Consider the following 60,948-nt stretch of genomic DNA (forward strand, 5'->3'; position numbering starts at 1 on the left):
TATCGCTTTGTTATCTTCTTTGTATATACTACTTTCAACATTAATGAAAGATTACCCAATTTCAGTTTGGAATTGGGGGCAGACGTAGTCGTAGCGAGGACGATCGACGAACTGCCTAAACAAATATCGTGTTCTTGTCGCTTTTACTTTTTCATTTACATTCTGTTCATATTTGGTTATAATAGCAAATTGATCAACGATTCGAGTGTTAAGATTGTGAATTAAGAACCTATATAAACATCACAATCCATCACATATTGAATCACCATCAATTTGATCATTATCACCAAGTGTTTGTATATTTGTTTCTATCACTCTTACTGCATTGCAAACATTGTCCATCATACAAGAAGTTAATCTGATTTTCAATAAGAGCAACGCTTTGATTCTGCAACGTATACTCTTATCACTTACCTCAAGCTTTTGACTGGTTTTTTAAACACATATACAATCGTTTCGATAGTGGTTCGGAATAGACGCGAGTCGATTCAGAATCACTTCCGCTGAAAAGTCATTTAACTCCGTAAAACTGTGAACGATCTATTCACCCCCCCTCTAGATCCTAAGGCCAGCGTCTAACAAAATGTTCAGAAAAAAGAATAAGGACTCTTGGGTTTTCAATTTTTTAAGTGTAAGAGAAAGAAATAGAATTGAAAATTGAAGTGGAAGTTGAGTTTTACCGTACGTTTTGCAATAAACACTCAAAAACAAAAAACAATTTTTTTAGTGACAAACTAAGACAGTTCTATTTTGTTTAAAGTAAATAAAAACATTTTAAAGGATATAATTGGAATAAAAGTAGGCCAGTTCAAAATTCCATATCCCCTTTATATATATATATATATATATATATATATATATATATATATATATATATATATATATATATATATATATATATATATATATATATATATATATATAGGACCCAACCACTTGGATTTTTCTTACCGAAAAACAATTTGAACCTTGAATTAAACAACATTACAATCTGTCTCGGCTTGAATTCTTTGTTGAGTATATGCTTGTCATGATAATTCTTGACCTTTTGCTTATACAACTTTGATGATTCATAGTTGTGGAGTCTCAATTCATCTAATTCATGTATCAAGTGGGTCAAGCCCCCTCCCGATCACCGTTACGGGAGATCGAACCATGGTTCTCCCTACTAAGTCCAGCGCCAATCACCATTGGACCAACTACTACTTTCACGCTTTATAAACAAGCAAGCTACTTATACAAATTAAAATACAAACAATCATATCAATATATCAATATCAGATAACTCAAGTTGAGGGTATAGAAATATAGATATCAGATGATTAACTTACTTCTTTTTTTATAGGCCAATTGAATATTGATAAAGAGTACTAGGGATACTCAGTCCCATTATAACAAAAGATAAGTTAACTTACTTGAAATCAAAAATTCCAATAGTTTGTTCAACATAAAATTCTCCTTGTCAGGTTCCTCACTACAATAATTGATCAGCCATGTCCATTAAAAAAGATTGAACAACAATAAAAACGTAAAAGAAAACTCGACTTTTATTATTAACACAACAAAACCAACCATATCAACAAAGAAAATTAAACTTTCATTACTAACTTAACCAACTATTAGATTTCTAATAAGTATAAAAACTACAAAATAACTATGAAAACTTTCATTACTAACGTAAAATTGACGTAGAGTTTAGTATATTATGGCAGTTTAAAATGACACATTATACAATGAAATTTGTTTATTTGTGAAAATTGTGGTTTTTTAAATCGCCCATTGTCAATAAAAAACCGCCATTTTAACCAAAGTTTAAAATGGAGGTTATCACGGCGTTTACATTAAAACTCCCATAATTTACCTAGCGGCAGAAAATTCTGCGTCATTTGTCAAAACGCCTTTATAGTAAATTGTGGCAGTTTCAACGGCCACAATCGTCTACTTGAAACACAATCATTCATACACTAGTGTATGTAATTTTTTCACTATGCCAAATTTGTCTTTTAGCAGCACCCCTACGAAAGCGCTTTTAGGAAAAAGCGCTGGTATAGGTTTCACTAAAAACAAAATTAAAAAACACGCAAAAAAAGCGCTCTTATAGGGGGTTACGAAAGCGCTTTCAAAAAGCGCTGGTAAAGGCATGGGTACGAAAGCGCTTTTCAAAAGCGCTCTTATAGGGTGGTTATGAAAGCGCTTTTAAAAGCGCTGCTATAGGGGGGTGGGGGTACAAGAGCGCTTTTACCCTAAAAAGCACTGGTATAGCCATGTGTACTAAGGCGCTTTTATTCGTGTATATTTATATATTTAATTATTTGTGAGATTGATCTAAACATATGCTTTTATATTTTTGTTAGATCAATACAAGTGTTCCGAAGTCAAAGAGACGCACAGGTATCCCGGACTAAATCAAACAACATTACTTGGATCAAAGTGGAGGTATATTAATTCTCACAATTTTTCTTATAATATTTATGCTACTTGATAAAACAAGACAACTATAAAATCTTATTTGTTTTTCTATGTAGTGTCTGATACAGCGAAACAGTTTAGGTTGCGGATACTATGTTTTGAGGTTTATGAAAGAAATCCTTCAAACGAATCAATTAGAGATTCCAATCACGGTATGGATTTATAACTTAATTAAATAATTTCTTATAATTTATTACATTTAACTAAATCATTCCTATTATGTTTTTGTTATGTAGTACTTTGATGACTTCTATGCTGCTTCTTACACGAGACTTAAGTTGGAAGAAATCAAAGAGGAATTGTGTCAATTTTATATTCATCAACTATTCATGTAGCTAGGTATCACTACGCCAAATTTGGCTTTTAACAGCACACCTACGAAAGCGCTTTGGCCCAAAAGCGCTTTGGTAGGTTTGGCTAAAAACAAAATTAAAAATCACGCTAGAAAAGCGCTCTTATAGGGGGGTAATGAAAGAGCTTTCTAAAAGCGCTCTTATAGGGGGTGGGTATGAAAGCGCTTTCTAAAAGCGCTATTATAGGGGGTGGGTATGAAAGCGCTTTCTAGAAGCGCTCTTATAGGGGGTGGGTATGAAAGCGCTTTTGAAAGCGCTCTTATAGGGGGTGTGTACGAAAGCGCTTTTAGTAATAAAACGCTGGTATAAAGGGGCATATGAAAGCGCTTCTGAAAAGCGCTCTGGTAGCCCTTTTTAAAATTTTCATAAAACTAATACACGCTATTTTATTCAGAAACACAAAACATATCCGTACATCGTCTTCTTCTTCCTCGCTCACGTACTCTCTGCTTCCTCGCTCTCACTCCCTCCGCCGTGGTCTCAGCCACTCCTCCGTCCCTCCGTCGTCGTCTCACTCTCACTCCCAAACTAACTAGCCGCCGCTGTCTCCGCCGCTGCTACGCCGTTCTGTGGGATTTTAGGGTTTTCTTGGTCAAAATCAACATCTTTTTGCTGCTTCTGTTCAGGTAAAGTCTTCCCACTATGTTGCTCAGTCTTTGTAAATAGAAACATTTCTGGTTTGTAAATAGAAACATGTTGCTCACTCTTTGCTTTCCGATACACACTACCTATGAGTTTCTTTCATCGATTCTAAATTGTATAACTGTAATCAATGTTTCTGGGTTGGTCTTCCATATGAATTGCAGTGTTATAATTATATATTTGAATTTAGTCTTCCAAGTAGTTTTTCGTTCTAAATTCTAAGGCTAACACTGATATGTTGTATAATTGTATGGATATTTTTCTTCATTTCATAACTTCTACTAATTGTATGGATAATTTTGTTCTAACTTCTAAGGCTGACACTGGTATCTTGTGTAATATTAACTCTTGTCTTCACAAAATAGTAGTTTTCTAAAATTAAATTTGAATAGAAGCTTAAACCATCATTAGTCCATCATCTAAAGATTCAAATAGTAAATCTATTAATCTAGAATGAGAAGATGGTAATGTAAAAAAGAACACTCTTAAAGGAGTGTTCTTAAAGCATTATTTTAACGTAGTATCTAAATGAAAAGCTAGTAATGTCAACTGTTGAAGATATAATATTTAATGAAGATTTTAGATGAAAGGAGTGTTGTTTAATTGTCAATCATAATTAGTATGAAGCTATAGTTATAGATTCATAAGAGAGAGGCCAAACTAAGAATTTACATAAGTGTTACGAATTTGAGAATTCCGACAAGTCACGAACTAGAAAAGAAATTATGTCTTATAATTATGGCAAGGTGGGGTACATAAAAATAAATTACATGTTCCTCAAAAGTCACTATGCTTCTATTGCTTGCTTCTTCTTCTGGATAGAGGCTCAACTCTCCATCACTCACATAAGTTAATTCTTCCGATTTCTCTAAATAACACGATATCACGATAGAGGACGGTTATTGTATTTTGAAAGTTAAAGAAGATGTTTGTGTTATTTAGCTAAATCTAAAGGGAGTTGAGTGTATTTTCCTCTTTATTTTGTTAGACATTAATGCTGCCCCGTTATGAAAATACATGCTAAATTGTTGTTTTCTCATGAGATATAATTGTTCCACCTTGATTTCTCCATTTGTATGACTCGACTATGATTTGTGGTCGTTTTCACGACGTTGTTTTGACATGCGTAGTTGCTGCTCCGGTTTCTAAGTAGTTGTTAAACTTTGATTTACCTTGCGATACTATGTATCTAGAATTGCTATAACATCTGGGTGATGATTATTTTTCAGGGGATATTAAAGATTTTTTAAAAGAATATCACTAGAGACATCAGATTAGCTTACGGTGTGTGGTTCCAGAAGTTTCTGAATTTCTCTAAAGGTAATTAGTTATTCTTTTGCTAATATAAAAATGTATGTCAAAATAATATTAATCTATTCTTAATCATTGTAGTTTGTGCTACAGTTTGCATATAGTTCCTTCACTTTTATGATATTTGTATTTAACTGCATCGTGTGTGTGTTTAATTTTACAGTTACTTTGAAGTCTCTGGTTTCTACTTGTACAACGCCGATTCAAACCTACCCATCTCCCACATAAAGTCTAACTCAGGTTACTATCCCTTTCTTCTTGCTTATAGTTTGTTATTTTCTGCTTATAGTTTATTGTTTATGGTTCTATTTAATATCAATTTAGTGTCTCTCAACCAGTTTTTTGGTTTCTGGACTTATATTACCTTGAAATAAGGTAATGTCTTCTTTAAGAAATCGGGTATTCTGATTAGGTATTCCGATTAGGTATTCTATTATGATGATAGCTATTTATTATCTTGACAGAATTCCTTAGTACCTGATAGAGAAACCAAGAAGTTTTTGTTTAGCTCAATTAAGACATGGATAAGACATGGATGAATTCAAACCGATTGTCGAAAGAGTACGAGAAAGGGGTATGGGAATTCGTTGAGTTTGCGGTTGCGCACTCCGAAGACCCGCTTTGAATTCCGTGTCCTTGCTTGGGTTGCTGTTATGGGGGTAAGTTTGACGGGAATAAGTTGGCATCCCATTTACTACGGTTTGGAATTGATAGAAGTTATACATGTTGGACAATGCATGGTGAGAAAAGTAACAGGAATGCTGAGTCGAGGTGTAATAGGAAGTATGCTTCAAACGACGATTGCACAAACACATACGATTGCGATCGAGTCGAAGAGATTGCAGAAGCGCTTGAAGAAGATCTTGAGGATTGTCCCAAAATGTTTGAGAGGTTGGTAAGCGATGCAGAGAAACCGTTGTATGATGGTTGTTCAAAATTCACAAGATTGTCTGCGGTGTTAAAGTTGTACAACTTAAAGGCGGACAATGGATGGTCGGATAAAAGTTTCACAGAGTTATTAGCCCTTATGAAAGATATGCTACCAAAGGATAATGTTCTTCCCAATCGAACGTATGAAGCCAAAAAGATGTTGTCCTCTATTGGCATGAGCTATGATAAGATACATGCATGTCCAAACGATTGCGTTTTGTTTCGAAACGAGTATGCAGCGTTGAATGAGTGTCCTAAATGTGGTGCCCCTCGATATAAGAAAAAGTTGTCTCCTGCTAAAGTCTTATGGTATTTTCCTATAATTCCGAGATTTAGACGCATGTATCGTAGTGAGACCGATTCAAGACACTTGACTTGGCATGCAGATGAAAGAATTATTGATGGAAAGTTGCGACATCCGGCAGACTCACCACAATGGATGAAAGTTGATACTGATTATCCTGAATTTGGAAAAGAAGCAAGAAACCTTCGGTTGTCATTGTCTACTGATGGAATGAACCCGCATGGTATTCAAAGTATCTCGCATAGCACATGGCCTGTGATTCTTATGATTTATAACCTACCTCCGTGGGTATGTATGAAGCGTAAGTACATGATGTTATCTATGCTAATTTATGGGCCTAAACAACCAGGGAATGACATAGACGTATACTTGGCACCCTTAATCGAAGATTTAAAGTTTTTGTGGGAGAACGGTGTGGAGGTTTACGATGGGTATAGGAAGGAAAGTTTCAACTTGAGGGCGATGTTGTTTGGAACTGTAATACGGTGAACTGACTTTATTTTTAATATGCAACAATGTTGCGGTGAGCAAGAGTCGCCACCGACTTTTATTTTATCCAATTGGAAAGGCAAAAAGAACAGGAAAGACCTTTGAAAGATTTTGAGTTCGGGGGGTAGGTTATACAAAGGGAAGGTGTAAGGCACCCTTTGCATCCATGGTTTTCCATGGGCTCTTATTTGCTTAGCTCACTTGTTTGTTTGAATTGTTTGAAAAGTGTCGTGTGTGAATAGTAAAAAGATTTCGTTAAGGACTTTAGCTTGTAAATAAGCGTAGCCTTGTTTTGAATTTGTTTTGGAAAGAGAGGTGTGAAAAGTAATTTGATTTTGAAGGTGTGAGCAAGCAATTGAGAACTACCTACCCTAAGTTTGTCTTTCTTGTTCTTTAAGTCTTTCGTTTGAAAGGGTCTATCCATACCATGAGAGGGTAGGAAGTCTTTCAATTGGATGTGAAGGGTCATCGAGAAATCGTTCGCCATAAGACTGTCCCTTACCATAAAGAGGGCAGGTAGTCTAAGGGAAGGATATAATAGTCATTTTATCGTTTTGGGCATCATGCGAGGATACCTTAGCAATAGGGACAAATTATTTACCGAGGCAACATCGAGGGAGTTTCAATAACTTTGAAGGCAACAGGCAACATTGCTTTAGGTATCCTCGGAATCGAGGGACTTGACTATTTAGTATACTTAGAGGCAACAAGACAACAATTGAATAAGGCAACAGGCAACAAAAGAGGTTACCCTAAAGGTGCGTGGGTGCAACAATCATGTGGTTGTATTCAGATAATATTTATCTTATAGTTAGTTATCTACTTCTGTTAAAGGCTTGCACTCCCTAAGATTACTAACCACGCAGTTTAAAATTGCAGAAAATTAAAGGTAGGAAAATAAAAATCCTACGCTATTACAATAAACACCTGCGGGGATGGGGGAAATTAAAAGGCAAAAGAAAACCCTTATAGGGTAACAGAAAAATAAAAGGCAAAAATTAATCTCCACATCTTCTTTGCCTTGATCTTCTCTGAATCTTTGACTGACTCCGATCATCTGAGAATTTAGGCAGAAAATGAATAAAAGTGAGTGTATAAGAGATTCATTGACTATTGAAGTAAACCCTAATTGAATCTATAAGGCAAATGTAAAAATTAATAAAAATTAATTTTAAATAAGAAAAAGAGTCGGAACTTAGCTTTTTGATTGATGGCGCGTAATCGGAAGATCTTGACAATAACCCTGAAAATTTGAACAAAGACAGAAAAAAGGTTAGTGCATTGACTGATCTGAACCCTAAATGATTACAAACCTAAAGGTTTACAAACCCTAACCATAAACCTAAAAGGATTATTTAAGAAAACTTATTGTGACCTAAAGAGTTTATAAGGCTAAAAAATACGTTAGTGGAAAACACCTACCTGAGGATTCTATAGTTTATAATTGAATCAAGGTTAACAAAAAATTAATTATTAATTTGCAATTAACTAATTAATAACAATTTTTATTAATTAAAAACAATTTTTGATAAAATGACAAAAGGTCGAATTTTTTATAAAACTAACATTATTTAGTAAATATAAATTTTTAGAAAAAATAGAGAGTAATAGATAAAAAGAAAACCAATGAAAAAACAAAACAAATATATAATTAAAAATGAGAGGACTTAACTCTGCTTAGGTATGGAGGGCCTCTGAAGGTGTACGGTAAGAAGGTATCTTTAGGTCCTCAGATCTGATCGTATGAAGATCCATTGGCTGGCGCGTGATGGTGTACCATGGGGTTGCGAAGGCGTGATGTACCGGATCTGCAAATAATTCATTAGAAAAAATTGTGTCATTGCTGGGATTCGAACTCACTCTCTCCCAGTCAATCACTAGCTGCGTTTACCAATTCCACCACTCAATGCTTCTTGATATAACAACCACTTAATAATAATAAATATTTAATAACATAGATAATTGGATAAGTCAAAAAGTCAGATGGAGCCCTTATCTTCCACGCGTATCCGGTGTTGATTGGAGAGAGAGGATTTGAATTTTTGGCTAGCCAATGAGGAAATTTTCCAGCGCCACGCGTACAAGTGAATGGGCCATGGGAACTGTTCATCATCTCTTTCCTCTTGACCTGCGGATTTTCTTGCAGCCATAGCTATGGATTTACCTGCGGATTTTCCGCAGGTTTTTAACCAGTTCATGCAACAGTTCGGTTCCTGCAAAACATAGATCAAACAAGACCAAAAGTAACCCAGGTCTTATTAAAAATACGTTACGAGTTCCATGGTGGCATTTATTTGGACTGAAACCCAATGCTTCCATGAAAACGAGAGCTTTCTTCTCTCATGCCCTAACCATGGTGTCTCCTCATGCCTGCACTAAACCTTCGAAACGATGGGTCTAAACAGTCCCACACATGATTATTAACACATATATGCACGTTAAATTCATTTAAATGGCATAGATTGAGAGTTTGAATTTTTAAGAATATGCAAACCGTAAGTAACGTGTGTGATGTTTCTCCACGTATCCAGTGCTTGTATGCCGGGTGGGATAGACTCCTGGGGTCCTCAGGAACGTGATGGAACGATTAGAATCAATTGATGATGGCAGTGGAAAGAGTTTTCTCGTACCCTAGTTTTTGAGTTTTTTGAGGTTTCGAAATCCTATTTCCTTGGCTGCAAGAACGTGTCTATCCCCTCCCTTGTGCTGAACGTGTTTGACTATATATGAGGACCAAATTAGGTCAAGCAAAAAAGGTCCACAAGAAGCCCATAATTAAATGAAAAAATTTGATTAAAAAATAATATGCAAACTTGCTATTTTTGTGTGAATCTCTTGCCAATCATATCTCCACGGAATTTGCCTTGATTTGCAATGATTTTGAGCTTCAATATTTGATCAAGAAATAAGCCAATGCAATCTTTGTATTTCCTTTTTTTTTTTTTTTTAATTTATTAAATTTGACTTTTAAAAATCAAGAATAAATAAAATAAATAAAAGGATAATGCAAAAATGGGCTTGGGGTCGTGATCCATGTTAGGAACAAGTTTTAAGCATAAAAGATAGGCCCGTTTGTAAGAAATTCAATTTTGCTCAATATTTACTTTTTGCGCTTTCTCAAAATTGGTTAACTTCAATAAGTTATGACTCTCTCAATTTTGAACGTATGAAAGTGTTCTATAACTTTTTGGAAAGCTCAAGATGTCCCCTAAAAACTCCTTTTAGTTTCATCTCAATTGAATTTACCATGTTCAAGTTATGAGCTTTGAGAAAAAATTGCCTTTTGGCGATCTTTTAGAAGGACCTGCAATGTATTAGCTCATATCTCTCAAATAGAGCATTTTTGGACTTGGCATGTGAGAGGCAAAGTTGTAGAGAATTTAATTTCCTTCAAAATGAGATTTGGATAGGAAATTTTTGATGTTCCATGTGGAAGTTATGACTGGTCAAAGTTCAGTTGACTTTTTAATTCAAAAACCCTAATTTAGAAACTTTTGATCTTGTTGATTTCTGATATTTCCTTGATGAATCATGATCAATCCTTTATCAAATGATGAATGATACTTCACTATGAGGATCTTGCCAAAAAATCAGGAGTTTTGACTTTACTTTGACCACAGTTGACTTTTAGGTTAACCTAGTCGACTGTTGACTTTTTGAACAATTGGGTGACCAATCTTTTGAGATGAGACTTGATATTTGCTATGGAGATTATGTGAGATATATTGAGCCATATGAGATGCCTTGGAGCCATTGATTCACTGTTTTTCCTTTTAATAAGCCAAACCCTAATTCTCTGATCTTTGCTTAGGAGAGTGTGTCTTGAAGCTTTGTGTATTGATTTTGAATTTGAATAGGAGAAAATGTATGGGCAAATTTTGGGGTATGACAGGAACAATTAATGATTTTCCGGCATACGGAAATCTATCCGGGTACAACAATAAAGGTCAAAAGGCGTGTCCTGTTTGTGAAGATGAAACCGATACGACACGATTGGAGCTTTGTCAGAAGAATGTCTTTCTCGGCCATCATAGATTCTTAAATTCTAATCATCACTACCGTGGGTGGAGAAAAGCATTCAATGGAAAGGCCGAACATCGTACAACCCCGCCTTTTTTGTCAGGTGATCAAATTTTTGAAAAGGTGAAAGATATGAGCACTCAGTTTGGCAAGCCTTTTGCACATTCACTTGTCAAGGGTGGGTGGAAGAAGAAGTCAATTTTTTTTGAACTTCCATATTGGAAGTCGTTGTACGTAAGACATTTCCTGGATGTTATGCATATTGAAAAAAATGTATTTGACAGCGTCATAGGTACGTTACTCAATATACAAGGAAAGTCTAAGGATGGCCTTAACATAAGGAAAGACATGGTAAACATGGGAATGAGAACTGAATTGGGACCCGTGACGAAAGGAAGACGAACATATCTGCCACCTGCTGTTTACACTCTATCTAGAAAGGAGAAGAAAACATTGTGTAAGTTCCTCAGTGAAGTTAAAGTTCCAGAAGGCTACTCTTCAGATATTAGAAGACTTGTGTCCATGAAAGACCTCAAGTTAAAGAGTTTGAAGACGCATGATTGCCATGTTATAATGGAACATTTTTTACCAATAGGTATACATTCTATTCTGCCAGAAAAAGTAAGAAGCGCAATAACTAAGCTGTGTTTCTTCTTCAGGTCAATTTGCAGTAAGGTGGTCGATCCCGCGATCTTACCAACATTGCAAAAAGAGATAGTTGTTACTTTATGTGATCTTGAAATATATTTTCCTCCCTCGTTTTTTGACATAATGGTTCATCTAGTCGTTCATCTTGTGAAAGAGACACAATTGTGCGGACCAGCTTATATGAGATGGATGTACCCTGCTGAACGTTATATGAAAATATTAAAAGGGTACGTGAAAAACAGAAGTCGACCGGAGGGTTGTATTGCCGAACGATACGTTGTTGAAGAAGCGGTTGAGTTTTGTACTGAATATCTGTCAAATGTTCAATCAATTGGACTCCCCAAATCTCATATTGTCGAAAAAAAGAAGGAAAAAGGCTAATTGGAAATAAAGTTGTGACAGTATCAATGGTCGAACGGGATCAAGCGCACTTGTATGTTCTGCACAATGAGATTGAGGTTGAGCCGTATGTTGAAATGCACAAGGTTGTTCTCCGAGATTTAAATCCAAATAGAAATGAGAACTGGATAGTACGAGAGCACAATCGAAGTTTCATACCGTGGTTTAGGGATCATATTTATTCAAAGTATCGTTCAGATCCTGCTTCAGTAACAGAAAGGTTGAGATGTTTAGCCTATGGTCCAAGTGTAATTGTGCTTTCTTATAGCGCATACGCAATTAATGGATACACATTTTATACCAAAGAACAGGATGATAAAAGTACTATGCAAAATAGTGGTGTTACCTTGGTAGCTGAAGCAATGCACATATCAAGTGCGAATGACTTAAATCCGAAATTTGCAAATTTGTCATATTTTGGGGTTATCGAGCGCATTTTGGTGTTTGATTACGCGAAGTTTCAGATTCTTGTATTTGGTTGCAAGTGGGTTGAAAATAATAGTGGCATACGAATGGATAAGTCAGGATTTTTGCAAGTGGATCTCAATAGGGTAGGGTACAAAGATGAGCCTTTCATTCTAGCCTCTCAAGCTAAACAAGTGTTCTATGTCAATGATCCGACAAGTACGAAATGGTCTATAGTGCTTTTATCTAACAAAATAGTTGATGAAAACATTGAAGATCAAGGTGATATTGGTGTTGGCATTGAATCTTATACAAGAAACGATCAAAATGAGAATGAATCTTGTACTAGAAGTGATCATAATGAGGGTATTTGGATCAATCCAACCGTCCGCGTTGTTAAGAGACGCGTAGAACACAATCCTACCAAGAAAAGAAAGAGACGTTAGTGATAAAGGTAATAGTATACATATTCCGACTAATTTGCTTTATTCAATTTGTACCGATTGTTTTATTCAATAGTATAGTACTTATTCAATTTTGGTGCATATTCTCGTTTTGTACATAACTTTTGAACCATGTATCCGTTTGTCGACTTATTTACATGTAACTATACTATTTTGACGATTCTGGAGTTGCTCGTGCACTTATATTTACATTTCGGGACTGTTTTTTTATCGGTTTTGCTTCTGCCCGTAATTAGAAGTCGGGCTTAGGGTCTGAATTTCGGAAAACCGACTTTATTTTTGAGTCCGTGGGGACGTTTTACCATAGCCATGTAAATTTCATTGAATTCCGACAACTTTCTTTTTCGACGCTTATTTTGATTTGTACCGATTTCGTTTCCGATACACTTGTACATGCATGGTTTGAGTTTCATTTGACTTGTATAGATTGCTAGCTTATTAATAGTGTACTAATGTGCTTTAGTTTGTTTGATACAGGTTCAATGGCTCCGGATAAAGATGCTCCACCTGAAAACTCACAAGAAAACTCACAAGAAAGAGATGCTCCGGATACAAATGCTCCATCTGATACTGAAGCAAAAGAAGTTACACAAGGCATCACCATTATGAAGGGAATCATTCGACATAGAGACCAAGGATTAGTATACCATTTGGAATGGAATTCTGAAAACCAACCAATTGGTCCTAATTCTGCAAAGTTGACAAGCTATATTGGTACACTTGTTCGTATGCATATTCCACTCTCTGTAGCTAAATGGAATCTGAAAAGCGAAGAGTTGGATGCGAAAAAAAAAACGATTTGGGACGAGCTTCAGGTATATATCATATATGATTAATTGTTGTTATTATCTTGACGATAAATTGTTTAAATTAATTATACTAACACACTATGCGTATGTTTTTTTGCAGAGGACTTTTGACATACCAGATAAGCGTAGACGCTACATACTTAGTTTGGCCGGAAAAAGATATAGAGGGTGGAAAGCTTTTTTAACAAATAACTATCTGAAGGATAAAGATGGAAACTTTCTTGAAGAGGCACCTGGACGGCCAAAAAAGTATGAGATCTTCATTGATGAAAAAGATTGGGTTGAGTTTGTAAATCAAAGAGATGAAGATTTTCGGAAAAGGAGTGTCAGAAATAGCGCGAGAGCATCAAAACCCACGTATCCATACAAAAAAAGGCGTTTGGGATATGCACGCTTAGAGGATAAAATTGTAAGTAAATAGAAATGTGTTTTAATTAATTGTCTAAATATGCTTTATTTGATGATTTTATCATTTGTGTCAATGCATAGTTAGAGGAGACTAAAAGTGAGGAAACCTCACTTCCTGTACATGTGTTGTGGAGGGAAGCTCGTGTGGGCAAGAATCAAGCTGTCGATCCCGGTGTTCAGAGAGTTTATACTGAATACGTAAGTATAATACTGTGTCTTTAATTAAATCAAATGTTTTTTAATATATAAATCATTTTTTATTTCCACTAATAACTATTGAAATGTAAATGAATTACAGGAGACCTTGTCGCAATCGGTGTCCACCGGTGAGGACCAGGATGATAGGAGCATACTTAGTAGAGCACTAGATGCTCCTGAGTATCCCGGTCGGGTGAGGGGTAAGGGTCATGGTGTGACTCCAACCTCTTTTTACAAGAGCCCTAGGAGAAGAAATCCTACCAATCAAGAAGTGTTGCAAAAATTGCAGGAATTGCAAGCACAAGTCTCTGAATTGCAAAGAGATAAAGATATGTATATGAGAGAAAAGTGCAATACTGCATCGGTGAAAGAAACTAGTGATAAAGCTAGTTTCAACTGTCAAAGAAAACTTCCCGAGGTAATTATAAATTTCTTTTCCTTACAAATTGTTCTATTTTATTAACGATAATGACTTTATATTTACTATTGGTTTAGGGCATTTCTTCTTGCCAACTATACTTATCAGCACCGTATTATCGCCTAGTTGGCAAGGGAAAAGTGCACAACACTGTGGGAGATTTACTTCACCATAGACCGCTCCCGGATGGACACCTGAAAGTATCAGTTGATGTTGTATTAGATCATGATGCGGTGCTACCGGTACCTGACATGGTCTCAGAGACAACATTGATGCGAGATGCAATAGGGTCATTTGTTGCATGGCCCTCGGAGCTCATTATCATTGGTGATGAGGTATATTCAAAACTATTATGAATCATTTAGTTTTCGAATGTCAATTCCGCACCGTTACATTAATTATTTTTTACATTTTAATTTTAAACTGCTCCTACAAAACCCGCAATTAAGGGCAAGGGGATTTTACAGGAGGAGGAGTCTGTTGCATCACTAAAAGAGGTACATTTAAGGTGTTAATATATAATTTGAATCTAAATTGCATGATTTTATATTTTATCGATCGTTATATGATTTTTAGGCATCTGCTCGGGGGTCACAACAAGTGACACAGGACGTTCGTAGCGTACCACCTAAGGGTCCTCCGAAGCAAGCGGCAAAAAAAGGTGGTGCTTTTGTGCCTCGATACCGGACGACGCTCGGAACACTTGTTGATATGTCCGATTTGAAGGAAGGTGCTCTCCGTCAAATCAATATGGAGGAAGGTATCTTTGGTGTTGAATTCATGTCACCTATTGCAATAGATGACTTGGAAGAGATTTTTACGCAAGAACAACTAGGCGTGTCTAATATGCACTCGTACATCCGGTAATATTCACTCATCCGATATATTATTTAATTAGTCGAACAATTTATTTACACATTATGTTTATTATGTTTTTCACTCATCCGATAATATACACTAATATGCACTCATACATCCGGTTATTCACTCATCCGCTAATATGTTTATAATGTTTTTATTTAAGGTTGTTGCATGACAGAGTGTTGCGCGGGACTCCATTGTCAAACAGATTCCGTTTCGTGTCTTCCGCCCATTGCAGCGGTATGACAATTGCTTCGGAACTGGAATCAGTTAGACAGCGCTTAGTCGATAGATTCATGTCATCCAGCAATACAGAAAGTCTGATTCTTTGGGCGTATAATACCCGACCAGTAGGGTTAGTTTCTCATTCTTGGTTCATTTAATCTTTGTTTCTTTTACGTAACAAAATTTTCATATAACCTATTGTTTTAATTTATAGAGCACACTGGTTGTTGCTTGCTATCAACCCGATAAGAGAAGTTGTATATTATCTGAATTCGGTAGATGGTGAGTGGAGCAATTATCCGGCTATGAAGGAAATTATTGATGTGTAAGTGGGATCGTTCTAAATATTCTTGTATATTTATATATTTAATTATTTGTGAGATTGATCTAAATATATGCTTTTAATTTTTTGTTAGATCAATACAAGTGTTCCGAAGTCAACGAGACGCACATGTATCCCGGACTAAATCAAACAACATTACTTTGTTCATATTAATCAGCTATTCATGTAGTAGGATTAATTTGTGTCGATTTGAAGAGAATATTATAGTCCTACCTATGGTTACTAACTTTGTTCATATTGTTGCCAATTAATATTTGAAGTATAATATTGTTGTTGATGTTAGAGATTTAGTTTGATTGACATAATGATGTATATATAAAATTTTGGATATTATAATGGTATTATATTAGTATATATATAGTCCTACCTATGGTTGAAAATATATCGTCGAAAATATATTACAGGTCGAAAATATTACAGGTTGAAAATATATTACAGGTCGAAAATATTACAGGTCGATCTGGGAGGCTGAAATTATAGGCTACACTTTAAAATATCTCATTTAGAAACGACAGCGCTTTTAAAAAGCGCTCTTAAAGGTCCACATACGAAAGCGCTTCGATACAAAAAGCGCTCTTATAGGCTGCTACAAAAAGAAAAAAAATACGCAACCTACCAAAGCGCTTTTGAAAAAGCGCTCTAGTAGGGGGGTCTACCAGAGCGCTTTTTCCTTAAAAAGCGCTCTTATAGGCTGCTACAAAAAGAAAAAAAATACGCCACCTACCAAAGCGCTTTTGAAAAAGCGCTCTAGTAGGGGGGTCTACTAGAGCGCTTTTTCCAAAAGAAGCGCTCTTATAGGGGGGTCTACCAGAGCGCTTTTTCTTTAAAAAGCGCTCTTATAGGGGGTCTACCAGAGCGCTTTTAGAAGCGCTTTCGTAGCCTACGCCAGCGCTGGCTTTGGCAGCGCTTTAAAGCGCTGTTAAAGGCCAAAAAAAGCGCTTTTAAAGCCCACGCGTGTTGTAGTGTATGAATACATTATTGTGTGAACAGTTTTATGACTACATTATTTTGTTATGTAGTACTTTGGTGGATTGATTTGAAACTGGTAGTTTGTTTCATGTTTGTTTTTGTTGTTGTTGAGCCTTTAATTGACCGTGTTGTTCTGTTCATACTTTGCAGGACCAGGCCGGGAAACGATCAAACTTTTGAAGTATAATATTATAGTACTCTAGGGTGGTTACTAACTTTGTTCATACTGTTGCCAATATTTGAAATGAGTTAGTTACATGTGAAAATATTGGTTTGTTACTGATTTAGTTTGTTTGACATGAGTTAGTTACATGTGAAACTTTCTGTATATATATCATACTTTACATGATTTAGTTTGTTTGACAGAAACTATAATGATGTATATATATAATTTTGGATATTATAATGGTATTATATTAGTGTGTGTGTATATATATATATATATATATATATATATATATATATATATATATATATATATATATATATATATATATTGTCCTACCTATGGTTAAAAATATATCGTCGAAAATATATTACAGGTCGAAAATATTACAGGTTGAAAATATATTACAGGTCGAAAATATTACAGGTCAAACTGGGAGGCTTAAATTACAGGTCAAACTGGGAGGCTTAAATTACAGGTTGCACTTTAAAATACCTCATTTAGCAACGACAACGCTTTTAAAAAACGCTCTTAAAGGGTCACCTACTAAAGCGCTTTATTACTAAAAGCGCTGCCTAAGATTAAAAAAAACATAAAAAGTAAAAAAACGCAACCTACGAAAGCGCTTTTGGAAAAACACTCTTATAGGGGGAGCTACCAGAGCGCTTTTTCTGGAAAAATCGCTCTTATAGGGGAGGCTACCAGAGCGCTTTTTCTGGAAAAAGCGCTCTTATAGGGGGAGCTACCAGAGCGCTTTTTCTGGAAAAAGTGCTATTATAGGGGGGCTACCAGAGCGCTTTCAAAAGCGTTGTTGTTACCTACGGCAGCGCTGACTTTGGCAGCTCTTTAAAGCGCTTTAGTAGCCCAAAAAAGCGCTTTAAAAGCCCTTTTCCATAGTAGTGTTTATAAAATATTAGAATTTAGACCAAATCAAACTTAAAGCTTCATCATCATTATCAAACTTTAAATCGTCATCATCCATATTGGTGAACCTCGTCAAAGAGACCGAAACCTCAAATTTGAATGTACTAGTTAGGTGAACATTTTCTAAAAAAATATTTCTAAATTTTACTAAAATTCCACATAGTTATTCCAACTGAGTAGACTTAATTTAATTTTACTAGTGTAGATCAAAGTCAATTCAAAATTATTACTTAAACCTAAATGGGACATATGAATTTTTAAATCCCAATTTTCTGGATAAGAGATAATAATAAAACCCAAGCTGAACTCCATACCATAGAAAAATAATTAAAACTATCAATAAACTGAGCTTAAGTTACATAAATAGTTCTTACAAAGATTCTCCAACATGTTAAGAGAAAGCCATCTAATGTCTTTGGAATAAGGGACTATGACTCAACAAGCTAGAATATTAAATGACACAAACAACAACTGAGAGAACTTGCAAATACCATACATATGTATTGCTACATATATAACAAAATGAAGATTATTATTCCCAGCTGATTCCTTTCTATACTTTGATAGTCCATCCACCAAACCCAATATCAATGTCACTTAGTTCATCTTCATATTCATCATCTTCTTCATCTTCATCATCATCTTCATCTCTATCCCCTTCTCCAGATCTATAATTTAAACAAAATATCAATTAGACTAAAAGTGAAACAACACAAATATAGGCTTCAATCACAATATCATGAATCAAAGCATGTAGCATATAAGATTTACTATAGTGTCATTAAAAGATATATTCAATTACAATATCATTATCATCATGTATAGAAATAAATTAACACTTATATTTTTACAATAAATATTTTCAAGTTTGTCACTTGCTTGTATCTATCATTAGATTGATATATAATCATTTTACAGCTTAATTAACCTAAGCTATTCTCACATAATATGTTATTGTAAAAAAATTTAAGAAACATAAATAAAGTACATAGGTTTAAAAGAACTTACTTCCAATCAGTTGAAACCAAGCTTTCAACATAATCGACAGCCGTGAACCAGTCTATTTCATTGGAAATTCTAGTTCTCTTTACAGTATTATCTAGTTGATTATAGATAATTACTGCATAAATTTCATCATGTGCCAATATTAGTGTATTTCCATCCTTCGAAATATATAGCGGCAATAATGGAATCTCGCATTTCATGTAATCAACATAAAAAAAGTCAACTTCCATGGGAGGGTTATTGATTTGAATATTAGAATATTCAATTCTGAATAGTTGAGTCCAAGACTGATGGTCTCCAAACTCCTTCATTTGCCATACAACAAACTCAATTTTATTATAATCGTGTGAAAAACAAAGGCAGTCCATCATAACCCGAAGAGATGGCTCAAGGCACGGGACCTCAATAAAATCCTTAGGAAGCAAAAACTTTTTGTATGTTTCTGTCGAAAGATCAAGTGAAACAATCACCAATTGTTTAACATCTGGAATTAAAGCTCTAAATCTTTCTCCATCAGACAAGGATATGTAAGCACCCTGAATAGACAACCAATTAATAGTTCCACTCAAATGCACACCCTTATTCCAAATTAGAGGAGCCGACGAAAAACTTTGAATATCTCTCCAACGATTGTCACCTAAATTAAAAACTCTCACCTTGCTTATCCAAGCATCGTCATGGTTCTCACCGTCTTCATTTCGTTGGGTATGAAGTGCCACTATCTTATATGTTCCTGTTAAATAATCACAACCAAAACTAAACTTGAAAGGGCCTAATGAAGACTCGTAGTCGCAAAAAAATCCTAATTTTTCAGATATTGTCCTTGTTGCTGGGTTCCATAAACAGAATTTGTACTTTGTTTTTTCATTAGTGATAGAATTGAAAATTACACATAGCAATCCATTGCATGAACCAACAACTTCATAAATTCCCCATCTCGGACTCAAGCAAGTCTCACTAGCAATAGTTAGTGAACGACTCTCGAGTAATTGATTTACGAGTACAGATACCACACAAGTCAGAGGGTATTCAGGAATTGATAGTATGAAATGAGGGTTTTGAGACGATAACTTAATGTGCATTTTGGTAAAAATTGAATCAGAGATGAAAGTGTTCCAAGATTTGCTTACGCACCTGAATCTTTGGATGTTTTTCACACTAAGGAGAGAGAGAATTTCCGTGATAAGCTCAGGAGGAACAAACACCGGACGCAATAATATTCTAGAATGAATTTGTTTCTTCTTTGTAAGAATATCCATGGGAGCAGTGGTATAGAAGTTAAAAATATAAAACAATTTTGTGAAACGAGAGCATAGAGAAGATGGTAAAAGGATGAGTGAAATATTAGTTATATATACATAATTTTTATAAATGTTAGTTATTAAATTACTATATATATATATGAATATATGATATGATTTTTACAATTTGATATATTTCAAATATGGAAAAAAATAAAATACTAAAAATATATTACTTTATATATTTTTTTTTACCATTTAATATATTTTAAATAAGAAAAAAAATAAAATACTATAAATAAATTATAAATAAATGATAATTTATTTTTAGTATTTTGATTTTTTTCCTTATTTAAAATATTTCAAAAAACAAAAAATATATTTATAGTAATAAATTACTTTATATATATATTTTACAATTTAATATATTTCAAATAAGGAAAAAATATAAACTACTATAAATAAATTAATGCCTTATATATATAAATGTTAGTTATTAAATTACTTTATATATATTTTTTACTATTTGATATATTTCAAATAAAAAATATATATAAACTACTATAAATAAAATAATGCCATATATATATATTATTCTGGACTGGGCCGAGCAGGCCCAAGTCCCTTAGCTAGCCGAGCAGACCCAATCGGCTTGGGCCCATTTTCCCTTTACCATTATGAACTAGTCCACGCGAAGATCACGTGAATAACGCTTCAGCGTTGAATTCGGTCAACCACCTCTGAACCCTACTCCACGCTCACCTAGAACGTGAGTCATCTGCTGACTCCGCCCTAGCAGAGGGTGTTCTAGCAGTTTCCTAGCACGTGGGCCTCCAATTGGATTTGGCCCAAATAGGAAATCTTGGCCCATCGTTGGGGACTATAAATATCCTCTTTCACTAGAGGGTCAGGTATTCATTCTCTACTTCCTAAACTCTTACTTGCCCTTTCTCTGATCGCTACTTACTTTGGCATCGGAGAACCTTGCAGGTACTCCCCCCTAATTCTGTTCTACTTGCCAGATCTAGCCGCCGTGACGATCCACTCTGATCAGGTTAGATCACTGGCGCCGTCTATGGGAAACAACTTCCCCATCTTCGTTAAAACAAAGATCAAAGCTCAATTTACTCCGAGATCATCATGGCCGACAACAACCATGACAACCCACAAAACAGTGACCAGTTCAGCATTGAACGAATGATTCAAGAAACTGCTGCTGGTGCCCAATCTCGTCCAGAGCGCGACGGGCACGCCCAGCCAGCGACGAACGGCCACCTCGTCGACCCAAAGCTCCAAACAGCCGGAGGACCTAGTGGCCGATGCAAATTCCGCCCACGTGGAAATCCCGATCCCAGAAAACGTTGATCCGGCCACAGCTGCTCTACTCAACGCAATCAACCGTACCAATCATCTTTTGTTCGAACAGAACAAGAGGATTGCTATACTGGAAAGAAGGCAGTGCTCCAGATCACCCCCGAGGAGACGTCACCGATATCGGTCCCCCTCCAGCTCTCCCTCTCCACCCAGAAGGAGACACCGTTATCGGTCCTACAGTCCTTCCCCTCGGTGTGGTAGCCTGTCCCCCGGGTACGGCCACAGGCTAACTGACTCCGAGAGCCCCCGGGGTCGAAAACGAGATCGAAGCCCAGCGTCAAAGAAGAGGATTTCTTCCTCGAAGAAAAAAGACCTTTTGCTTCGAAAGAAACGTACTTACCCTCACAAAGTACGCGACGAGTCGCTTAAGAAAAAGACAACTCGGAGGCCCTCCAAACCAAGACACTCCCCAAAGCGTCCCGCCATCACCACTACACTCCCTCACCTCCTGAGAGTGACGAGGAGAGACAGAACCCCTTCTCGAAGGAAATTGTGAGGGCACGTGTAACACCCCGATATCCGCTGCACGTATCAACCGTGTCTGTCAACCGAGCATGTTACTGGCTTAATCAATACTCCCCCCTTGGTCCGTAGCTAAATTGGTAGTGGGAATGGATTGAACATGTACTTGAACCCCAGGGTACATGGTTCGATTCCTACGGAAGGCAAAAACTTTATTAGAGAGGGGAGTAAAGAAGATCGTGAGGTGATAGTGCCGGGAACGCCGAAGGCTCGGGCTGTTACATAAAAAGGCGCCTTTTAATGTAACAACCCGATATCCGCTGCACGTATCAACCGTGTCAGCCAACCGAGCATGTTACCGGTTTAATCAATACTCTCCCTTGGTCCGCTTACCGGCTGCCTAGGAAATATTATTTTTGCCTTCCGCAGGAATCGAACCATGTACCTAGGGGTTAAGTACATATTCATAGAAATTCCTGCTACCACTTGAACTAGTTCTAATATAACACCCCAAATCACCCGATAAATTATACGGAAAATCAGAGTGTAAATTCCAAACAAGTTTATTTGAGGTATCACATATTCGTCATTTCAAAAACAGTTACGACTTATTTGCCTTCACATAGATACATAACACATAAATTTAAAACGATAATCAAATCATTACTAAAAATCACTTTGTTTAAATTTAATAATTAACTCGCAACGGAACCAACAAACTTTATAACTATTCAAATCAAGTCGTAGCATCATTGCACGGTAACTTTAAGTTACAATTTAAACCAAAAGTATATAAAAATTCAGGAAAATAATTAATAATTAAAACAATCGTTTTATCCCCTCGAGTGCTACGTATCAGAGCAAGACACCAACTCGACTAACAACAACTAATGACTTCATAAAATCACTTCAAAACTTCCACCGCTATCTTGAGTACCTGTCCGTTTCCCACGGTATGGGAAACATCATTCAGAAGGGGTAAGATATCGAAAAATATAAACAAAAGTATGATAATTAATATGTCAGAATTAAATCATACAAAATTACCACTTTACAACTTTCAGACGACAGCTATAACAACAATTTAAAATTGTACAGATATAATAACAAAATCAACAACAACATAATAATAGTTATAACAACTATTTTTTTATCTTCCAGATGGTACCTGTCACAACAAGTCATTAGCATAACAACTTATAATTACAACTTCACATTATCACAATTCACTTCACATCGTCATATTCAACAACAACTCAAGTCACATCACGTCACAATTAAATCACACTCATGCCACATATAATGAGACTTTACAATTGCACATGCATGTGGTACCCATGGCTTCAGCCCCCATCGCCAATTGCCAGTTAACAGAGGCATCAAGGCATAAGCCTTCGTCACTAATTTGTCAATCCAGACTGTCGCCAAAAATGCATATGTATATGAATGCAACAAACACACACAACAAACAACATCATCGTCACAAAGGAATAAGCCTATATCGTTGTTGTACCAATAAATAGAGGTATACATCGTCAATGAAACATCCTGCAACTTCGCATAAAACAACAACAATTATCACCACAACAACAACTAGTTTCATCGAATCAACACGACATAATCACAACAAATAATCCATGGAAAAATTCATACACCTTAATCCCACATACAATCATCATATCCCTGGTTATATAATTCGAACCCCACCCTTACCTTGGTAAATATGGACTCTTTCATCATAACTCTGAGTTTTTCTCCAAAAGAAATCCTTTCTAACATCAATTGGAGACACACCTAAACACCAGTTCGGTAATCAGCTTATCAGACGAACTTAAAACCCTCAAAATCAAAATCGCTCCGGTCAGAACTTACCTCTATAAGTCAGGAACGTTGTATCCAAGTACCATAACGATCCAACGGTTGGATTGAGAGATATGCCCGATTTGCCAAGGTGACTCTATGCTGAAACTTGCTGCGAAAATTATGACTTCCTCCATAATTTTCTTCTTCTCTTGTTGTGAATTCAATGCCAAGAACAAAGTATAAACCAAAGAAGAATAAAGGACAAGGAAGAAGAGGAACACAATAATTGGTTATAACTGCTATTCTTTTACTTTCTCTTTGAACAAGATTACAAGTTTACAAGAATAACAAATAAACTCTCTCACCCTAAATTAGGATTTGCAACTTAGCAATGATGAGAGACTAGTATGCTATTTATAATAAAACCTAACATACTAACTAATGGGCTTTTTCCACAAGGCCCATTACACAAGCCAACTTAATAAACAAGCTAACTTAACAAATTAGGGTTTAAACACTAAAACCTAATTTAACATGCTAACAACCCTAGCATCTTCGACACAAGCATGTGAACAACCTTCGACATCATGCTTAACCCTGTCGAACCAAGAAGCTACCCTTCGGCCATACTAGAGTTCGATCCAATATCTCACAAATCTCCACCTTGGATCTAACTCTACAACATCAAGGGAACAAACTAGCTTTCTTCATGCAGCTTAAGCAACTGCATACAGTGGAAAAACTTGCAACTCGGTAATGTCTTGGTGATCATATTAGCAGCATTGTCTTCATTCGAAACCTTCAGCACTTGGACTTCTCCACGCTCGATTACTCCTCTGACGAAATGCAGCCTCACATCAATGTGCTTAGTTCGCTCATGATAGGCTGAATTCTTCGACAGGTGTATTGCACTTTGACTATCACATTTAACAGTGATACCTCGACCTTGAAGTTTCAGCTCCTTCGCAAAACCTTCAAGCCACAATGCTTCTTTCACAGCTTCAGTTAATGCAATATACTCCGCTTCAGTGGTTGATAGAGCAACAACCTTTTGAAGTGTTGCTTTCCAACTAATTCTTATGCCAAACATAGTGAAAACATATCCAGAAATAGATTTTCTGGAATCCATACAACCTGCATAATCAGAGTCGACATATCCTCCAATTGCTGCTTTACCATCTTCACCCAAGGCTCCACCATAAATTAAGATTCTTTTCAGAGACCCATTTATGTACCTTAAAATCCACTTCAATGCTTGCCAGTGAGCCTTTCCAGGATTCGCCATGTACCTGCTTACAAGACTTACTGCGTATGCTATGTCGGGTCTAGTACAGACCATAGCATACATCAAAGAACCAACTATATTAGCAAATGGGATGCTATTCATATAGGCTCTTTCCACATCAGTACTGGGACACTGATAAATACTCAGCTTGAATTGAGGGTTTGTTGGAGTCACAACTGGCTTCGAATTCGACATACCAAACTTTTCAAGAATCTTCCGTAGGTACGCCTCTTGAGATAAACATAACTTAGACTTCCTTCTATCTCTTCGAATGTCAATTCCAAGAATTCTGGAAGCAGCTCCCAGATCCTTCATATCGAACTCCTTATTGAGTTCAGCCTTCACCCTCGCCACATCTTCAAAATTGTTGCTTGCTATGAGAATATCATCCACATAAAGCAACAAAATAACAAATGAATTACTAGGTCGAAATCTGAAGTAAACGCAGTGGTCGAACTGACTTCTAATGAAACTTATGCGTGCCATGAACTTGTCGAGAACTGACTTTCAGCCCATACAAAGATCTCTTTAACTTGCACACATAATCTTCCTTACCCTTTTCTACATACCCTTCAGGTTGCCTCATCAGGATCGTTTCATCTAGGTCACCATACAAGAACGCAGTCTTCACATCCATCTGTTCCAGTTCAAGATCGAACTGTGCTACCATGGCAAGTAACATCATAAGTTTTCTTAAATGCCATTTCAGCTTCATTGAAAACAACATCTCGACTGGTGATACACCTCTTGTGACCTGGCTCTAGGCACCATAGCCTATAAGCTTTGGCTCCTTCTGGGTATCCCATGAACATGCATTTCAGAGCTCTAGGTACGACCTTGTCTTGCCTAATGTGAGCATAGGCTACGCATCCAAATACTCTCAGTTTGTCGAGATCTGGTGGATGTCCCGACCAAACTTCTTCAGGTGTCTTCATATCTAACGCTGTTGAAGGACATCTGTTTATCAGATATGTTGCTGTCGAAACAGCCTCAGCCCAGAACACCTTCGTTAACCCCGCACTATTCAACATGCATCTGACTCTCTCCAAAATAGTTCGATTAAACCTTTCAGCCAAACCATTTTGTTGTGGAGTACCTGCAGTAGTTCTATGCCTTGCAATACCAGAGGCAGCACAAAAACTGTCGAATGCCTCATTGCAAAATTCAAGGCCATTGTCGGTTCTCAACCTCTTGACCTTTCTGCCAGTCTGATTTTCAACCAGAGTCTTCCAACTTTTGAAATTCTCAAAAGTTTCATCCTTAGTCTTCTGGATGAATACCCATAATTTTCTGGAATAATCATCTACTATGGATAGAAAATACCTTGCTCCTGAATGTGATGGACACCTTGCAGGCCCCCAAAGATCAGCATGGATGTAATCAAGGGATCCATGTGTTCTTTGTTTGCCTTTGTTGAACTTCACTCTGCAAGATTTTCCAAGTACACAGGGTTCACAAAACTTCAGCTTTTCGACTTTGTCTCCACCAAGCAGATTTTGTTTCCCTAATTTGACCAGACCCCTTTCACTGACATGGCCCAATCTCATGTGCCAGATTTCTGTTTTTGACAAAGGTTTCGTGGATGCAACATTTGTCGAACCACTTACAACTTCAGCCTCAAGGGTATACAAGCCTTGTTTCTTCACGCCTCTCAAGACTTCCTTCAAACCCTTCATGACTCTTAGGATACTTTTCTTTCCTTGGAAAACATATCCTTTCTTGTCGAATCAGGAACATACCTGACTTCAGTAAACAACCTTATTGACTCATCATGGAGCTTGAATCTCACAGATCCAACACCTGCAATATTGCAAGCCTTGTTGTTTCCCAGCAATACTGATCCACCATCTTGATCACATAATTCCTCGAACAAGTCTTTGTTTGGAGTCATGTGCCAAGTGCAACCTGAATCCATAATCCCCTCCTTCTTAGAGTCACTGCTTGAAACCACAAGAACATCAGATGATTCGAAATCATCTTGAACAATGGCAGCGTTGCCATTATCCTTACCTCCATGATATTTCAGGCGTTCAGGGCACACCTTTCTTGTGTGACCCTCCTTCTTACAATGGTAGCATCGAATGCCAGATGCTTCGCAACTGTAAGACTTCGACTGGCTTTTGCCTTTCTTCTTGTCGAACTTACCATCCTTTCGTAAGAGTTTTCCTTTAACGGCCAAACCTTCGCCAACAGTCGAAGGTTTATGCTCCTTTCGTTCATTCAAGTCCTTAGAGTACAAGGCTGATTGAACTTCTTCAAACGCCAGGGACTCCCTTCCATACAAGAGAGTTTCTTTGAAGTGAGCATGTGATCGAGGCAAAGAACACAATAGTAACAGCGCTTGATCTTCATCATCGATCTTCACATCAATATTTTCAAGATCAAGAATCAGCTTGTTGAACATATCCAACTGCTCAGCCAATACTTTTTCTGCAATCATCTTGAATGAATACAAAGCTTGCTTCAGGTAGGGTCGATTTACCAGCGATTTGGTCATATACAAACTTTCAAGTTTCACCCATAACCCTGATGCCGTCGTCTCCTTTGATACCTGTCGGAGAACCTTATCACCAAGGCTCAACAAAATTGCGCTGTGTGCTTTCTCGATCATATTCGTCTTCTCCGCTGCCGTCAATTTTGCATTCATGGCTGCCTCTCCCTTCAACGCTTCCAAACAACCCTACTGAACCAGTAGGGCTTTCATCTTCAAGCGCCACAGACCGAAATCATTCACTCCGGTGAACTTTTCAATCTCATACTTTGTTGAAGGCATCTTCTCCACGCTCACCGCACCAATTTGTTGTGAATTCAATGCCAAGAACAAAGTATAAACCAAAGAAGAATAAAGGACAAGGAAGAAGAGGAACACAATAATTTGTTATAACTGTTATTCTTTTACTTTCTCTTTGAACAAGATTACAAGTTTACAAGAATAACAAATAACCTCTCTCACCCTAAATTAGGATTTGCAACTTAGCAATGATGAGAGACTAGTATGCTATTTATAATAAAGCCTAACATACTAACTAATGGGCTTTTTCCACAAGGCCCATTACACAAGCCAACTTAATAAACAAGCTAACTTAACAAATTAGAGTTTAAACACTAAAACCTAATTTAACATGTTAACAACCCTAGCATCTTCGACACAAGCATGTGAACAACCTTCGACATCATGCTTAACCCTGTCGAACCAAGAAGCTACCCTTCGGCCATACTAGAGTTCGATCCAATATCTCACATCTCTCAAGTGCTCCTCCCTTCTTTCTCTTCTCTCTTCTATTTTTCCTTTCTCCCCAAAAATAATTCATGAGACTCCAACTCTAAAACCCTAATTTTATACTCTTACTATCTCTTTTCTCTTAATGGGCTTAACCCATAATCCGTCTATTATGTTTCTACTACTAAGGCTCAATTAACTTTATCTCTCATACAACATAATTAACCCAAATAACACAAACACATATACAATTAAATATTTCAAATAACTATTATATCACATAATAACTAAATAAATAAATAATTATTAAAAATATCAAATAGTATAATTACTAATATAATTAATAAAAATATTAATAAAATCGGGATGTTACAACACGGATGTAACACCCTTCTAAACCCCGCGGAAATTTATAAAACAATTTTCAGAGTAAAACATGAAAATAAGGGTGCCACAATTCAATTTAAACCAATTTATCATAAATTCATTGTCATGCTTTCACTAAGGAACAATTCATCATAATACATAAACATCTCATGTTAACACAGCGGAAAATTCATCATACGGATAAGCATAACACCATCTATGCAATATCCCACAGAATTAATACAATAACAACACGGTAGAGTATCATCATAAACTCTAAACTAGCGTTCCCCCAGTGTTACAATATCAGAGCATGACACCTGACGCTACACTAATACACTGACTTATGAGCTAATCCTCACCAAGTCGAAAGCAGCTATCCTCAATCTGAAAATATCAATAGTAAGGGTGAGTCTTGTAACAGCCCGATTTTATTAGATATTTTATTTATTAGCTTATTTGTGTGTTTTATTAATTATTTTTTTATTTAATTATTATGTGGTATTACTAATTAATTGAAATATCTAATTATATGCATATTTGTGTTTTATGATTTATTTTGGGGAAGAGAAGAGGAAAAGAAGACGATTGTGAGATTCTTGAAGATTGGAGGAGTTGAATAGAGGTAAGGGTTTGAATCCAAGTTCTTATAGGTTTATATGATTGGATAATGTTGTGTATGCTTTCTATTCTTCTATTTCATGAATTTAGAAAATGATAGGATTTATGTGAAATCAATTGGATTTTGTGGTTTGTTCATGTTTAATGTGTTGTATGAATGACCCATGGTTAGAAACATGTTTAGGAACCTTGTATATGTGCAAAATTCGTTTTCAATTGATGTAGGGATTGTGTATGGGTTAATGGATGTTGTATGAGGGGATTAGGGAAGAAAAATGGTGAAATCTGAGTTTTCACGCAGCCTGGGTCGACCTATGCAGAACCTGAGTCGACCTAAACAGTCCAGAATGCCAAAAATCTATTTTTCCTTCTATTAGGTCGACCTAGAGGAGTTTTGAGTCGACCTAACTGAGTTTGCGTCGGCCTCGAGGTTCAATTTTGAGCAGATTTTATAAAGACCATAACTTTTGATCCGTAACTCCGTTTTATGCGTCGTTCGAAGTGTTAGGAAGCTAATGAGATTTTCTATATGATAGGGTAGGATTGATTGGCATTTGTTTAATTTAATTATGATGTTAATTGAAAATAACATGTAGTTATATGTGTATGTTATGGATGAATCTTGTATGACTAATGTTCATGGATGCCTTATGAGATGTTAATGTCATGAACTATGTGATTGATTGATAAATGCAATATGATGTGTGATATTGGATTGAAAGTCATGTTGTGTAATGTTGTGCAAAGTTGTAAAGATGTGATTGTGTAGTTTAAGAGATAGAGAGATCGTCTTAAATGCATGAGTCTTGTTTTGTTGCACACGTACACAAGCATGAGTCTTTGAAAGTGGCAATGTCGGGTAATCTTGCGAAGATTATTTGCTTGTCCCAAACCTAACGAGTATGGGGTTTGAAAGCTTAACGAGTATGGGGCTTTGAGGTGGTTATCTTGTCCGTAGAGAGTGGCAATCAGCGTGACCGAAAATGATAACGGAGGGATCCACATGCATATCGCATTGAGTCACACTTGAGTCGCACGTGTCGGTGTGAAATATTGTTGTTGGTGTGATTTATGTGATATGAATTGTGTGGAATGATGTTGGTGGATATGCATATATGTGGATTTGTGATTCATTTGATATGAATTAGTTGTTGTGTTATGAATGTGATATATGTGATTGAAACATATGTGATGTAGATGTGAATTTATATGTACTAATGATATATGTATATATGTGTGGATAGGTGAATCATGTTTGATTGAGGATGATACATGTGTAAGAGAGGTGATAACGTGTATACTTGTAATATTAATGACACGACTCTAATGATGTAAATATATTCTATGATGTTTTGTGAAATGGGATAGAGATGAATATGTGCATTTGGTGATATATGTTCATACTTGTGATACATCGGTGAATCTTATACATGTCTATATATTTGGAAAAACATGTATATCTGATTATGTGATGATAACTTGTATATTTAGAATATGATTATGTTGTCGAAAAGGATATGTACTTAGAATATACATGTTGGTGAAACATGATTATATACATTGCTTAGAAATCATGTTTGATTATATGGAATTGAATGAGCTAAGTTGTATGACATGAATATGTGAATCTTGATTAATTGCATATGATGCATGTTTATGTGAAGAGTGATGAATTCTTGAAATGTATTCTTGTTGTGTTTTACATTTCCCATATTATATTTATCTATAAGAAGTTGAATTCTCACCCTTCTGTTTGAATGTTATCCTTTGTTGGTAACATGCAGGTTTCATGGATAGCGATGCTTCGAAGGAGGCTTAGCTTAGAGATTTATATCTTTGTAAGGTGTCGTGACTAAGTAGTCACTTGTGCTCTGGTCATATGTAACACATGGGGTTGGGTTTATATTTATGACTTGTTGTTATGAGATATTTGTTTACTCGTACTGTATTTCGTATTTGAATACGTTATTTTGTTGATGAATGGCCTTGAGCCGAGATGTTGAGATATGGTGGATGATGTATGGGAATCATTCGACTTTACCATTTATTTGATGAGATGATTATTCCGCTGTGATTTGCATGTTGTTTTAAATCCTGTGTTATTTGGAAATGACCATTGCATGTTTAAAGATAAAATGTTTGTTTTATTTTGAAATATGTGTAACACCCTCGTGAGATGCATGCTTCTTTACTCTGATTTACGCAAATGTATGCCTTATTTGTTTAGTATAGAGTTGGGGGTGTTACAAGTCTCATCACAGTTAACAAATGTTATTGCATCTTAAATAACAACACATCATAGTTATATCATTCACCCAATTTCATCATATTCAGATTATCAGGAACATCCATCATTTACACAAATGTCAACGGAACACATCTTTCAAACAGACAATCATACTTAACATTAATTCAACAAAACATGCAACCAACACATCATCAATATTTATAACACTGGAAGACTTCCAATCATGTTATAAAAGTATGCATATGTATGAACTGACACTATGCATGTGGTACCAACCTCATCAAATGGGAATAACCCATGACCGATCCAACATCATCAAGATACGGCCCTGCCAGCACTGATTCCACACAATGGGAATCATGCCCTTCACTGATCCAACGCATCATCATGGATACAGCATCATCAATGAATATGAATGAATACAAACATACATGAACATACTTATACCATCGTCAAGTATAATGAGTAACATCATCAAATACCCATTTCATCATCATCATCATCAAAGTATGTTTATATACATTAGCATCATTCAAATACAATCAATCATCATCATCATCATTAGAGAACATACATGTGTCCATATCAATCATCATCATCGTCATCAATAAGAAGAACACACATGTATCCACATCATTCCAAAAACAATCAATCAACATCATATAATTCTCAACAAGTTATCACATCATAATGTTTTTCAAAACCACATCTTATATTGTCACATTTCATCATATATGTCAACAATACATCATCCAATTAAACAAATCATCACATGATTAATATTTCAACATAGCATGTATTTAACACATCTCATCACATATATGTACAATACATCATTCACCAAGAAATAAAATCATATTTAAAAATAATTGGATTCACACCTCATTCCATCATTATAACACGTAGGTTATCTCGTAAGATTCATCGTGCTCGAAACGGCACTAAAAACGGATATACGGTTCGAAAGTTGCACATCATTTAACTTTTCAAGAAAACAACTATCGCTATAGCACGCGGCGTAACCAAAGTTCGCGGCGCGACCTGAACCACACAAACGCGTTCGCGGCACAACATATGCACGCGGCGTGAAGCGAGAAAAACAAGTACGCCTTCGTGACGCCAACACTGGGATGCGGCGCGAACTGGCGATTTCACAGACTTTCAGGTCTGCGTCAGATCCTGCGATCTCACCCAATTTGAGTCCAAAACTAACTCCAAACATCATATACAGGCAGTTAATCATCAATTGCATCATTATTCATCATCACACATCAAAACAACACATAATCAATCAATAATCCATGCAATATTCATCAATTCATAACCTCCCTAAACCCAACATATAATCCAATTGACTCAACAACATCCCTAATCAATATTATTATCTAAGAACACGATAATAGATGATAACCGGAGAGTCCCCCTTACCTTAGCCAAAGATTCTTGATTGGTTCTTTTCCTCTTTGTTCCTCTTCACGTACCAGTTTTCCAATCTCTCATCTCCTCTGCTCTGCTTTTCACGTTCCTTTTTCCTTTCTCCCAATTTTCCTTATTTTTATGAAAAATAACATTTTAATTAGTAAAGGGCTTTACTAACATAGCACCCCCTCTTTACTAACACCACACTTGGCCCAATAGCCCATCTCATAATTCTTTCCAAATAATTCCACAAAATACCGAATAATTCCAAATAATAATTTAATTTCCGATTAAATTAAAATTAGAAAAAATTGGGTGTTACAACTCTCCCCCACTAAAGGAGTTTTCGTCCTCGAAAACATACTTCCAGTGAAAAGTTCCAAATAGGAGTCCGTCGTCTAATCCTACAAATAGAAGGGTTGTAACCTAGTTTTAATTGGAACTGATTTTGTATTTTGTTAGGTGTTGAATGTGTTTTTTGATTTAATTGTGAAATGGTTGAAATTATTTGAAAAACATAAGTTGATAAATAAAAAATAGAAGAATTTATCAATTTTAAAATCATCAGTGAATTAACCAATTTATAAAAATAAGTCGATTAAATTTGATTTTATTAAAATGGAATTTTATTTATTCATATTAATCATAAAAAAATTAAACAAATCAATAGCTAAAAAATATTAATAAGAATTAACTAAAAGGGGGTGCATGCAGAAAATAGGGATAATTAATAAGTAAAGAGATCAAAGCCCAAAACAAAACTAAGTTCAAGTAAGTGAAAAAGAAAAAAAAAACAAGGGTAAAAGGTGTCAGTTAAATATGGGCCATTTGGTGAAGATCAGATGGTCACGATCAAATAAACAAATATAACAGATCTAGACCTTATGATTCAAATCATGTGGTCATTTTAACACGCACTCACCATAAGTGCCATAGGGGGTCCTGTACAGATCCTCTCCACTATTTGAAATCCTACCAATTAAGACCTGACACATGGCATTATTATTTTTTTTAAAATAAATAAATCAAACAAGTATAAAAAATTAAAAATATGAGAAAATTATATGTGAGTTCTCTTTCTCTTTCGTCCTCACAAAACGCATTTTTTAATAAATCTTCAAATCTCAAACACAAACCTAACATTAAAACGAAAAGAAGACACAAAATTTTGATGAAACGCCACGATAGGTTGTCCTTTATCCCATTCGTTGACTTTATTTTGACTTTTGAATGATGTAATAAAAAATGAATGAAAGGGTTAATGAACTTTTTCGTCCCTTTAAATATTTCAAATTTCGTTTTTAGTCCCTCCAAAATTTTCCTTCAAGAAATCATCCCTTCAAAATTTTTCTTCCGAACTATTGGTCCCTAACGTCAAATTTCGTAGCTAATCAGTGGCTAAAATCGTAGCTAATCTCTAGCAAATTTGACGTTAGGGACCAATAGTTTAGACGGAAAATTTTGAAGGGACGATTTCTTAAAGGAAAATTTTGGAGGGACTAAAAATGAAATATGCAATATTTAGAGGGACCAAAAAGTCATTAACCCTGAATGAAATAATTATATATTTTTGTTTTGAAATTTGGTATAGCAAAATGCATAAGAAAAAACAATATTGTATTTTAAATCAGAAAAATATAAACATACATTTCAATTTTCAAATCTAATTTTTAGATGTATTTAGAAAGTGTAGCCAAAACTAGTGATTTATGGTTGAAAAAAATCATATGTCTACACCATGTGCCCTCCCACTAGACATAACTCCTTCACACATATTGTTGATAATCTATAAAGCAATATAGTCCATAAAACGACATTATATGATAATCACTACTTGTGGCACATGTTTACAAAATGGTCACAGAACAATATTAATCAAATGAAGAAAAATACTAAACAATAACATTTTGAACTGTAATACACACAACATTAGAATTTTCAATATCCTTGAACAATAACAAAAATAAAGCAGATTCAAATACTAAACACAGTTAAGTCTTCCAACATTTTGCATCAAATATAAGAAAAATCTCAGAATACACATGAGATACATTACAACAAATGGTAAACTTGTAGAGAGTTCATTTCAGTAAACATGAGATGCAATACAACAAATGATTTGAGGGCTATGACCAGAAATAAAACATCTTCTATGAAAATTGTACTGAGTTCAGTCTGTTACAGAGATGGCTCAACGCACGGCAGCTCAATAAAACCCTTAGGAAGCAAAAACTGTGTGTATGTCTCGGTCGAAAGATCAAGCGAAACAATCACCAATTATTTAACTGGAAATGAAGCTCGAAATATTCCTCCATCATAAATTATGTGATAGCACCGCAAATAGCTAACCAATTAACAGTTCCACTCAAAGCACACCATTGCACTAAAGTTACCAAGTCACCATTGTTCCAAAGTCACTCAAGCCAAACCCAAATTCCACATAGTGATTCCAATTGAGTAAACTTAATTTAATTTCCAAATTTTACTAGTGTAGATCAAAGTAAATTCAAAATTATTACCTAAACAAATATGGGACATATGAATTTTTAATCCCCAATTTTCTGGATAACAGATAACATTGGAACCCAAGCTGAACTGCATACCATAGAAAAATAATTAAAACTATCAATAAACTGAGCTCAAGTTACATAAATAGTTCTTACAAAGATTCTCCAACATGTTAAGAGAAGTCATCTAATGTCTTTAGAATAAGTGACTATGACTCTACAAGCTAGAATATTAAATGACACAAACAACAACTGAGAGAACTTGCAGATACCATACATATGTGTTGCTACATATATAACAAAATGAAGATTATTATTCCCAACTGATTCCTTTCTATACTTTGATAGTCCATCCACCAAACCCAATATCAATGTCAGTTAGTTCATCTTCATATTCATCATCTTCTTCATCATCATCTTCATCTCTATCCCCATCTCCAGATCTATAATTTAAACAAAATATCAATTAGACTAAAAGTGAAACAACACAAATATAGACTTCAATCACAATATCATGAATCAAAGCATGTAGCATATAAGATTTACTATAGTGTCATTAAAAGATATATTCAATTACAATATCATTATCATCATGTATAGAAATAAATTAACACTTATATTTTTACAATAAATATTTTCAAGTTTGTCACTTGCTTGTATCTATCATTAGATTGATATATAATCATTTTACAGCTTAATTAACCTAAGCTATTCTCACATATAATATTCACATAATATGTTTATTGTAAAAAAATTTAAGCAACAGAAATAAATTACATAGGTTTAAAAGAACTTACTTCCAATCAGTTGAAACCAAGCTTTCAACATAATCAACAGCCGTGAACCAGTCTACTTCATTGGAAATTCTAGTTCTCTTTACAGTATTATCTAGTTGATTATAGATAATTACTGCGTAAATTTCATCATGTGCCAATATTAGTGTATTTCCATCCTTCGAAATATATAGCGGCAATAATGGAATCTCGCATTTCATGTAATCAACATAAAAAAAGTCAACTTCAATGGGAGGGTTATTGATTTGAAGATTAGAATATTCAATTCTGAATAGTTGAGTCCAAGACTGATGGTCTCCAAACTCCTTCATTTGCCATATAACAAACTCAATTTTATTAAAATCGTGTGAAAAACAAAGGCAGTCCATCATAACCCGAAGAGATGGCTCAAGGCACGGGACCTCAATAAAATCCTGAGGAAGCAAAAACTTTCTGTATGTTTCTGTCGAAAGATCAAGTGAAACAATCACCAATTGTTTAACATCTGGAATTAAAGCTCTAAATCTTTCTCCATCAGACAAGGATATGTAAGAACCCTGAATAGACAACCAATTAATAGTTCCACTCAAATGCACACCCTTATTCCAAATTAGAGGAGCCGACGAAAAACTTTGAATATCTCTCCACAAATTGTCACCTAAATTAAAAACTCTCACCTTGCTTATCCAAGTATCGTCATGGTTCTCACCGTCTTCATTTCGTTGGGTATGAAGTGCCACTATCTTATATGTTCCTGTTAAATAATCGCAACCAAAACTAAACTTGAAAGGGCCTAATGAAGGCTCGTAGTCGCAAAAAAATCCTAATTTTTCAGATATTGTCCTTGTTGCTGGGTTCCATAAACAGAATTTGTACTTCGTTTTTTCATTAGTGATAGAATTGAAAATTACACATAGCAATCCATTGCATGAACCAACAACTTCATAAATTCCCCATCTCGGACTCAAGCAAGTCTCACTAGCAATAGTTAGTGAACGACTCTCGAGTAATTGATTTACGAGTACCGATACCACACAAGTTAGAGGATATTCAGGAATTGATAGTATGAAATGAGGGTTTTGAGACGATAACTTAATGTGCATTTTGGTAAAAATTGAATCAGAGATGAAAGTGTTCCAAGATTTGCTTACGCACCTGAATCTTTGGATGTTTTTCACACTAAGGAGAGAGAGAATTTCCGTGATAAGATCAGGAGGAACAAACACCGGACGCAATAATATTCTGGATTGAATTTGTTTCTTCTTCGTAAGAATATCCATGGGAGCAGTGGTATAGAAGTTAAAAATATAAAACAATTTTGTGAAACGAAAGCATAAAGAAGATGGTAAAAGGATGAGTGAAATATTAGTTATATATACATAATTTTTCTATATGTTAGTTATTAAATTACTATATATATGTTTTTTACAATTTGATATATTTGAAATATGGAAAAAAAATTAAATACTAAAAATAAATTATAAATAAATGATAATTTATTTTTAGTATTTTGGTTTTTTTTCCTTATTTAAAATATTTCAAAAAATAAAAAATATAGATATAGTAATAAATTACTTTATATATATTTTTTACAATTTAATATATTTTAAATAAGGAAAAAAAATATAAACTACTATAGATAAATTAATGCCTTATATATAAATGTTAGTTATTAAATTACTTTATATATATATTTTACTATTTGATATATTTCAAATAAGAAAAAAAATATAAACTACTATAAATAAAATAATGCCATATATATATATATATATATATATATATATATATATATATATGGCATTATTTTATATATATATATATATATATATATATATATATATATATATATATATATATATATATATATATATATATATATATATTGTTCCGGATAGGGCCGAGCAGGCCCAAGTCCCTTGGCTAGCCGAGCAGGCCCAAATCGCTTGGATCTATTTCCCCTTTACCATTACGAACTGGTCCATGCGAAGATCACGTGAATAACGCTTCAGCGTAGGATTCGGTCAACCACCTCCGAACCTTACGCCACGCTCACCCAGAACGTGAGTCATCTGCTGACTCAGCCCTAGGAGAGGGTGTTGTGGCAGTTTCCTAGCACGTGGACCTCCAATTGAATTTGGTCCAAATAGGAAATCTTGGCCCAGCGCTGGGGGCTATAAATACCCTCTTTCACTATAGGGTCAGATATTCATTCTCTACTTCCTAAAATCTTACTTGCCCTTTCTCTCATCGCTACTTACTTTGGCATCGGAGAACCTTGCAGGTACCCCCCCCCCCCCCAATTCTGTTCTACTTGCCAGATCCAGCCGCCGTGACGATCCACTCTGATCAGGTTAGATCATATATATATATATATAAGTTGCAATAGTGATTTTCCGATCTCCCTTTTTTTTACACTAATTTTGAAATTTTAACTCACCAGGCCTTTGGATGAATTTGCAAGGTTAGTCCTCTAGCGCCTAAGTCAGATAAGAATTTAAGATGAGTGTAGTGTTGAGGCTGTATTGGGCAAGCAATAAAAAATATAAAAATATTTATCCGGGAATTATCGTGTTAACAGAGATGGTCGTTAGAATATCATTCAACGGTTCCTTTGATTTTGAACTCGGGTTTGAATGAATAAAAGTATAAAAATGGAAAATTAAATATCAACACAAAAGAATTCATTCTTCGAAAAGATAAGATTTATCAAGCATTGTATATAATATACTTCTAACAAACTTAAACTTATCGACCTGTTATACTCAACCTACGATACTCGTCTATGTCATCACATATCTCTCACATCAGTGTTCATCTCTAGAGCGCTTACGAGATCAACTCAGAACCAAGGTTATCTCTAACGCAAAGTCGCGAGAACATCCGTAATCTCGCGTCGGCTCGCGCTCCACTCAACATGACGGGTATGACATCGTGATTATAGGAGGTGATATGTCTTGTGTATCAGCCGTTTTATTTGCTACAAAAGCTTTTTTATTAGCTACATAATATTTTGGAATATTCAATTAGCTGATGTTCCATCCAAGATCGATTCAATCAGAATATTTGTTGGTTTCCACACTTTTTATAATTGGAGAAAATTTAAGAAAGTTTGGATTGAAGACCTATTTTCTTTTAGAACAAGTAGCAGACTTTGAGCAGCCTCATTGCTGCGTTTTTGAAGCCCAGCCCAATATATACTAATCCTATAAATAGAAAGGTTGTAACCTAGTTTTAATTGGAACTGATTTAGTATTTTGTTAGGGTTCTAGGAATCCTTATCCAGTTGTAAGTTCCATAGTGTTCATTCACAAACTTTTAGGTGTTGAATGTGTTTTTTGATTTAATTGTGAAATGGTTGAAATTATTTGAAAAACATAAAGTTGATAAATCAAAAATAAAAGAATTTATCAATTTTAAAATCATCAACGAATTAACTTATTTATAAAAATAAGTCGATTAAATTTGATTTTCTTAAAATGGAATTTTATTTATTCATATTAATCAAAAAAAATTAAACAAATCAATGGCTAAAAAACACTAATAAGAATTAACTAAAAGGGGGTGCGTGCAGAAAATAGGGATAATTAATAAGTAAAGAGATCAAAGTCCAAAACAAAACTAAGTTCAAGTAAGCGGAAAAAAAAAGGAAGAAAAAAAAACAAGGGTAAAAGGTGTCTGCTAAATATGGGCCATCTGATCTAGACTTTATGATTTAAATCATGTGGTCATTTTAACACGCGCTCACCATAAGTGCCATAGGGGATCATGTACAGATCCTCTCCACTATTTGAAATCCTACCAATCAGGACCTGACACATGGCATTATTATTTTTTTTAAAATAAATAAATCAAACAAGTATAAAAAATTAAAAATATGAGAAAATTATATGTGAGTTCTGTTTCTCTTTTGTCCTCACAAAACGCATTTTTTAATAAATCTTCAAATCTCAAACACAAACCTAACATTAAAACGAAAAGAAGACACATAATTTTGATGAAACGCCACGATAGATTGTCATTTATGCCATTTGTTGACTTTATTTTGACTTTTGAATGATGTAATAAAAAATGAATGAAATAATTTTATATTTTTGTTTTGAAATTTGGTATAGCAAAATGCATAAGGAAAAACAAAATATTGTATTTTAAATGAGAAAAATATAAACATACATTTCAATTTTCAAATCTAATTTTTAGATGTATTTAGAAAGTGTAGCCAAAACTAGTGATTTATGGTTGAAAATAATCATATGTCTACACCATGTGCCCTCCCACTAGACATAACTCCTTCACACATATTGTTGATAATCTATAAAGCAATATAGTCCATAAAACAACATTATATGATAATCACTACTTGTGGCACATGTTTACAAAATGGTCACAGAACAATATTAATCATATGAAGAAAAATACTAAACAATATTTTTTCAAAATTGTCTCTTTATAATACCAATGCAAGATCTATTAGTATTATTTTTCCACTACTATACTCCTATTTATTATCTTTCACCGTATATAACTACTCTATTAACTACAATTAATAAGAGTGTTCTAATAAATAATATTAGTTTTGTTATTAAAATCAATATATCTAATCATTTTCTTAAGAACTACACATTGCTCAAATAGAATATTTTTTATGAGATTGTAACCTAGATGATGATTCTCACAAAAGAAGATTTCTTCCCTCTTGCAAGTTAAACTGTTTTTTCATAAAAACTGTTTTTTGCCATCCAAAAAGATACTTCTGCATAAGGTGTGATTTTTAAGAAATCATGAAAGGTAAAAATAGCTCTCAAAGATAAATAAACATATATGAATATATCTATTTACATCTTCTACCTCAGATCTACTTAGACACAACTTGTTAACATCAATGATATCATTACTTGAGTCTCATTTGAGAAAGTCTATTGTTCCATACAGAGTGAAGAATCATATGAAATAAGTCAAACTTAACAGGAATTTTGTGCCACAGAAAATGTTGCTGAACCTTCTTTACTCCAAAATGCAATGCCAAGTACTTCTCTTCTGGAATTGAGAGAAGTATGTCTCGAAGACTAGGGACATCGCTTTCGCGAACAAATACCGAAAATGCTTCCCATTCCAACACCTCAAAGAAAGGAGGCACATAATTATCTGATATGATAACCGGCACACACTCGGAAAATATCGCTTCGACTATTCTTGGTGTGTGAACTTCATAACCTCTAGCACATATACAATATCTGCTGCTATTCATGTACTCCATATAAATTCTTTTACCTTCTGCGTCACGTGCCATTTGACCAAAAATTTTCATGTCGGGTTCTTTGTTCTCCCAGTGTTTTAGTAAGATCGGACGGAGATAACCGTGCATGCCTCCTGCGAAAAAGGCTAGTATAGTCCTTTCTGAGGGAGGTTTACCAGCGATTTTTCTTAGTGGATTCATCACAGAATGAATGTACGTAACAGGTAGAGTAGTGTCCTTCCCTATTTGGAATCCTTTAGCAGCATTAGCATTGCACAGAGACCGAATACAATTTTTCATTGGTTGCATTGTGATCCGCGAAGCCTGCAAAGTCTCACAAGTGCTTATGTCAGCCGATATCCTCAAATAAGTCAATTCAAACAGACTCTAAAAAAAGACTCTTATCATCACTATGCTGTATAAATGGTAATCAAAAGCGATGCATCAGAAGTGTACCCAATCATGACAGGCGACGAGAAAATGGTCTGATCCTCCAGTTCTGTTCCAAAAACGATATCTTCCCGCAATTAAATTCACATATCTTTCAAGGTATTGCTCCATCAGCTTATTGTTGGAAATATTAGCCCTTAGCATTTGCGAACTGAATGGAAGGTAAAATAAATGAGCTTTTTTAGGATCCTTTACAATGAATCTTTTACTTCCCTCCATCAATTTCATAAACCATCCCTCTGAGGCATAAATTCCTCTCATCTTTGGTTGATGAAATATCGGTTTTTCTCCTTCTCTATAGATATAAACTTTGAGCTTCCGCTCCATCAGCTCATAACTCCTAAAGAACAAATCACAGATATAATTCAATTATCATATAAGTACTTATGTATAACTATTTCTATAACAAAGATACGTCATTAAACAGTATTGCAAGTACTTTTGTGAATCCAAACAATCCCTACTGACAAGTGATTTCTTGAAATTCATTTTAGAAATTTACAAATTGAGCCAATTCAATCACGATAACATACTAAACAAGAAAATACATGACAACTTACAACATAGATCTGAGAGTATAAGAAACGAAAAAAAAAAAGAGTAATTTGCAATGTAGTTAGTTCTATACATCTAACAAACTGAACAATTATCAGTATACCTTGAAAATTTGGAAACATCCCGGTAAAGAGGTGCATAAAGTCCCGGAGAATTTGATATGGCATTTGCATTTCCAATCTCCAGTTTTGCAGATAAGAGTTCACGGTCACGTCGGGAAGACCACTCTGGCTTCTGTCATCAATACATCATATCCGAAAATTAGAAGTACATATTCACCAATAGTTCAATTGGAAGTTAAAATGACAAAAGTTGAACTTCATACCATAGAAGAAGAATTAAAACTCCGAATCAACCGAGAATTCAACGCTGTTAACGAAGTCGGCCACGCCAACTTACTTGTCTGTGTCGAGGAACCCGTCATAGATTTATTATTCAATACAGACAAAGTAGTTTTCAAAAGCCCATTTTTAGACTCAAATTCCAAACTTTGTATTCCATTTTCATCGCGCAACCTTTTCGGAGTGAAACTGTGAATTTCTTCTTCGTGATTATCAACTACAAAACTCTCACTACGGAAGATTCTTCCCTCATCAGAATCAAATTCATGATCCAATATAGTAACATTGTTTGCAATGAATGTAGGCACATCCAACAATATAGAGAATGTTTTCCAGTAAGATTGGAAAAGAAGTATAGTGGCAACAAAGATAACAACAATAAAGAGATGTCTAAATCTTAAGGGTAGAAAAGAGTAAGCCATTTCAACCAAAAACTCAAATGATTACTTCAAACTAAACTAGTTATTAAAGAGAGTTAAGAATCCTGAGTGAAAACCTGAAAAGTTAGGTAATTGAGTTAAGTAAGATAGTTGATAGAAGAAGGAAAAGAAATCAAGTTTTGAAGACCTAAGACAGTGAATGCAAAGACATTACCATATTAGAAGAAATTGTATGTAGTGTGAGTTGAGTTGAAGATAGGAATGGAGATTAGCATTGGATTTGTCTCCGTCGTGGGTGGGTCTTTGCTGCCGTGGGTCGTCTTCTAAGCAGCAGGTGGATATATGCTCTCTCCCTTCTTACCATGTTTTGTTTCCTATTTTGTTCTTGTTTGGTAAGCAAGAGGAATCGACAGAGACTTTTTTTTTTTTCCAAAATATACAGAATTTTCAATAAGATTTATCAAATAACCAAACTTTAAAAAAAATTATTTTCAAAAAAAAAAAAATCGTGAGTCTCAGTCTCTCTGTGGCGCATGTATTATAATTTAGGAGGAGATGTCACATTGCATGATGCATACTCCTCTATCAAGTCATGTAGTGTGGGACATGCACTTATACTTTAAGTACAGTAATTGGTAAGTGCGGTTACTCGGTTGTTTTGGATTTTGTTTTAAATAAATAATAAATAGGCTTAATACATCATTTGATCCCTTAACTTAATTTAAAGTTTCACTTTAGTCCTTTACTAGTATTTAGACCCGTGCGAGGCACGGTTAAATGTTTTATAATATTTAAAAAATACTTAAAATTGAAATTTATTATTTATTATTACCTATTAAAAATTTACTAAACTAACATAAAATTTATAGTAAGCAAATAATTTTAAAACTATAATAATGATTAATTATCATAAAAATATTAATGCTATAAAAAATTAATATTTACATGAGTTATAAGACGAAAGAAAAATAGCAAGACATAATTCAGAAGTGTTAAATTAATAAGACCAAATGAAAACAAAAATGTTTGTTTATTATTTTTTTTTAAAAAGAAAACAAAAGACCAAATACACATCTATTATGTTTGTTTTTTTAATAATTACAATTTATTAACAAAATTAAATAAAATGAATAAGAAATAAATAAAAATATAGAATTAAAAAATATATATAAATATAGAATCAATTCTACTTGGAATTCCTCCATTTAATAATCTTTTTTATAGAAACTAAATAATCCAACTCTATTTAATTTGTATATTTAAAAGATTAAAAATATATTAGGCTTAATTGCAACTTTAGTCCCCCTATTTTGTATTTTTCTTGATTTTGATCCCTCTATTTTAAAAACCACTATTTTAGTCCCCTTTTTAAGTTTTTTGTATAATTTTCGTCCCCCTATTTTGTTTTTTCTGCAAAATTAGTCCCTATTGTTGTCCCTTTTTCAACATAAAACTCAAAAGGGGGACCAAAATCGTGGTTTTAGAAATAGGGGGACCAAAATCGAAAAAAAGATAAAATAGAGGGACCAAAGTTGCAATTAAGCCAATATATTTAATATCTTATACCTTCTAATCTATTAGAAGCACTAAATTTACAGGATAAAAAAACAATCCCACAATACTAAGGCAAATTACAATTTCTAATAAAATAAGTGAATGATATATGAGAAATTACATCACAGTTAGACTAAATTTGCTTCACAATTGTCAAATGCTCAAATGTGAAACTGAGACATAAATTGATACACATTTTTCCCACTAATCAATTTTTGTTTGGTAACTTTATACATTTATCAATGTCCTAACATAATTACTATCAGCTTTTTTAAGCCACCAGCCATTGGTGTAGAAGCTGGAACACCTCCATGTTTATTTATTTACATAATAGTGATTGTCAAATAGTACTTTGACATATGAATTTAAATGTGGTTGTGACGAATTTTTCTTAGTGCTACATGTTAGCATGCATTCTTCTAAATGGTAGTACAAACTTGATCTTATATGATGTGGCTGCTGTTTCGGTTTTCGAGTAATATGAAGTTCTCGCGGAATGATTATTTTATTTTCTATTGATTTTGGATTATTGTTTTTTTATTCTATTAGTTTATTATTCTCCTTTTTATGTGAGTCATTGTTAGAAAACACACTGGAACTTATTATTTTGTGAAGATCTGGTGTGGTCTCTGTAGACCTTGAATTAGTTATTTTCTAATTTTGGTTTGTTTTGAAAATTTGTTCTTTTGTAATATGTTTGGCTGAATCAATCCTATCAACAAATTCATATGTCATGCAATTCATTTCCCTCAAACTGTCATTATCAAACGGCTATAAAAGATATTCATTATGCACTTATAACATAGGTGTTAACATATATAAAAATATAAGCTATTCATAATTTCATACCCTATACTGGAGCTTATGGATATAGATGGAAAATAGCTATAAACAGGTCATAAGGTGCTTTAAATCAATAAGTTAAATGTTATTATTATTACACACATGCTGAGATCAAGCTTTTTCCTAGCCAAAGCGTAATCGAAAGGGCGTCGACATAAGTATGTCACAAGGAAACTACATTTCTACCATCATCTACAACACACAAATGTCTTGTTCCATGATCTCTAAGTTGACAGAGCCATCAAGTGTAGGCATGTGACCGATTATCAAAATAACTCAACTCACGTGTTGTTTTTAATCATGTAAGCTTTCAATCTCAGGTAGCTCCGTTTTCAAATACCAGACTTATTTTCCGTAGCTAACAATAAACAATATCCATTAGACTTTAAGTAGATAAAATCACCATTAATCCATAATTTCATATATACCTTGCAAAAGCTCACTTGTTGGAAACAAACTCCTCAGCTTCTCTTCTCTTTCTGCAAGAAATTGGCCAGGACAAAGTGAATTAGACAGGTTTTCAATGAGTTGTCTCTTTCTTTCAACGATGATAATTCAGTTAATACATCACTGAGTCGGTTATCCAAGAAACTGTCTTAAGTACACGCATAACTACAGCAACAGCTCGGGCATCCAAACCTGATGTAGGCTCATCCATATAAATTATTGAACAATAAGATACAACCTTTACTACTACGATTAGCCTTTTACGTTGTTCGGTAGATAAGCCATTTTGACCAGCGATACTGACGAACTATCCTTGATATCATCGAGTTGAATTGTTTAAAGGACTTCTTCAACAAATTTCTGCAGGACAGATACACACATAAAGTTACAAAACACATCTTTATGTGAAATTGAGAGGCAAACCACAGTTCAAATTCCATACCACTTTTGTAGCTGAGTCAATCTTGCTTGGAAACCGTAACCAAGCTGAGTATCATCCTGGCCTAAACACTCCCATGATAATCTTCTTCAGCTCTCTCAACCTATCAAGCACAAGATGCTTGATAAGAGAAGTTTGCAACTCATGTAGTCTTTTCATGTAACCTTTCCCATTTATTTCCAATTATTTATATGCTTTCTTCACCTCTTTTAATTCAAAGTCGGCATCAACCTGCAAAATAAAGACTACAATGAGAAAAATCCAACTTTAGTAAAAATAAAGATCCACCGGTATTTCTGAATAACTAATAAAATTGATTAACAGAAAATGCAACTATCATTCTGCAAAACAGAAATGCCGCTGCTGAGACGAACCAAGCTGACGAACCAAGCTAATACTGATATAGCAGTAGAGAATGTTCATAGTTAACCTGAGTTAGAAAAATTACAGAAGTAACAATCAATTGAAATTTATGACATGCATATGCACAGATAATTCATGAGTTGTAAAATAACTTGTTACCCATTAAATTGTAGTAAATCATAATAACTAAATCAATTTCTCAACTGCATTGAGATATAATTCCTGTCAGCTTCCTTTGGGATAAAAGGTTCCTTTGTTATCTTTCAAACCCCATGTCCAGTTTCCAACATAGCAGTCTTCCTTGCTCCAACAAATAAACTTGAAACAACTAAAAAGATCAAGAATAACCATATAAAATAAGCATTGAGAACAATAAACTTAACTTCTATTTATGACGAAATTAAATATACATTCTAAAACATAAACTATAATATGAAGTCCACGAAAAAATCTAGAAAAACCAAAACTTTAAGATGAGAAATGCAGTAAAAAACATTTCAGTGTTACACGAAAACCTTCAAGTTAAACATAAACCCAATGTGATCCGAACATTCAGAAAATACCAAAACTTTAAGATGGATATACAATATAAATGAGAAAGATAAAATTAATTCTAGATGCATAAAACTAATTTTTACATATCTAATAGCTTTTGAATCTAAAAGTGATTTTCAGAGTAAGTTATTTTTAGATTTAACAAACATAAAAGTTTCACCTGTTATACTTTTATTCTTTATTATGATCACAAAGGATATCAATCTAAAAGCTTCGTAGTGATTCATAACTACCTCCTCCGATTTACCGATATCAATATAAAATTTCACGAAGGAAAAACAATATGAAACATAGTGAAATACTGTAAAAAATGGTGTTCTGCATTCAAACATACTTTGATGCAGTTGATGAACCTACCTGAAACCCTATATTGGAAGAGTTGCTGGCGATGAATTCAACTTCTCTTACATGGCTTTGCAAAAAATTAACCCAGATCCATACTTCCTGAAAGAACAACAACAACCATTCAGATACGGTTTGTAAAAAAGATGAAGAAGGAAAAAGAAGAGGGAGAAGGAAGAAGTAGAAGAATGAAGCATGTGCTGAGAGATAGAAAGAGAGCATGAACATGAGATTGAGAAAAAATGTGTGTGTGTGTGTGTGAGATATGAACCGAGGCAGATCTTTATTGGATCGAAAGCATATGTTCTTTTTGAAATAATTAGGGCTTTGGAACCAATGCAATAGTTAGGGTATTTGGAAGTGGAAACAAAAGTTGCATTGTAAATACAAAGAAATTCAAATAATAATATACAATCTGCATTGAAATTGGGCGGTGCATTCATCATTTGTTATGCTCATTTAATTACTTTGCCAAACAGACTGTTTGTATTCCAATTAATAAGGGTAATTATAAAATGATTTAAAAATGTTAATATGACATTAAAAAAATTTCCTTATATAGCATAAATCAAAATAGAAGAAAGTATGAGACAGTGCCAAGTGGCAAACTTGCCAAAGTACTCATCTTGCTTTTTTCTATTGTATGATTTAATAAACGTTAGTTTTAAGTCCCTCAAATGTGATTCCGTTAGTTACATTGGTCCTATCCGTTAAATTTTGTCAACTTCAGTTAATTTGTGCATATGTGGCACTCCAGCTGGATGTTTATTAGTTGACATGGAATTATTGTATTACATATTAACTTAAAATTTTAAAATTAAAAACAATGCAAGTTCTGAAACTAGTTGTGACTTCTTTTCTTTTCTTCTAACCCTAGCCGCCACCTGTCACACTTCTTCCTCTATCTCTCAAAGAAGCAATCCAACGTTCCTTAACCGGTTTCCTCACCGTGAAAACCTCTGTCGATTAGCAAAAGTTTCTCAGCCTAATCCTCTTTGTTCTCTGATTCATGCGCAGGTATCCAACTCTCAAAGTTTGTTAAGGCTTCTAATGGTGTTTCTGTTGTTCGTCTCACACAGAAGAAGGTTACGTTTTGGATTGTTATCAAATTTGATCTAGGTTTCCTTGATTTGTTTGAGAAAACCCTAATTCCGTAATATTCTGAGAAATTTCAGTGTGTTAAGGCTCCTAATGGTGTTTCAGTTGTATGTCTCGCGCAGAAGAACGTTTAGGTTTTGGATGGATGAGTTTCAATAATTGCCTTATATCGTTGTATGCTGATTCTCATGTGGTTGAAGAGGACAAAGTCATTTTTAGGTATATGTTTTAATCTTCTATTGTTAGCTTTAATATAGTTATTTTACGATGAATTTAATATACAATATTACGTTACTACTTTTTGATGACAGATTTGATTTCTAATTGCATTTTTGTTCAGTTTGTTTGTGGTTTGGAACAAAAGGATGTGTCTACTAAGAAAACTGCTGAAGCTTTGAAGAATCACAATGATGCAGAGAGAAGGAGAGGAGCCAAAATTAACTCACATATTGATACACTTCAGTGTCATTTTAGGTGCTTTAATATAATCCTTTTTCAATCTCTCTTCATTAATCATTGATAAAAACCAAGTAATCTTCTTTTTTATGATTACAAATGGACAAATCATCAACAAATGTCAAAGTTAAAAGAGGTAAAAAGAATGTGGATTCAATGGTTTTCCTTATTCAATTAAATCATCTGTGTTATGAGTATCAACTTAGTTTGTTGTCTTAGTATATGAATGAAAAATGTTTGCCTTATTTGTTTTACAAGTTTGGCTTTTCCTGCTTCCAAATTTGTTCTATATGGCTTGTAATGATGATGGAGTTTAGATTTGTTAATTGTTAATGATAATGGTAAAATTGCTTTCAATTATCTAACATTAATGTGTAGTTCCATTTTATTGAATATTTAAAATTGCATCTGCATACTAATATTGCAGCTTCTAATTCTGAATACTAAAATTGCAATTAATGTGTAGTTCCAATTTTCTAGTTTTGATGCTTGGCTTTTGCAGCTGCGGGAAATGGATTTGTATGTGCTGTATGCTTGTTAATATAATACTGGGAGATAATAATCGTACAACCTGCACCAGCTTTACTTCAACCGCCCAACCGGCTAACTAACTTGGAGCTTCGACTTCAAATGTGCAAAGAGTACGTTCTGGGAGAGCATATTGAAAGTCTCTGATATTTAAATTGATGTATGATATCATATATTTTATGAGTGCTATGTATTTATTAAATTTTCTGCAGAAAATGTAAGAAGAAAAAAAAACAGGGGTTTATACATATGAAGAATTATATTTTTTTTTTTACAAATTTGTAACGATTTGCGGGGGTTTTTAACCTCCGAAACAAAACCCCCGCAGTTTAAATAAAATATTATATTTTTTAATACATATGCTGACTCAACATAATAAGAAATGTCTAGTTGTCATGCCATATAGGCGCAATTAACGTTTCTTCAAAAAAATTAACGGCAAAGACCAATTCCACTAACGGAACCGTTTTTAAGGGACTAATATGTAACGTTTATTAGATAAGGGATTAAAGTGAAACCTAAAATTAAATTAAAGGACTTAGGAACTAATTAAGCCTAATAAATATAAATAAAAATGAAAATATTTTATAATAACATTCATCGTAAAAAGAAATTACAAGACGTTTGGATTTTTTTTAATTGACCCCCTCCACCCAAACAGCCACCGGTAAAACAATAATGCTTGTATGTTTGTCTTCGAGGTTTTTGGTTCTAATCTCTTTGAGGTGTTTGGTGAATGTTCTGATTCTCTTGAGGCAAAGATGCTTGATGCGATGGTCCCAGGACAATAGTCGGATCATACAATTCGTCAATTATTTCTCTCTGACGTGCGGTGCTTCCAAAGAGAATTGTGCCCATGTTGTCGAAGCTGAGTCGACTCGGTTGGATTACATGTGGGTGGGGTGGTTGGTAGAATTAGGATGGTGAATCGTGTTGTAAGTGAAGCAATGGTTCTTGTGGGGTTTGAAAGACATATGATGGTTGGGTGCTTCGGTGGTGTAATGTTTACCTGTACATTGGTTGGATGTTATGGTAGGAATGAGAGGTGTCATATGTGCCATCTGTGATTCGCTAGAATGTGGTGACAGCATATTGTTGGTGGCGGTCAGGGTGTTGTTCTTGGGTTTGTATTTCTCTATGTGGTATGAAATGTTGGTGGATTTCGATGGATGTGGTGAGGTATTATTGTTGTGTTTAGGTGTGTTGACAATGTTGTTGGGTTTGGTATTGTTGTTGGATCGATTTTGGAGTTGGTTGTTGGGCGTATGATGAAGCTCTTTGACGTGGATCGGTCAAATATGTTGGAGGAGACATAAACAAATTTATATAAATCGATGTATACCAATTCATATATTGGTGAGTTAGTCTAACATCTTCCTGTAAGATTGGGTTCCTCTAAATACCTGATTGGTTATCAAAATAAAAAAGAAAAAGAAATACTAGTAATAGAATATAGAGAAGTCTTGATTAAATTTAAAATTATTAAAATATTTTTTAGGCTCTTGGTTGATAAGTTTTTTTAATAAACAATTTGCATCTAACAGGTTCGAATATGAGACCATGGAAGGAGCACACTCTCAAGACTCAAGCTTTCACCATCAGGCCGCACACTTATAATTTATGAATAATGGTTTATGTCTGATAGCTTATAGGTTATAACGGATTGTTGATGACTTATAGTTGATAAGCTAATTGAAGTGTTTAGTAAAATTAGCGGTTCAATTAGTTGAAAATTAAAATAACATTTAATATATAATTATTTTATTTTAAAAAAATATATATTATAAAGGATAGTAGTGTATTTTAGTTAAAATAATAAAGCAAAAAATAGAAGAAAAATGATAAGCCATGAGCTAAAACGTTATTTGAAATAACATCTAAAAAATAAGCTATAAACTAATAAAATAAGCTATAAACTCGTGATGAAAAGACTGTTACTAAACAAGTCATTTATTATCATACGAGCTGATAAACTATAAGCTTAAAAAATATCTTACCAAATAGAGGCTTAAAACCAAATATTTGGGCTCTAGTGAAAAATGAGCTTCCACTAAGGACGAATTGTTCGGGTACTCGAGTTTGATTTTTGGTGGAAACAAGAATATATTGATTGGAATTGGTTGGTTAAACCTAGAAAAAATAAAGCTTAATTAAAATAAGACTCGCATATATCAAAGTTTCTTCACCTCATTTTTTCTTTATCAAAGTTTTATTTTAACAAAAATTAGAAGGAGAATAATGTAAATAAAATACTCGAAATACTTAAAGTCTCGTTTCAACAAAATCAAATCAAAAGAAGAAATTTCATAGTAATTATTCCAAAAAAAAAATTGAGATATGAAAAATAAAAATAAGGTGTCTGCCACCATAAAAAAAATCTCTATTGGTGTTTGAGTCATCATATCTTCATCATTACAACTTTAAATTTCCTCTCGGAAATTTAGAGCACATGTTGAATTAATTGAATATAGAAAATGAGATAACTGGAAGGAGAATTTGGGGTTAAAAGTGAATTTTGAGCCTTATAATTATTTTATTCAAAATTTATGAAGCAAATTACGTTACAATCCTTAAAAGACCTAATTGAAGCAAGGTCTAATTTGAAAGCATATTATAGCAAATTTGCGTTAAACTGACTCCAAAAATTTTTTATTGTCATTTCTAAGTACAATGTACTATTGCATTACCGTTTTTATACTTTGGATGTCTAGACAAACATTCTGTTATGACCCTTAACCAATTCATTGTACATCACAATGTTGTTTCAATAACAACTTTTGATTTCAAAACTTGCACGAACATTGCATTAGAATTATACACCGTTATTTGAAAAATTTAAAACTGTATGAGTTCCACTCTTGAGGCGCTTTCGCATTCATTTGAAAATGCTTTGCGGCAGGTGTAACACTTCCACCGACCTTTAACGCTTTCTAGAGAGAAAATCCGACTAGATCAAGCAGTCGAAGATGGAAAAATTGTTTCTCTGTGGAATTAGACTTGTTGGAGGCTTCTGTTTCCCTTTTTGTGTCTAGTGTTTGTATATTACTTTGTAATAAAAGAGTTTGTAAAAATACATCTATGGAATCAAATATTTTTTGTTACTCGCTTAAGGTGTATTTATATGATCCTAAGTGCATGGATTCAAATCTTTGTGAACTTATGTGGGTTTCATCAAAGTTAACTAGACATCATTGGGGTTGTTCCCGACCAAAGGTTGTTTTCCTTTCTCTTACCAGATGAAAATTCGGTCAGAGGTAGACGTGTGGCCAACCCACCACGACATCTAAGTGACTAGTTGTCAAACGAGGGTGAATTGTTATTGTATGTAGAGAATTGATTATTTTACTTTAATTTTTGCCACTAAATATTTGAGATAAAATGTGTTTTCCTCAACACATACTCCCTTCGTTTTAAAATCACTATCGTTTAAGATTTTTGAACATTAATTAAGAAATACAATAATATTCTCATAAGACATTAAATGATATATATTTTATTTGTTAAAACAACAATATTTTTGAACGGAAGGAATTAATTCTTTTAAACTAAATTTTCATATAGAAGAAAACAAAAGAATTGACAATTTGTCAAAAAAAAAAACTTCAATTTTTATTAAAATAATTTAATAGTAAAAAAATTTAATTTCTAAGAAAACATTAAAATAATAAAATGAATATAATATTCTCTCTCTTACCCTCACGGTGATTCTAAACCCTAATCCCATTTCAACTATACCCTGGACTCACCGTTTTGTCTCACACTCAACCATTCTCGCCGCCGTCGCCACCGTTCCTTTCCTTCCTCTCTCCCGTGCATCTAGGTCACAGGTATCTCAACCAACACTCTGTATACTCTATGCTAACAACTGTTTCAGCTTTCAATTACATTTTTTTCCTTCAATTTTGATACCATGGTTCATGCTAATGATTAATACCATTGTGCTTCTAGATTTCTTATATAGAACCGTTGTTTTTGTGTAGTAAGTGTTTTCATTATCAATTTATCGTTATACTGGTCATGCTGCTGTTTTGTTTGATAATAATTTTCTATAGATATTTCTGTGAATTGCTTTATATCATAGTATGTATACACAAATTGCAATTAGTGTTATCTCTCTTTCGAAATGTTGAATTTGATAAAAGTTTTATATTTTGGTAGCTTTGCAATCTTTGAGATCGCGTAGAATAGTGATTGCGGCCGTGTTTGGATAAACAACTTATTTGCAGCTTATAGTACAAATACTTGTGCATAAGCTAATTCTATGGCAAAACGTGAAATAAAATAAATTTAAATTGTTTTTCGTATAAGCTTATAAGTAGCTATCTTGGAGATCTTACGAAAGTAGGTTGAAAACAGCTTATGAACAATGGTATTTGCTGTTTTCATAAGTTCTCTCAAACAGTTTTGCCAAACTTATGTTAGGAGATAAGCTCAAATAATAAGTAAATGGAAACAGACCCTAAGTGGGACTGATGTGGGTAGTAGTCTATGATAGCCCAAGATGGCTTCTCTTTGTAATCAGTTTGTGCTGAGTCAGAACAACATAGTAACTTATTGAAATCTGTTGTGCAGTGACTAACTGGTTCCAAAATCAGTTAGATTACTCAAGCTAGGGATGAATACCGAACTCTTTGCATCTTGTAAATTTTGTAATCACTTTTCATTTTACATAAATACAAGAATCTGATATTCATTCATTCTTTCTCTCCTTTTCTGTTATGAGTTGGTTCTTTTAGGTTTCTATTATTTTTGAGACTTGAATGTGGTCATGGACATCAAAAGCTCTGATGTCACTGCAGGGTTATTGTCTCTTTTGATCATTGGTGTATTATAGAAATTCATTGTTGAATGCGCCTGATTTTGTCTCACTCATGGATTTGGATATTGAAAACCTTAATGATGTGGCTGTAACATTTTAATATCCTGATTACATACTCTCTTTTTAATGTTGCAGGTTTGCTTGTGAAAGATGAGTTTAATATCTCAAAATGCTCTCTCTAAAATAGAGACCAAGAGGCAGGAGGACATTAAAGAAAAGGAGGTTGAAGATGGGCAAGAGTCTGATGTGGAGGCTGCGGAAGTGAAAAAGAGGAAGCGAGATGGCAAGGCAGAACAGTTGGAATTAGAACAAGTGAAAGAAATGAAAAAGCTGGAAAACTTTTTGTTCGGGTCTCTCTATTCCCCTCTTGAATTTGGAAAGGGTGGTGATGCTGAAGTGGAAGCTGAGTCTGCTGCAAAGGCTTCTGATTTGTTCTTCACCGACCGTTCTGCAGATAGTGTTGTATCTGTTTACCAGGAGGATGTTGACTTGTCAGATGAAGAAGATGGCGGTGCTTTGAAAAGAAAACCTGTGTGGGTCGATGAGGAAGAAGAAAAAGTCACTGTTAACATAGCCAAAGTTAATAGATTAAGGAAGCTGAGAAAGGAAGAGGACGAGGCTTTGATATCTGGTTCAGAGTATGTGTCAAGATTGAGGGCTCAACACGTAAAGCTCAATCGAGGAACTGACTGGGCGCAACTCGATGCAGGGGAGAAAATGGATGGATCTTCTGATGACGAGTTAACAGATGATGATAATAAAGCTGCTGTTGTGAGCCAAGGTTATGAAGACATGGATGATATTCTGAGAACAAATGAAGACCTGGTTGTGAAGAGCAGCTCAAGATTGTTGCCAGGTCATATTGAATACTCAAGACTTGTAGATGCAAATATACAAGATCCTTCTAGTGGTCCTATAAATTCGGTTCAGTTCCATCGAAATGGTCAGTTGCTTCTTGCTGCCGGATTAGACCGGAAGCTTAGGTTTTTTCAAATTGATGGAAAACGAAACACCAAAATTCAAAGCATATTCCTTGAAGATTGCCCCGTTAGAAAAGCATCTTTCTTGCCTGACGGGTCTCAGGTGATACTATCGGGAAGAAGGAAATTTTTTTACAGTCTTGATTTGGTTAAGGCTAGAGTCGACAAAATCGGTCCACTGCTGGGTAGGGAAGAGAAGAGTTTGGAAGTTTTTGAGGTCTCTCCTGATTCTAAAACAATAGCCTTTGTTGGTGACGAAGGTTATATTTTACTGGTCTCAACAAAATCAAAGCAATTAATCGGTACACTGAAGATGAATGGAACTGTCCGAACCTTAGCTTTCACCGAGGACGGACAAAAGTTGTTGAGCTCTGGTGGCGACGGCCATGTTTACCATTGGGATCTGAGAACAAGGACTTGCATACATAAAGGTGTCGATGAAGGCTGCATAAACAGCACAGCGCTTTGTACTAATCCAGGAGGGACACATTTTGCAGCTGGTTCAGACAGTGGAGTTGTGAACATTTACAACAGAGAGGAATTTCTCGGGGGAAAGAGAAAGCCTATCAAGGCCATTGACAATTTGAATACCGCAGTGGATTTCATGAGATTTAATCACGACTCTCAAATATTAGCTATCTGTTCCGGCATGAAGAAGAGCAGTTTGAAATTAATACATGTTCCATCCTATACTGTATTCTCTAACTGGCCACCACCAAATGCAAACCTACACTATCCCCGTTGTCTTGATTTTAGTCCAGGTGGAGGTTTTATGGCTGTCGGAAATGCTTCAGGTAAAGTGTTACTGTATAAGTTGCACCATTATCAGCATGCTTAAGGTAGCTTAGAAACACCGGCATCGTTTTTGTTGTATTTCATTTTTGTTTTATGTTTTATGGTGGGAATATTGAATTTTGAGACTTTAGTTGTATTTTATCATTAATTAATGAATATGCTTTGGTAAGCATTATAAAAATAGATTTGGCAAAGATTCAATGCTCGTGTTCTCGTCTAAATTATGTGCTTGTTGAAGCTCTATTGAGATTCTTATTGTAGTAAGTTGAAAATAGCTTTTGATTGTCATTTATTTGTATCTAAATGCTAGTTTAAGTATTTGTCAAAACTATACCTTATACACCCTAGCAATGAAAAGAGCACCAACACATGATGAAAATTGCAAAACTCTTCCATATAAAATCAGAAGGAACAAGTCGCCGAGGCGAGCCCCGAAGGGTTATTAAGGAGGTACAAGATTTGATCTTTGCTGCTAACAAATTCCCCCTCCCCCTAACTTTACTAGTAACATTTGCCTATGAAATGAAAAACTCAGAAGGAACAAGATTCAAAGATCTTGAGTTATACACTTGTTCCAGAAGTGCTGCCTTCATCTTTTACTATTTTCTTCCAAAACCAGTGCCTCTCAAACAGAAGATAAATCTCTTCAATTGGAACTTGTTTGGTTTCTGGCAAAAAGTAGTAGACAAAGCAGCTCATGAGGGTAATCAATGCAGCAAACAGCAAGAAGATTCCGTATTTGAGGTGACAAAGTGACACGAGGAAGAACTGTGCCACAATGGCTGTGAAGATCATGTTGACACACACCACAACACTCTGTGCAGCTGACCTTATCTCCAATGGAAAGAGCTCACTAGGAACTAACCATCCTAAGGGACCCCAAGATCTTCCGTATGCCAGAACAAACAAGAAAATCTCGATAACTAGAAAGATCGCAACCTCAAATGACAGTGTTTTTCCTTTTCCAAATGAAACAGCCAAAACTATAGCTGTAGCAAGCTGCAGATTAAACGGTTACGTTAGCAGATAAGTTCAAACAAGTTGATCCTAACAATTAGTGTTTTAGAAAAAGTTATTGAAAATAGGTTAATATTATGTATGGAAGATATCATTACCATGCATATCACCATTTCAACACCAGCTTCCAAAAAGAAAGCTCTCCTACCAAACTTGTCAACAAAAGCCATTGAGATGAGTGTGGCAAGAACAAGTGCTACACTTGTAATAACAGATGAATACAAAGATGCACCAGATCCAAATCCTATTGTTTGGAAAATGACAGGAGCATAGAACAGAATGGAGTTGTTTCCTGTCAACTGTTGAAATGCTGGAATACACAATGCACCAATTATGAACTGAGGTCTATTCTTTCTCAAAAGCAGATTCTGAAACGGATTCTTAATAGATTTTGCTTCTCTGCTAGCCTCAAGAAGATCATCAAATTCAGCATCAACATTTCTAGTTCCTCTGATCTTCTCTAAAACTAATCTTCCCTCGTCGATTCGTCCTTGTTCGACAAGACTGTTTGGTGTTTCGGGACAAAAGCAACCTCCAACGAACATGAATGTTGCTGGAACGGTTGCTAAACCTAGGGATAATCTCCATCCCCAAGGATGAAGTTTCTCAGTAGCATAATTCACAAGGTTAGCAATCAAAATTCCTAAGCATGTTGTTAATTGGAAGAGTTGGTTCACTGCTCCTCTAATTTTTGCAGGTGCCATTTCTGATAGATATAGGGGAACAGCCTGCACCATAACAATCGCAAAATCATGCAATGTAAATAAAATTCGGTGAACCATGTAGCGCAACAATCACTATTTGACAATGCTTTGTTACTAAAAAGCTTATCACAAAGCAATAACGTTGTAGCACCGCTATAATCGCTATCTAACATGGTCATACGACTACAAAAGTGCAATTTTGAACTCGCGATATCTCAGTTATACACCTTTAAAGGATGAAATTTCGGTCATTAAGATACTGGACCAAAAAATAATTGAACTTACTTGATTTCCAAATCCAATACCGATTCCGAGAAGGACACGTCCAACGATCAACATTGAAATATTCTTAGCACCTGCATTGAGAACAGCTCCTATAAAGAAACTTACAGAACCAACTAAGATACTTGCTTTTCTGCCTTTGTTTTTTGTTAGACTTGAAGCACCAAATGTTGACACAAGAGCAGCAAAGTAGAGAGATGAAGTAAATAGTGTCAATATTTGATCATCATATTTACAATAATCTGTTTCTTGAAGTTCTGCATGCTTCCTCTCATACACATGAGGGAAGAATTCTACGAGGAAATCGTCCATAGAGGTAACTCCTCCTGCGATTATCAAACAATGTTACGTTATTAACTTAACAATATTTTAAGATCTCAGTAACGTCATATAATTATATACTCTCTGGTCCTTATTATAAGACGAAAACATATTTAACCTTGTAAATTATGTCGAAATCAATTTTTTCAATAGTAATTTATTGTTAGAAGGAGATTAGAAATTTATAATTAAGTTGAACTCACCAGAAACACCTAAATCATAGCCAAATAGAGAGCCACCAAGAGCTCCAATGATGCAAGAAAATATGAGATATGAAGTAATCTTATGCTCATAAAGATGAGCCCTCTTGAGGGTTCCACCATCTGTGAATCCTCCACCAGCCATTTTTTCCTAACTTAATTAATTAATCAATTCAAATGAGAATCACAATCTTGATGAGTATTTTCAGATTAACATATGAACAAACTTCTTAACTTATTTTAAACAAAATCAAAGTGATTTTAAGAGAACAGTGACAAGTGCTAACACTCTTGAGGAATTATAATACTAAGTGCTACTTGATTTTTCTTTACTTTATTACTGAAAATTTCTTGATTTAGTAAATAGCATTGGAAGGCTATTAGTAATTCTTTTGTGCAAGCCACTCAAGTACAAGAAAGAAGGCCTGAGTGTAGCAACAGTTATTAACTAAGAATAAATTAAATTAAATATTTGAAAAAAAATTAATTAATTTTTTCTTGACTAATTCTTTGCCTTAAATAAGTTGAATCATTTCCACTTAATGCGTAATCTCTTATCCATTGGTTTTCTTCTCTTTGTCCTATTTTTTCTAGATCTTCTTTTATATACTTTTTTTCTTTCTTCATAAGTCAAAATAAATGTATATCATATATTATATAACAGTCTATTGGGGTCTTATTCTTCTTTGTAAGTTTTATATATTTTTGGCATTTCGAGTAATGTTACTAAAAAAAATAATGCAAGTTTGGTTAACTTTATTTTTTATTACATATAAAGTTTTTTAATTATATTTAGTTTTTTTATTACAACACGTAGAATATGAAATAAATATGGCGTTGCGTCATTTTTTTTTTTTTATGAATGTGCTTTCTTCATTGTGAGACTTTGTCTTTCTTTTACTGCTTTTGAGGTAGAGGTACTAAACCATCTGATCATGGCTTCTTCGCAACTTCATCCTTCAAGATAAGCACATATGAGATTCTATCAGGATTGTTGATAAGCATGTGAGGGGAAAATCCAATATATTCCTTTTTCTTAACCTTTTCAAATGTCTCTGTGACTCTACGTCTCTGGCGTAGAAAATTACTCCACTTCAAGCAGAACATTTATGGTTTCGGACCTCTTCCAAAATTTGAGAGGACTCTGAATAATCTTATTCTACAAGTTTATCATTTAAGAAAAAGAATCATGTATTATTTATTATTTTCTCAAAAAGAACATAACATGATTAAAGATATATTGGTAAAAGAAGTAGTATATAGAATTATATATATATATATATATATATATAATATATATATATATATATATATATATATATATATATATATATATATATATATATATATATATATATATATATATATATATATATTAAAAAATATTTTTAAAATTAATTTAATGAGAAGTAATATTTTTCAATGACATTATGAGTAGTTAATTAAAATAGCTTCTGAAATTAAGTATTTCATAATTTTATCATTTAATTTTTTAATAATAAGATAAACATCTAAAGTAAGATTATTTATATCAATATTTTATTCAAATATTTAAAAAGTAATTTTTAATAATACTTTAAAATTATTAGAGGTATTTCTTTTTCTTTAGATTCTTTAAAGTGTTTTTTTTTTGTGAAGTTGAGTTGGAGAGTAGAAATTATTTTATTTTTAATTGTAAAGTGGTGAATATTATTTGGGATGATATCGCACTTTGAATTGGTAAACTGGTAAGTAATGAGGAGGATTGCTTAGCAAATTTTTTGGATTGGTATTTATACCGTAAGGGCAAGAAGGTTAGAAGGGTAAATGGAGAGTTGTTTGGTTAGCAATTTCGTGGTCGATATGATTATTATGGAACCGAATTTGTTTTCAGAATGACGGTTGGAATGTTAATAATACGGTGTAGAATGTAAAGATGTTAGTTTGGAAGTGGTCTTTTTGAAAGAAATTTTTAATTTTAATTATAGTTTTTACGAGTTTACTAAAAATCTATTTAATTTTATTTCTTTTTGTAACTTTAATTAATTGGTAATTTCTCTTTTTTTTTTTACGGTTTTTTTAGTCGGTGAACTCTTAATTCTCCGGTTTATAAATTTGTGATTAAAGAAAATTTATATTTCGTATGTTTTGCTCTGCATCTATGAAACAAATTAATCTAATAAAG

At 34.3% G+C, this 60,948-nt stretch overlaps 5 protein-coding genes across 5 annotated transcripts; 1 reads left to right on the forward strand and 4 right to left on the reverse strand.

Annotated features, from left to right (window-relative positions):
- Positions 1-18,308: 18,308 nt before the first annotated feature.
- On the reverse strand, positions 18,309-20,019 carry LOC131622967 (F-box/kelch-repeat protein At3g23880-like). The gene is made up of 2 exons (XM_058893971.1): positions 18,764-20,019; positions 18,309-18,405 (listed from the first exon to the last, which is right to left on the reverse strand). The coding sequence occupies exons 1-2, from the start codon at positions 20,017-20,019 to the stop codon at positions 18,309-18,311; spliced, it is 1,353 nt and encodes a 450-aa protein (XP_058749954.1).
- Positions 20,020-35,001: 14,982 nt separating this feature from the next.
- LOC131622969 (F-box/kelch-repeat protein At3g23880-like) lies at positions 35,002-37,399 on the reverse strand. Its single transcript, XM_058893973.1, has 2 exons — positions 36,104-37,399; positions 35,002-35,749 (listed from the first exon to the last, which is right to left on the reverse strand). The coding sequence occupies exons 1-2, from the start codon at positions 37,357-37,359 to the stop codon at positions 35,641-35,643; spliced, it is 1,365 nt and encodes a 454-aa protein (XP_058749956.1). The 5' UTR covers positions 37,360-37,399; the 3' UTR covers positions 35,002-35,640.
- Positions 37,400-40,833: 3,434 nt separating this feature from the next.
- Positions 40,834-43,470, reverse strand: LOC131622970 (probable glycosyltransferase At3g07620). The gene is made up of 5 exons (XM_058893974.1): positions 43,256-43,470; positions 42,646-43,157; positions 42,424-42,554; positions 41,772-42,105; positions 40,834-41,639 (listed from the first exon to the last, which is right to left on the reverse strand). The coding sequence occupies exons 2-5, from the start codon at positions 43,081-43,083 to the stop codon at positions 40,971-40,973; spliced, it is 1,572 nt and encodes a 523-aa protein (XP_058749957.1). The 5' UTR covers positions 43,084-43,157; positions 43,256-43,470; the 3' UTR covers positions 40,834-40,970.
- Positions 43,471-53,352: 9,882 nt separating this feature from the next.
- LOC131622974 (U3 small nucleolar RNA-associated protein 18 homolog) lies at positions 53,353-56,461 on the forward strand. The gene is made up of 2 exons (XM_058893978.1): positions 53,353-53,493; positions 54,621-56,461. Exon 2 carries the CDS (start codon positions 54,636-54,638, stop codon positions 56,301-56,303), a length of 1,668 nt encoding a protein of 555 aa, XP_058749961.1. The 5' UTR covers positions 53,353-53,493; positions 54,621-54,635; the 3' UTR covers positions 56,304-56,461.
- Positions 56,462-56,632: 171 nt separating this feature from the next.
- LOC131622976 (sugar transport protein 14-like) lies at positions 56,633-59,132 on the reverse strand. Its single transcript, XM_058893979.1, has 4 exons — positions 58,788-59,132; positions 58,267-58,589; positions 57,376-58,005; positions 56,633-57,259 (listed from the first exon to the last, which is right to left on the reverse strand). Exons 1-4 carry the CDS (start codon positions 58,927-58,929, stop codon positions 56,822-56,824), a joined length of 1,533 nt encoding a protein of 510 aa, XP_058749962.1. The 5' UTR covers positions 58,930-59,132; the 3' UTR covers positions 56,633-56,821.
- Positions 59,133-60,948: the final 1,816 nt, after the last annotated feature.

Source organism: Vicia villosa, unplaced genomic scaffold (genome assembly GCF_029867415.1).
Source record: "Vicia villosa cultivar HV-30 ecotype Madison, WI unplaced genomic scaffold, Vvil1.0 ctg.000045F_1_1_3, whole genome shotgun sequence".
In the NCBI taxonomy this organism is placed as follows: domain Eukaryota; kingdom Viridiplantae; phylum Streptophyta; class Magnoliopsida; order Fabales; family Fabaceae; genus Vicia; species Vicia villosa.

Bases quoted from the DNA above. Each gene is read 5' to 3' on its own strand.
- LOC131622967 (XM_058893971.1), bottom strand. From the start codon at position 20,019: ATGGATATTCTTACAAAGAAGAAACAAATTCATTCTAGAATATTATTG. The intron at 18,406-18,763 runs GTAAGTTCTTTT...AGAAGGGGATAG, and splicing joins TTGGTTTCAACTGATTGGAA to AGATGAAGATGATGATGAAG.
- LOC131622969 (XM_058893973.1), bottom strand. From the start codon at position 37,359: ATGGATATTCTTACGAAGAAGAAACAAATTCAATCCAGAATATTATTG. The intron at 35,750-36,103 runs GTAAGTTCTTTT...TTTAAATTATAG, and splicing joins TTGGTTTCAACTGATTGGAA to ATCTGGAGATGGGGATAGAG.
- LOC131622970 (XM_058893974.1), bottom strand. From the start codon at position 43,083: ATGGCTTACTCTTTTCTACCCTTAAGATTTAGACATCTCTTTATTGTT. The intron at 42,555-42,645 runs GTATGAAGTTCA...TATTGATGACAG, and splicing joins GTTTTAATTCTTCTTCTATG to AAGCCAGAGTGGTCTTCCCG. The intron at 42,106-42,423 runs GTATACTGATAA...TTTGTTCTTTAG, and splicing joins GATGTTTCCAAATTTTCAAG to GAGTTATGAGCTGATGGAGC.
- LOC131622974 (XM_058893978.1), top strand. From the start codon at position 54,636: ATGAGTTTAATATCTCAAAATGCTCTCTCTAAAATAGAGACCAAGAGG.
- LOC131622976 (XM_058893979.1), bottom strand. From the start codon at position 58,929: ATGGCTGGTGGAGGATTCACAGATGGTGGAACCCTCAAGAGGGCTCAT. The intron at 58,590-58,787 runs GTGAGTTCAACT...TGATAATCGCAG, and splicing joins CTATGATTTAGGTGTTTCTG to GAGGAGTTACCTCTATGGAC. The intron at 57,260-57,375 runs GTAATGATATCT...TTTAATCTGCAG, and splicing joins TTGAAATGGTGATATGCATG to CTTGCTACAGCTATAGTTTT.